General features: G+C 39.8%; 1 long non-coding RNA gene across 7 annotated transcripts; it reads left to right on the top strand.

The window, feature by feature from the left end:
* Positions 1-14498: 14498 nt before the first annotated feature.
* Positions 14499-52343, top strand: LOC134757229 (uncharacterized). 7 transcript variants are annotated; one of them, XR_010130927.1, is made up of 7 exons: positions 14501-14981; positions 15546-15648; positions 17067-17184; positions 18242-18479; positions 20270-20401; positions 34361-34575; positions 47846-52343. It is a non-coding gene; the product is annotated as an uncharacterized lncRNA (long non-coding RNA). The 7 variants fall into 7 exon arrangements; XR_010130928.1 differs by lacking the exons at positions 17067-17184; positions 47846-52343 and having other exon boundaries at positions 34361-45024; XR_010130929.1 differs by lacking the exons at positions 17067-17184; positions 47846-52343 and having other exon boundaries at positions 18236-18479; positions 34361-45024.
* Positions 52344-72089: the final 19746 nt, after the last annotated feature.

The following is a 72089-nucleotide window of genomic DNA, read 5'->3' as shown; positions in this document are numbered from 1 at the left end:
AGACCATCCTGGCTAACATGGTGAAACCCCGTCTCTACTAAAAATACAAAAAAATTAGCCAGATGTGGTGGCGGGTGCCTGTAGTCCCAGCTAATCCGGAGGCTGAGGCAGGAGAATGGCGTGAACCCGGGAGGCGGAGCTTGCAGTGAGAAGAGATCGCGGCACTGCACTCCAGGCTGGGTGACAGAGCGAGACTCCGTCTCAGAAAAAAAAAAGAAAAAGAAAAAAAGCCCATCAGTGGTAGACTGGATGAAGAAAATGTGGTATATATACACCATGGCATATTATGCGACCTTAAAAGATGAGATCATGCCCTTTGTAGGACATGGATGGAGCTGGAAGCCATTATCCTTAGCAAACTAATGCAGGAACAGAAAACCAAATACTGCACGTTCCCACTTATAAGTGAGAGTCAAAGGGGAGAATACATGAACACGTAGAGGGGAACAACATTGAAAGATATAAGCAAAGAAGTGATATTATCTGAATTGCATTTCTGAGATTTCTCTGGCACTTGTGTAAAAAAAAGCTGAAAGGAATCAATGGCAGAAGCTGGGAGACCAGTTAAGGAGCTTTTGGGATACTCATAAGAGGAAATAAGTGTGGCTTACACTAGGAATCATCAAGCTGGAAGTGCTCATATTCAAATGTGGTCAGAATCCGGACATTTTGAGTGAGCCTACAGAAAGTTTTAATACTATCTCAAACTAAAGGATATAGAAGGTTTTTCCTTTCTGTTGCCCTGAAACCTTCTGTATCCTTTATTTTGAGATAGTATTAGAATTCTTACTATCTTACTGACAATTCTTACTATCTTGTTTTATAACTTGGAACATGATTATAATTATAGTATTGTAAAATATTTTATTTTTATTTTATAATTATGCTTTAAAAATATTATTTTGGTAAATAATCATAAAATATGAAAAATAAATCTTTCCATTAACTGAATCAATTGTCCCCTTGCAGGATTTTGGCTTCACAACTTCCTAATCCTTGAAATATTAATTTTGATTATTTTTCTAATATGTACCCATATGTCTTTGAGTAAATTTTTATTGGAAGGACAAATCAGTGCTGGATATACAGATGCCATTGCTTTGTATTTAGGTAAAGACAACCTCATATTTATGATCTTCTTGATCATATTTTTATTCTCTTAAAATCTTTATGTCTTCTAATAATGTTAACAGAGAAGAAGAAAAGTCTTATCTAAGCCTGACTTTTTATTTTTAAGGAAGTTTTTTCTTTATTTGTAAAATTCAGCAGTTTGGCTAGTTGTTATTTAAATATGGAGAGCTCTTCCTTGTTTCTTCCCCCTCCCCGCCTAGAAGCTGGTTGGTGCTTTTATTATTCATACTTCAGTGATAGCTTTGATTATTGTTTCAGATCTCCTTGCCCTTGTGTCTTTCCCCAGTACACAAACTATTCTCGAGGTGGAACCTGTGGTCTCTGGCATACCCATCCGCCTTCTTCTCTGTCATTAGTTCATCTCTTTCTTTGCCCTCCGGAGCTCTGATTCAATTGCTGCCTGAACTTTTCAGTGTTTCAGTTTCCTTCTCCATGTATTTCCCTGTGGATGGAAAATCTTCCCTTGCACTTTAGTTTTCATAGAAGCCTCATCTCAGCTATCTCCCATTTTGTGATATGAGCCTCTTTTGTTATTGTAGCCTTCATCTCCTATTTCCTAAATTCCATGTGTTTCTCATACTGTTCATAGACAAATAGTTTAAAGCAATGTTCTATAGTTTCTTGTGGTTTGAAAGTCATATATTTTTAAATGCGTTTTCTCCCCCTGAGAATTCAGCATACAGTTTCATTTTTCTTGTATGCAGGATGATTTTTAGGATTTTTTTCCTGTTATATTTTTTCCATTCTGGTTACCTAGAAGGTAGTGATTATTACCCCAAACCAGGGTTTGATATTGTGTTACTCCACTTTCATACTGCTATGAAGAAATACCTGAGACTGGGTAATTTATAAAGAAAAAAAGATTTAATGGACTCACAGTTCCACGTGGCTGGGGAAGCCTCACAATCACGGCAGAAGGCAAAGGAGGAGCAGAGACCTGTCTTACATGGTGGCAGGCAAGAGAGAGAGCATGTGCAGGGGAACTCCCCTTTATAAAACCATCAGATCTTGTGAGACTAATTCGGTTTCACAAGAACGGCACAGGGAAAAACCCATCCCCATGATTCAATTACCTCCCACTGGGTCCCTTCCATGACATATGGGCATTATGGGAGCTACAATTCAAGATGAGATTTGGGTAGGGACATAGCCAAACCATATCATTCTTCCCCTGGTGCCTCCTGAATCTCATGTTCTCACATTTCAAAATCAATCATGCCTTCCCAACAGTCCCCCAAAGTTTTAACTCGTTTCAGCATTAACTGAAAAGTCCACAGTCCAAAGTCTCATCTGAGAAAAGTCACTTCCACCTATGAGCCTGTAAAACTAAAATCAAGTTAGTTACTTCCTACATACAATGGGGGTACAGGCATTGGGTACTCCCAATGTATTTACACCTGTTCCAAATGGGAGACATTGGTCAAAACAAAGGGGCTACAGGCTCCATGCAAGTCTGAAATCCAATAGGGCAGTCATTAAACGTTAAAGTTCCAAAATGATCTCCTTTGACTCCATGTCTCACATGCAGGTCACACTGACACAAATGGTGATCTCCCACGGCCTTAGGCAGCTCTGCCTCTGTGGCTTTGCAGGGTACAGGCTCCCTCCTGGCTGCTTTCACTAGCTGGCATTGTCTTTGGCTTTTCCAGGTACACAGTGTAAACTGTTGGTGGATCTACCATTCTGGGGTCTGGAGGATGGTGGTGGCCCTCTTCTCACAGCTCTACTAGGCAGTGCGGATACAGAGCCCACATTTCACTCCTCTACTACCCTAAAAGAGGTTCTTCATGAGCCCCTGCTCCCGCCCCTGCCCCCCGCCCTGCCAAAGCAAACTTCTGCCTGGATATCCAGGTGTTTCCATACATTCTCTGAAATCTAGGTGGAGGGTCCCAAACCTCAATTCTTGACTTCTGTGCACCTGCAGGCTCAACATCTTGTGGAAGCTGCCAAGGCTTGGGGCTGCAACCTCCGAAGACATGGCCTGAGCTGTAGCCTGGTGTCTCCCATCCAAGCCATGGCTGGAGTGGCTGGAATGCAGGGCACCAGGTCTCTAGGCTGCACACAGCAGGGGGACCTGGACCTGCTCCAGGAAATCCTTTTTCCATACTAGGCTTTTGAGCCTGTGATGGAAAGAGCTGCCCTGAAGGTGTGAAGGTCTTTCATGTCCTGGAGACATTTTCCCCATTGTCCTGGTGATTAACATTTGGCTCCTTGTTACTTATGCAAATTTCTGCAGGAGGCTTTAATGAAAGTCGGTTTTCCTTTTCTTTTCCTTTTTTTTTTTTTTGGATACAGAGTCTCACTCTGTTGCCCAGGCTGGAGTGCAGTGGTTCAATCTCGGCTCACTGCAACTTCCACCTCCTGGGTTCAAGCAATTCTCTTGCTTCAGCCTCTTAAGTAGCTGGGACTACAGGTGCACGCCACCACGCCTGGGTAATTGTTTGTATTTTAGTAGAGACGAGGTTTCACCATGTTGCTCTGGCTGGTCTCGAACTCCTGAGCTCAGGCAATCCGCCAGCCTCAGCCTCCCAAAGTGCTAGGATTACAGGCTTGAGCCACTGCGCCCGGCCAAGGGTTTTTCTTTTCTATTGCATTATCAGGTGCAAATTTTCCAAACTTTTATGCTCTACTTCCTCTTGAACACTTTCCCACTTAGAAATTTCTTTCACCAGATACCCTAAATCATCTCTCTCAAGTTCAAAGTTCCATAGATCTCTGGGGCAGGAGCAAAATGCCACTAGTCTTTTTGCTAAAGCATAACAAGAGTCACTGTTGCCTAGTTCCCAACAAGCTCCTCATCTCCGTCTCCAGCCCGGACATTAGTGTTTATATCACTATCAGCATTTTGGTCAAAGCCATTGAACATGTCTAGGAAGTTCAAAAGTTTCCCACATTTTCCTGTCTTCTAAGCCCTCCAAGTCTCTAGGAAGTTCCAAACTTTCCCACATTTTTCTGTCTTCTGAGCCCTCCAAACTGTTCCAACCTCTGCTTGTTACCCAGTTCCAATGTCGCTTCCACGTTTTTGGATACCTTAATAGCAGTACCCTACTCTACCAGTACCAATTACTGTCTTAGTGTATTTTTATACTGCTATGAAGAAATATCTGAGACTAGGTAATTTACAAAGAAAAAGAGGTTTTATGGACGCACAGTTGCAGGTAGCTGGGGAGGCCTCACAATCATGGCCGAAGGCTAAGGAGGAGCAAAGGCATGTCTCATATGGTGGCAGGCAAGAGTGTGTGCAGGGGATCTGCCCTTTCTGCCCTTTATAAAACCATCAGATCATGTGAGACTTACTCACTATCACAAGAACAGCACATAGAAAAACCCACTCTGATGATTCAATTACCTCCTACTGGGGCCCTCCCAGGACACATGGAGATCATGGGAGCTACAATTCAAGATGAAGTTTAGGTATGGACACAGCCAAACCATATCATTAATATCTAACAGGAAATGATCATTTTTTAAATGATTCTACCTTTGAGAAATTGGCTAAGGCCCTTTCTCTGATGTGTGGGGGAGATAAGGTTGATAGGCACAGCTCCTCTCAGTAGTGAGCGAGTATTTATTGGAATAGCTCAGCTAAGCTGAAGTGGAGACCTCTAGTATCTTGTCTGGCGTGTTGTACAAGACATACACAATACGTAGCATGCACGGATAATGCAGGGTGCTGGTGGTGGCAAGAATGAGTGCTGGTTTATAGATTATTGATGTTACTGCTTTCTGGGTAAAGATTATAAAGGAAGACTGTATTTTACTTGAAAAATAATCTGCAATGGCCAGTTGGTATGATGCAAGTTGCTTGTCAGTAGTTTCCTGTTTTGCTTTATAATCCCTCTCTACTGGATCCCCAAACTTATTAAAATCCCATTGTACGAAATAACAATGTAACATAGGGAGGGAAGGAAAGAAAAGAGGCTGAGTTCATGCTTGGAGGGAAGCAAGAAGGGAGAGAAGAATGCCAGCGAGGTCATGTGACTGAGACCTGGGCCACTGGAGTTACAAATTGCTAGACTGGCAATTCTGCTGCCTCCCCTCCCAGGACTTTTCTTGAGTGAACTGTGTGCCCAGGCCTGACAGGCACCTGTACGTCATTGGTTTGTTCTTATTGTATCCTCTATCTTCTAAGGAGCTTAGTATGTAAGATATGTGAGAATGGCTAGTACCTGGCCCCTCAAAAAGTAAGAATGGAGCCATAAAGGAGTAAGTCCCCATTTTCTGGGACACTCCAAGAGCCTGACTCAGGCACAGGCTGGGGAGAGGCAACTACCATCTTACGTGAGTTTTTTTTTTTTTTTTTTTTTTTTTTTTTGAGACGGAGTCTCGCCCTTTCGCCCAGGCTGGAGTGCAGTGGCCCAATCTCGGCTCACTGCAAGCTCCGCCTCCCGGGTTCACGCCATTCTCCTGCCTCAGCCTCCCAAGTAGCTGGGACTACAGGCACCCGCGACCACCCCCGCCTAATTTTGTTTTGTATTTTTAGTAGAGATGGGGTTTCACCATGTTAGCCACAATGGTCTCGATCTCCTGACCTCGTGATCCGCCCGCCTCGGCTTCCCTAAGTGCTGGGATTACAGGCATGAGCCACCGCGCCCGGCCTTACATGAGTTTTATATTGAGGAAATTCTTCCATTTCATAAAATAAAATATGGATGGGCCAGTTTAACTTAATTGTTCTTACAGTTAGTAAAAATTCCTTCCTTCTAGATTAGTCAGCATATTGGGTGTCAGTTTTAGTAATTAGTTGTTGTTGTTGTTGTTGTTGTTGTTGTTGTTTTGGGTTTTTTGGTTTTTTTGAGATGGAGTCTCACTCTGTCAGGCTGCAAATTTACTAAACTTTTATGCTCTACTTCCTCTTGAACACTTTGCCACTTAGAAATTTCTTTCACCAGATACCCTCAATCATCTCTCTCAAGTTCAAAGTTCCATAGATCTCTGGAGCAGGAGCAGTGGTGCGATCTCCGCTCACTGCAAGCTCCACCTCCTGGGTTCACGCCATTCTCCTGCCTCAGCCTCCCCAGTAGCTGGGACTACAGGCGCCCACCACCACGCCTGGCTAATTTTTCGTATTTTTTAGTAGAGATGGGGTTTCACCATGTTAGCCAGGATGGTCTCGATCTCCAGACCTCGTGATCCCCCCACCCCCCGCCTCGGCCTCCCAAAGTGCTGGGATGACAGGCGTGAGCCACTGCGCCCGGCCAATTAGTGTTGTTTTAAGTTTACATTGTTTGCTTTGTTTTACTGATTTTTTTTCTTTCTTTTTTAATGGGAACTTGGGTGGGACTCCATTACAAAGTATCATCCAGATGCTGTTTAAAGTTGGGCCAAATCAGCATTAAAATGAAATTACGCATTCATGGGATTTGTTAGTAGAGTCGGTACTGTTTTGGAATGATTCATATAGCATTTGTAAGGGCCAACTCTGAGAGATAAATCATTGCTATAAATTATTTTTTAGGTTACTTTAGTATCAGTCATATATTCACTCACATAACAAATATGCATTGAGCTCATATGGTCCAAGGAATTTGCCAAGCCCTGGAACTAGAGGATGATTAAAACAGACATACTACTTGACCTCAACAAATGTACAGTCAAGAAGGAAGTTACAAGCATTAAGCAAATGACTGCACAATTAATACTTAATTACAACAATAAGTGCATCCTGGAAAATAAATGTTATCAATCAACAGGTGCAAGGTGCAACCTAAATAATGAACAGAGAGAGACTCTCTGTTGGGGATAGGGTATTTCGGTAGGAATACATGTGCCATAGTCAACTATGCATGCATTCGGGGAGGTAAAGGAAAACAAAAGTATCTAAAGAAAAAATGTAGAGGATTACACAATTGTTTTGACATAGTTATCCTTGATTACAAGGATCAATAACAAGGGTGGTGCCAGTCCAAGGTTGGACAGGCATTTGCTGGACATATGTCCTTGCAGAAGTGTTTTTTTGCATAAGGTTGCAATGGCAAGATTGTGGTTTTTGCAGTCTTTCGTGATAGTTCTTGTTATCAGGCATATGTGCATGAGAATTCTCCCTTCATTGCCTTCCCCAGCTGCATTTGGCATGCTCTATTTTTATTTCTAAAATAAATGACTCTCTTTTAATTCTGAAAAGTTTTACATTTTTCTCTTTTGACCAAGATCTTTCCCTAAAAGTGTCACCACTCAGTCATCCTGCAGTTAGGTTTCAGTTGTCTCTCAGTGCTGGGATGGGTCTGTCCTGGGTTGTTGGTCTGATCTCACACTGGAGGCAGTAAATGGTTACTAGGGGTCAGTGTTAAAACTCTTTTAGCTGTATTTGCGCAACAAGGGAAGTTTGTAGTGAGTGACACTCAGGCTTTCTGGAGTCCATTATTAAATTCAATTTTGTTTGTTTTGTAGTCCTTGGTTATTATCTACAATTGCTGGGCCAGCATTATTCTGTTAGGAGTAGTCCTGCAGAAATTTAACAAGTAACAGATACAAAGTTTTAAAAGGTAAAATACAAAGCAAAATTAATAGTAATATTACGATCTCAGTTTGCATAGTAGTTTTGAGTCATTAATCTAGTTTTAAAGTAAACTAATTGAATAAATCACATGATTATTATCCTGTCGTGTGAAAAAGAAGGCATTAAGAGGAGTAGAAGTCTCATTGTGATTTGGAGTTTTGTATCAGCATCTTGGGAAAAGCCATTACAGTGTAAACATCAATTTCTCATCCTAGTTTGCAGTTTGAATATCTCTGGTTATGGCATCAAGCAGTTTGGTGAAATCTTGTGTGGCCCATATACCAGGTATGAAATTTGCTTTTTAAAATTAATCTAATTTCAACTTACAGGGTATCAAGAACAGAGCTGTTCCCATTTTTAGTAATTCTGTGGAAGAAAGTTAGATTGGAGGAATCTAAAAGAATTCAGTATCTAGTCTATAGGTAGATAACAAGAACTTGAATATAGTCACAGAGCTACAATCTAACAACACATGTGTTAAAGATTTTTTTATAAACAGCTTTTTCTCTCTACATTGATCACATAAGAATCTCAGATTTAAAAACCCCTTCAGCCTAGGAAGCTTCGCCAAGGCAGATTTTATGTGCAGGCTTGAGGTTCCTAGGCTTGCCAGGAAGTGATAATTTTTACTCACTGTAAGGCTAGGAAGCTTTGAAGGCAGACATTCTGTGCATGTTCTCATATATTATATTCTGTTTAAAGCCTTGGTAATGGAACCAATGTTTTCAATTGTATCCTTCTATAAGGAGATGGCAAATTTTTTTTTTTTTTTTTGAGATGGAGTCTTGCTATTTTGCCCAGGCTGGAGTGCAGTGGTGTGATCTTGGCTCACTGCAAGCTCTGCCTCCCGGGTTCACACCATTCTCCTGCCTCAGCCTCCCGAGTAGCTGGGACTACAGGCGCCCGCGAACATGCCCAGCTAATTTTTTGTATTTTTAGTAGAGACGGGGTTTCACCGTGTTAGCCAGGATGGTCTCCATCTCCTGACCTTGTGATCCGCCCACCTCAGCCTCCCAAAGTGCTGGGATTACAGGTGTGAGCCACCGCGCCCGGCCAGAGATAGCAAATTTTTATTGAACTTATGCAAATAACCATATGGCCATAAAAAATAAGAATACTCATAAATAGTTTCTGCATTTGGAGGGATCAAGTAGGGAGAAAAAACAAATACTCCCACCTTTGTTCATAAAAAGTATGTTGTGCCAAATTGCTCTACACTACCAAAAGCTTAAGAGAGAAAATTTCCATAAATCTGGAAAACTAAATAAGAATCAATAATGTTTCAAAAAAGTCATAAAAGCATTATTTTCATCAGTTACTTTATCTCATGTGATTAAATTTTGTTCAGTTTGACCTTGATTAGCAGTTTCATGAATTCATCAGTTTTTTCATTACAGTTTAAAATTTTGTATTTAGTTCATTTATCTTAAAGTTATTAGAAACCTCCATTTAAGAGTGCTTTTAGAGTATTTTCCATGAATCTGATTGCAGATGCCTCTAGAGAATTCAAAAGAAAAACTCTGGGTGACAAAAACTTAGAACAACTGTGGATAAAAATATATAAAAGTTTATAAGTGACAAGGAAATTCAGTTATTTAAAATAACAACCCAAATCATGACTGATAACATCACATCAGGACTATCAGACTTTTGTAAATTTCACATAATCTTTAGAATACTCACATTGATAATGTAGCCACAAATACAGCTATAAACAAGAGTTAAGACAAGAAAAGATATGACTGGAGACATATTACATTCTTATTAATTTATATAATTTTTGAAACATTAATAACATACCCAGTCATTTTACTTCAGGACAAACATTTACCACATAATATTCTTTCTCATAAAAATTTATCCTCTTTTCTTTTCAACTATTCCTACCAAAAATACATTTTCATACTCGTAACTTTCTTCACATTTCTCTCTCCTACTTACTTGTTCCTTTTTACCATGTTTTTATACTTTTCTAAATTTTTATTTAGAAACAACCTTTAAATAAGCTCCAAATTAGACAAAATTATTCTTTCTCAATGAAGCAGACTGTTATGCTTTACTTACAATTTTTTATTAAAACCATATTTCATTTTTTATATACTTTATGTACAGAATTATGTATATTAATTGTAATTTTACTTTTTAGTAACAACATTTAGTGAAAACCTACTAAGCAAGCAATTTTAAACTCTGTTACAAATCAGTATTTTGTAGACAAAAATTAATATATAATTTTAGAAACATGATTCCAAAGAACATAACTTGTTATGTTGTCATAGACCTGAATATATTTAGACTTTCTATAAAATATAGGAATGCAGTAACAAAATTATATTTTTGTTTAGCAATTTACATTTCAGTTTTGTATCTTATTCGAAAATGAACCAGACATTTAGTGAGTATATATCACTTAATTTAACACAACAAAATTTTAAGATTTTAAATTAAACAAAAAGCTTATTCATATACTTTATCTTTTTTATATTTATCTGATTTATTTATCTTTGACAGTTATACCTAGATACTTATGAAAACTAAGGTATTAGATAAAGCGAGTCATCATTTGAAGTTTTTTCTCTGTTAACCATTTTTATAGCCTGTGAATGTCAAGTGTTTTCCTAAATATGAAACTTAAAGTTATCTGCATGGACATTTTGCTGATAACTCAAAAGATGTAGCTGTTTTTATTAAGCAAGCAGTATTAAATTACTCTCACATATCAAAGATTTACACAAACAAAGATCATTCCGTTTCTAGGCAGACTTTACAGGTTTATAAACTTTGTGTCAAATCGTGACACCTTGAAACATCTAGCAGAGACAAATATAATCTTGTCTGGCCTGTAAACCCTAGAAAAAAATGGATGCCAATGACTTTGTATTTTTGTATTTTTATTTGTATTTTTATTTCATCACCAAATGTAAAACCAACTTGTTTATTACAGATTTGCTTAAGCCATGTGAACTAAAAGGGATTTAGGCTTATCACTACATATTTTATATGAGCAGGCATCTGTCTAAACCAATCTGAATAGAATTTTGTAAGGGATTTCTGGCCCTCTACCCCAGATTTACCATGTAGGCACAATATATACCATAAAACGTGTAGATATGTATAAACATACCTAAGCCATATACACATACAACAAAAGATCTTATAGCTTTCATTCTAGAATTTTGGTCATGAGATATTAATACACATACTAACTTATAATAGACAATTGGTTCCAAATTATATATCTCATAAAATAGGACCTGTTTACATGACTAAATTCCATTGCCCCTATAGATAGTCTTACAAAGTCTGTGGACCAACATTTTAGATACAACTTACTTTTGAATCTCATTTACCCTTTCTCCCTATGTCATTTTTTTCATTGCAAGTGAGTTTAGGGTTAAATATTCATTGTTTACATTTTAGCTAGGAATAGCGTTATCGTGTAAGAAAAACAAAATCTCTATGTGGCCTTGAAATCTTAGTAAAAAAATCTATCATTCTTTGCTGGTCAATTTTACTTAACTAGTGAATGGGGGCAGGGAAACATTTTAGCAAGTTATTTTTTCCATGTATTTTCTGGCCCCTGCATGGCGTGCAAAGCAATTTTTATGTTGGATATAAATATATTATTGCTCTGAGATCAAGATTTTGACCTTTTTGATTTAAGTGCCTAACTTTTATAAACACTTATTTAGATATTTTTCTTTTAGAAATCAATTCTTCATTTATCTGTTCCATCACCCTAAGCAAGTGTTAGGCAAATGTAAATTTACATTTTCAGAGGGTGTCCAAGTTGTTGGTTGTCATGGAGCTATGATAATTTGTAAAACCGTCAATTTGATAGCCCTTCAGGACTTTTTTTTTTTTTTAAATCTTGGCTGGCGTGCCATAAGCAGTGAATTTTATTTCAACACCTGTAGTAAAGTCAGTAGATTCAAAGTAGGTAGGAAAAAATTACAGAATGTTGAAGGCTCTACATGTGAAGTGTATGATTGCAGTCTCTTAATTTGGTATTAGGCAAAAACAAGCTTGGAGATTTCAAATGATCCCCATGATGACCATTGATCCAACAATATGCATGAGGAAAAGCCATGGATCTGGCTGGAGTTCCAGAAAGCTTGGCATGCCTTACTATTAAAGAATCCCATTCCATTTTTTTATTAATCTCTTGAGAGCAAAGAAAATCCTATACATCTTGTCAAGGAAGGTCACGAGTTTGGATTGGTGTTTTAGATGGTTGTAACTTCCTTAGTGATTTTCTGTTAGTCATTCTGCACCTACCATCAGAATGTTTAGTTTTGTTCTCAGAAGATTTACAGAAACAAGCAGGGGAAAGAAGCAATCACTTGCAGACATGCGTCACTAATAAAAGGAAACCCACATCAGAGTGTGCACAAACATTTTAACTCAGGTGAGCAGATCAAACAAAATATTAAATTAGGCGTGCCAAAAAAAAAAGGATTAAATTCACCAGGAAAGACATGTCTCAGAGACAGAATGTAAATTTTGCAGAAACCAGAGTACTGAGGCCAGAAGGACAGTTGTCTTTAAATCAGAAAGGAATTGCCAGAAAAGATAAAAAGTCTTTTATCATCCAGATGTTAAGGTGTTTTGCTGAAGGTGACCTTCTAACCAAACCAAATCCCCAATAAAGAAAAAAAAAAAAAAGACCTCTACAAAAAAGAAAGAAGGTCTGCCTGAGAGAAGATTCAGCAGGGCAGGAAAGGCGAGCACAGCTCTCAAGGGCTCAGGTGAGTCCCACACGCTGGTTCCTAGAATTGCCAGTTCCTTCTGGAAATGATCTGGCTTCAAGTCCCATGTCTGGACACCATTTATGACAAGCTTCAGAGGGAGGGTCTCTAAAATAAAATAATGCTTATTTGGGGATAGGGCATTGCCTTGGGAACTGTGCCACAGTGAACTGTGTATGTATACAGGAAGTAAAGGAAGACAATGGTTTCTAAAGAAAAAATGAGGATGGCTATGTCATTGTTTGAGATAATTACCATTGACTACAAGGTGCTGAGGTTGGACAAGCAGTGTCTGGGCAGATATTCTCACAGAAGTGTTTTTTTGTGTAAGGTTGCAATGGCCTTTGTTCAAGCTTGTGGTTTTTGTAATTATTTATGATGGTTCTTATTACCAGGCATACTTGCATGAGAACCATCCCTTGTGGCCTTCCCGGCTCTGTTGTCAGGTTTTATCTTTTTCTTTCTTTCTTTTTTTTCTTTAACACAATGAAAGCTACTCAATTTCAATTCTGACAAATTGCACAAAGAGAGCAAGTAACCTAGAAGGGATGCTCTAGTTTGGGGGTGGTACTAGTTTTCTGGGTCTGCTAGGACCAATTATCATGAACGGAGTGATTTCAATATACAGAAATGTGTTCTCTTATAGTTGTGGAGCTCAGAAGTCTGAAATCAGCATCATAGGGCGGAAATTAAATTGTCCGGAAAACCAAGCTCCCTCTAATGGCTCCAGGAGAGAATCTATTTCTCACCTTTCAGCTCTGGCATTCCTGGGCTTGTGGCTGCAGCACTCCAATCTCTGCCTCCGTGGTCCCATTGTCTTCTCCATTTCTGTCTTTTAAAAAATGGCCTCTGCCTCAGTCTTATAGGAATACATGTGATTGTATTCAGGGCCTGCCCAGATAATCTTGGATAATCCCCCCCTTTTATTATTTTTTTACTTTTTTTTATTTTTGAGACGGAGTCTAGCTTGTTCCCCAGGCTGGAGTGCAGTGGCATGATCTCAGCTTACTGCAAGCTCTGCCTTCTGGGTTCAAGTGATTCTTCTGCCTCAGCCTCCTGAGTAGCTGGGATTATAGGTGCATGTCACCACGCCTGGCTAATTTTTTGTATTTTTAGTAGAAACGGGGTTTCACCCTGTTAGCCAGGATGGTCTCGATCTCCTGACCTCGTGATCCACCCGCCTCGGCCTCCCAAAGTGCTGGGATTACAGGCGTGAGCCACCGTGCCGGGGCCAACCCATAGTCTTTCGGTCTTCTCTCAGCCAAGGCATCCAGTGAAAATATAATTTATTTTTCAGATTCCTCTGGAGAACTAAAAAGTCTCTTTTGTAGCTGGACAGGGCGGCTCACACCTGTAATCTCAGCACTTTGGGAGGCTGAGGCGGGCAGATCACAAGGTCAGGAGACTGAGACCATCCTGGCCATAGCCAACATGGTGAAACCATGTCTCTACTAAAAATACAAAAATTAGCTGGGTGTGGTGGCACACGCCTGTAGTCCCAGCTATGTGGGAGGCTGAGGCAGGAGAATTGCTTGAACCCAGGAGGCAGAGGTTGCAGTGAGCCAAGATCGAGCCACTGCACTTGCTCCAGTGACAGAGCAAGACTCCGTCTCAAAAAAACAAAACAAAACAGAAAAAAAAACCCAAAAAAGTTTCTTGCATCAAATTGCCATACTCTTTGCTCTTGGTCCTCTTTTCCATGTACTGATTCTTCAAGGATTTATTTTCTCATTGCCTGATCAAGATCATTGCAATGACCCAAAATTTTTCGGATGCTGTGATTTTTGTGATATTGCTTTAACAAGTTAATCCGATGTTGCATTCTTCAGTGTGCAAGTGTGGAGATAAGTCCGGATGCCTCTTTAAGAGAAGATGATTGGTCACAGCAGTGCCACACCACTCAAGGCCACACCAGGAGAGCTGAAGGGGCTGTGTGGCGGAAATCCCGCCTTCCGGCGCCTGCGGTTGACCCTGGCCGCAGCCAGTGAGCTCCAGGTAGGAAGATAAACCGGATTGCAGGAAGCGAGAGAGTCGGGAGGAGCCGGGAAGGGCTCCTCTTCCCCATTGGCTGCGTCCGCAGAACCGCCTTGCGATTGGCCGTAAGCGCGGGTGGAGGGGGCGGCAGTCCCGCGCGGGCTCGCCCCTCGGGTCGCGAGAGGCGTTGGGATCGCGGGCGCCGCCTGAGCCAGCGGCTGCTGGGAGGCAGTGTCCGCACGCCTACAAGGGGAGGCGGCCGGGCCCTGCGCCTCAAGTCCTGGCCTGGGGCACCAGGGCGGCAGGTGTGGGAGGCTGTGCGGGCGCCGGGTTGGCGGTTTGTCCAATTGGGGCCTGCGCGGACCGCCCGCGGCGCAGCCTCCTGCCTCTCTCCATGTCTAAGTGGTAGTGGCTGTAGGTTTTTCTGCAGGTGATCCTTTTGAGTAATTTGTTTCAGGCAGGCGCCCTGCTGTTGGGTAAAGCGGCAGATTCATGCTGCTGTCACTTGCCGTTCAAACGATGGGCTTCGTGGCCGGGCGCGGTGGCTCAAGCCTGTAATCCCAGCACTTTGGGAGGCCGAGACGGGCGGATCACGAGATCAGGAGATCGAGATCATCCTGGCTAACAAGGTGAAACCCCGTCTCTACTAAAAGTACAAAAAAAAAAAAAAAAAAAAGTCGGGCTGGTGGCGGGCGCTGTACTCCAGGCTACTGGGGAGGCTGAGGCAGGAGAATGGCGTGAACCCGGGAGGCGGAGCTTGCAGTGAGCTGAGATCCCGCCACTGCACGCCAGCCTGGGCGACAGAGGCAGACTCCATCTCAAACAAAACAAAACAAAAAACGATGGGCTTCCTGTCGTGTGTGTGTACCTTTTGGATTTGAGGGCAGGGGGATGACATTGTGATTTGGCCTCCTGTGACTGTCCATTCTCAAGGTCTCGCCAGCGTGGTGCAGAAACCCAGCACACCCTGCCTGCCTTGGAAGGAGGCTTTCCCTTCCCCGAACCTCCCTCTCCCTCCATCTCTTCCCTGTTTCCCTCTCTCCCCCTCACTCCCTTCCCCCAGCTCTTCTCTCCCCTTTTTCTGTTCTCTCTCTCTCTCTCTTTTTTTTTTTTTTCCTGCATTAAACTTTTCGGGAGTGTCTTTGTAAATTATTAAAAAGCGTTAGGTCTTCAACATGTATGTTTACTTTCAGGCCTGAGAACTGGGAGGAAGCTGGAGAAAAGATGCCCTCTGAATCTTTCTGTTTGGCTGCCCAGGCTGGACTTGACTCCAAATGGTTGAAAACAGATATACAGGTGGGGTTTGACATGTCTTTTTCTTGATGTGTTTCTGCTTCCATTAAATTTCTCGTGTAAGCTTTTTTTTTAGGGTATGTAAGGGGAAGTCAATTGTATCTTGCTAGATTAGAGAAGCAGGTTTATTTCCTGTAACTTAAAATGTAACAGTCTTTATGGCTGTTTTTGTAGATCGTGCACGGTTGCCTTTTAATTAGTTTTTTGGAAGTGCACGAAACTTGAGATCTATGAATAGGCAAAATTTTTTTCCTATTTATTATTACTGGTTAAGAAATCTGCTACACTCCTAACCATATCATGGTGACTGTTGTTACTGATAGTTTTTGAGCTGTTTAGTTAACTGTGGAGGGGAAAATTGGAGAAGTAAGTTCAGTAATTATGGCCTGTAGAAACTGACTCATTTTATGAGGTCTTGTGTTTGTGTTTCTGGAGAGACAAGAGTTAGTTCAGTTGAGCTGTTTGGTTTGTATTTGTAACCAATACAAGGACTAAGGACAATTGTGTTGAAACTGAGGTCATGATGTTAGGATCTTGAGGGCTGAAGGCTCCAAATAAATGGTATATATAGAATTCTCTCTGACTTGAAATTTTCCCTTTCTGGACCTCCACATGCTGAGGCTAACAGTGTCCATATTAACAGTGTCCATATTACTGTGCCTTCCATGACAAGAATCAGCGACTTTTTTTTTTTTTTTGGCACGTATCAGTGATTCACTCTATATTTTAAAAAGTTTTAACCTCTTCCTCCTAGCCCTCCGGTATTTGTTAATAAATTAAAACGTTTCCCAAAGTGTTTTCGGTGAAACAGTTCCAAAAGATGCTCTTAGAAAAGCTAAGTACATGGAAAAATACAAAGTATGTGTTTTATTCATTACATTTGACAAATTTTTTTGTTGTTGTTTTTTCCTCTGGAGAGGGAGTCTTGCTCTGTCGCTCAGGCTGGAGTGCAGTGGCATGATCCTGGCTCACTGCATCCTCCGCCTCTTGGGTTCAAGCAGTTCTGTGCTTCAGCTTCCTGAGTAGCTGGGATTACTGGCGCCCTCCACCTCGCCCAGCTAATTTTTATGCTTTTAGTAGGGACGGACTTTCACCATACTGGCCAGGCTGGTCTTGAACTCCTGACCTCATGATCCGCCTGCCTCAGCCTCCCAAAGTGTTGGGATTACAGGCTTGAGCCACGGCACCTGGCCCACATTTGATGAATTTTTTTGTCCTTTGTTCTTTTAAAAGTCATGGTTAGAAAGCAGAGCATAATTGTTCTTTATGTAGATCCCAAGTGATTGGGATCTTTAGGGAGATTTTTTGGCATTCAGTAAATGTCTTTATTTTTAGTGTGGCATGATGTGTGTTTTTTATTATTAGAAAATATTTATAGATAGATTTAAATATAATAAATTCCATTTTTTTTTTTGAGACAGAGTCTCACTATGTTGCCCAGGCTGGAATGCAGTGGCACCGTGTCAGCTCACCGCAGCCTCCACCTTCTGGATTCAAATGATTCTCCTGCCTCAGCCTCCCGAGCCGCTGGGATTACAGGTGGCTGCCATCACGCCATGCCAATTTTTGTATTTTTAGTAGAGATGGGGTTTCACCATGTTGCCAGGCTGGTCTCAAACTCCTGACCTCAAGTGATCCGCCTGCCTCGGCCTCCCAAAGTGCTGGGATTACAGGTGTGAGCCACCCACCTGGCTCATTTTCACTCTCCATTAGCTGCTTTTTTCCCCCATTCGTTTCCTACCTTTCTGTGTATGATTTCTGAATTCAGTGTATTTCATGTCTTAACCTTCTGAATTGTTTGTTCTCTCGTTTTCCATGTTGTTAAGGAAAATTAGAGGCTAAGTAAGACTTATAAATTTGCATGTAGTTTCTCAGATCAGGATAAATGCTCACCTGTTGCAGAACGGGACTCTGCTCTTGCTTTACCCAGTATGTGTTTCCTAGTTCCTTCCTAGAGTGGGGCCACACCCTGCTCCAGCCCTCCAGACCCAGCTCTCTGCTCTGACATGATTCCACCAGACTGTATTCCAGCTGTCCTCCCTAACCTGGACCTAGATATTTTCTTTCTTTTCTTTTTTTTTTTTTTGAGATGAAGTCTCACTCGGTGGTCCAGGCTGGAGTCCAGTGGCACAATCTCGGCTCACTGCAACCTCCACCTCCCAGGTTCAAGTGATTCTTCTGCTTCAGCCTCCTGAGTAGCCGGGATTATAGGTGCCGGCCATCACGCCCGGCTAATTTTTGTATTTTTGTAGAGACGGGATTTCACCATGTTGGCCAGGCTGATCTTGAACTCCTGACCTCAAGTGATCCGCCCGCCTCAGCCTCCCAAAGTGCTGAGATTACAGGCGTGAGCCACCGTATCCAGCCCCTGGACCTAGATATTGTCTCATGACCCTTTCCAAAGCCTGATTTGCATCGATTAGTTATATGTGTGTGATAGGTTTTTCTAAAGTTTTTTAGAAGTTACCTTTTTACTTTAGTATAAAAGTGCTTTGAATACGCTGAATGTTAAATACATGTTTGTTGAATTTCATTGAAACTTTAATATTAACGAGAACCATTAACTTTTTTTTTTTTTTTTTTTTTTGAGATGCAGTCTCGCCCTGTCGCCAAGGCTGGAGTGCAGTGGCATGATCTCGGCTCACTGCAACCTCCGCCTCAGCTTCTCCTGCCTCAGCTTCCCGAGTAGCCGGTATTACAGGCGCCTGCCACCACACCTGGCTAATTTTTGTGTTTTTAGTAGAGACGGGGTTTCACCATGTTGGTCAGGCTGGTCTTGAACTCCTGACCTTGTGATCCGCCCGCCTCGGCCTTCCAAAGCGCTGGGATTACAGGTATGAGCCACTGCACCCAGCCGACGTTTTTTTTTTTTATTAAAAAACATATAAAATTTATTTTATTGTGGTATCTAGTTGAGTAAATTTTGACCTCTATAGATTCATGTAACCCCTGCCATCATCAGGATGGAGAAGTGTCATCACACCAAAAGCTCCCTTAAGGTGCTCCTTTTTATCACATGTTCCCTGGCCTCGTGCCCTGGCAACCACTGATCTGTTCTCCATCAGTATAGGGTATTCTTTTTGAGAATGTCATGTAAGTAGAACCATATTTTAAGTAACATTTTGAAACCATCTTCATTTACTCCCAGCTATATGTTTGAGATTTATCAGTTGTTCTGTGTATTAATAGTTCTTTGTATTGCTGAATAGTAGTATTTCATCATTTGGATATATCACATGGTGTTTTTCCGTTCTGTTATTGTAGGACCTTATGGTTGTTTCCATTTTTCTTTCACAGTTGTAATCCTGCTGTGAGCATTTCTGTACAGATTTTGTGTGAATGTAGTTTCCATTTCCCTAGCATAAAGACCTAGTAGTGTGAAAGTTGGGTCATGTGCTGAACTGTTTTCCGAAGCAAGTTAAGGCATAGTTTTAGATGATCTTAATGACTTAAAAATACTGTGATCTAAAAAGTTTACCAAGGTGTCATCTGTGTTAAGAACTTGAAATGCACCACTATTTCTTCATTACACTTCTGTTTATTCTTTGGAAAATACGACTTAAATAGCACACAGTTTATTTGTTACCATAAAAAGTCTGACTAAATTTAAAGTTATATATGTGTATATAGCTACATATAACTATATACAGTTATGAGTATTAATATTGTATCTTTGAAATTTCATGATTGTGCCCTATTTATGCAAATGAAAAAAGTTGGTAAATATTTTGCTAATTATTACTTGAACTGATTTTCTGTGTCAGTTTTTGTTCATGTTTATTTCAGGTAACAGAGGGGTCTCTATATTTCAATATGCAAAATTTTACCACCAAAATATTTCTGTACCTTTTAGGTGTCATTTTGTTTTCATCACCAATGTTATCAAATTATTTAACAATCTTATTGCTTCTAAATAATTTCTATTTGTAAGCCTACCCGTACACTATAATTAAATGTTAACTAATGTTTCTTATAGAAAGAAGCCATCTATACTACTTAATTTTCACTCTTAAGAAACTGATTTCAGTAGAATGGCTTAAAAAATCCCATTAGGAAGTTGATGGAATATCATTTTGGAAGACATGCTTTAAATAATTTAATAATTTGATATATTGGTTTCTTTTCTTTTCTTTTCTTTTTTTTTTTTTTTGAGATTGCATCTCACTCTGTCACCCAGGCTGGAGTGCAGTGGCGCCATCTCAGCTCACTGCAAGCTCTGTCTCCCAGATTCACGCCATTCTCCTGCCTCAGCCTCCCGAGTAGCTAGGACTACAGGCGCCTGCCGTCATGCCCGGCCAATTTTTTGTATTTTTAGTAGAGATGGGGTTTCACCATGTTAGACAGGATGGTCTCTATCTCTTGACCTCATGATCCACCCGCCTCGGCCTCCCAAAATGCTGGGACTACAGGTGTGAGCCACCGCACCCGGCCGATGTTTTGGTTTCTTTATGAAAATTTTACTGGATCTGTTACAGATATGATTGATGTATTTTATTTTTAAGTTGTCAGACATTCAGTTCATGATGTGTGTTGTAACTTTTCGGGGAGGGACGTTTGCAGAGACTGACTAATGGTATGGCATTCTGAAAAGCGGTTACAGATTAAAAATTTTTTAATTCTGCAGATGATAGTGTCGAGCAAAGTGGAACAAAGAAAGAAGATCTGGATGACAGAGAGAAAAAAGATGAAGAAACTCCTGCACCTGTATATAGTGCCAAGTCAATTCTGGACAGCTGGGTATGGGGCAAGCAACCAGGTAATCTTCTGAGTTTTGGCACTTTGGAAAGCTTGATCTGACACACCTTTTCTAAATAACTTGGATGGATTATTAGTATTTTTTTGGTAACATTTTTTTTTTGTTTGAGATGAAGTCTCGCTGTGTTGCCCAGGCTGGAGTGCAGTGGCGGGATCTCGGCTCACTGCAAGCTCTGCCTCCCGGGTTCACACCATTCTCCTGCCTCAGGCTCAGCCTCCTGAGTAGCTGAGACTACAGGCACCTGCCACCATGCCCGGGTAATTTTTTGTAGTTTTAGTAGATATGGGGTTTCACCGTGTTAGCCAGGATGGTCTTGATCTCCTGACCTTGTGATCTGCCTGCCTCGGCCTCCCAAAGTGCTGGGATTACAGGTGCAAGCCACTGCACCTGGCCTGCTAACAATTTCTAAAAATGTAATTTAAAAAATTTAAATATTGTGGTAAAATATACATATCATAAAACTTAACCATTTTAACCATTTTTATGTGTACAGTTCATTGGCATTAAGTATATTCACATTGTTGCCCAGCCATCACCACCATCCATCTCTAGAACTTTTGCATTTTCTCTGACTGAAACTCTGTATCCATGAAACACTAACTCCTTGCTGCCCCCAAGCAACCACCATTCTACTTTTGTCTCAGAATTGGACTACTCAAGGTGTCTCCTATAAGGGGAATCATACAGTATTTGTCCTTTTGTGACTGGGTTATTGAACTTCTTGGGTCTTTGGGGTTCAGCCGCATGTGTCAAAATTTTGTTCCTTTTAAAGGCTCAATACTAGTCTATTATATATGTAAGCCACATGTTATCCCTTCATCAGTGGGCAATCAGGTTGCTTTCATCTCTTGACTTGTGTGAATAATGCTGCTATGAACATTGGTTTACAAGTGTCTTGAGTCTCTGCTTTTAATTCTTTGTGTCTATACCTAGGAGTGGAATTGATCAATAGATTTTTTTGTTTTTGTTTCTGTTTGTTTGTTTTGTTTGCTTTTTTGAGACCGAGTCTCATTCTGTCTCCCAGGCTGGAGTGTAGTGGCACGATCTCGGCTCACTGGAAGCTCTGCCTCCCGGGTACATGCCATTCTCCAGCCTCAGCCTCCTGAGTAGCTGGGACTACAGGCACCCGCCACCATGTCCGGCTAGTTTTTTTGTATTTTTAGTAGAGACGGGGTTTCACCGTGTTAGCCAGGATGGTCTCGATCTCCTGACGTGATCCACCAGCCTCGGCCTCCCAAAGTGCTGGGATTACAGGCGTGAGCCACCGTGCCTGGCCAATAATGTGGTAGTTTTATGTTTAACTTATTATTTATTGTTATTTTTGAGATTGGGTCTCACTGTGTCACCCAGGCTGGAATGCAGTGATGTAATCATAGCTCACTGCAACCTTGGACTCCTGAGCTGAAGTGATCTTTTTGCCTCAGCCTCCCACGTAGCTAGGACTACAGGTGAACGACACCACGCTTGACTAATTAGAGACAGAATCTCACTGTGTTGCCCAGGCTAGTCTTACACTCCTGGCTTCAAGCGATCTTCCTGCCTCAGACTCCTGAGTTACTGAGATTACAGGTGTGAACCGCTGCACCTGGCAGTAGATGTAACTTTTTGAGGAACCAGTAAACTGTTTTCCACAGTGGCTACACTGTTTTACATTCTTGCAGTGGTATACCAAGGTTCCAATTTCTCCACACCCTCACCAACATTTTTTCTTTTTCTTTTCTTTGCTGATGATAGCCATCCTCTTTTGTGTGAGTAGGTACAGCATCTTGTTGTTGTGATTTGCATTTGCCTGATGATTACTCATGCCGAGCATCTTTTTACATGCTTATTGACCATTTGTATACATTTACTGGAGAAATGTCTATTCAAATCCTTTGCACATTTTTTTTTTTTTTTTTTTTTTTTTTGGAGACGGAGTTTGGCTTGTTGCCCAGGCTGGAGTGCAGTGGCGCAATCTTGGCTCATTGCAACCTCCATCTCCTGGGTTCAAGTGATTCTCCTGCCTCAGCCTCCTGAGTAGCTGGGATTACAGGTACCTGCCACCATGCCTGGCTAATTTTTTGTATTTTTAGTAGAGACGAGGTTTCACTATGTTGGCCAGGCTGATCTTGAACTCCTGACCTCGGGTGATCCACCCACCATGGCCTCCCAAAGTGCTGGTATTACAGGCATGAGCCACTGCGCCTGACCCTTTTGCCCATTTTTTAATTGAGTTTTTTGTTTTGGGTTATAGGAGTTCTTTATCATGGATGGAGTTTCATAATCTCTTCCCTTTCTCCAACCCGGTGAAACCCATATATTTATTCTTTGCTTACTTTATTTTGTGTAATTAAATTTTTTAAGTGTGTGATGCATTTTTGTTCCAATTAAAAATATACATGGAATAAATGTTTTCTTATAAAAATGTATAGATTATAAAGATTTCACCTGACTGCCCACCCCAATTTCAGTTTTCCTGTAAGAGTTAGCCACTATTATCCTTTCAGTGTGGATATTCAGACTTTCTTTTCCTTGAATGGACATACATGTGTAAATGTACATATATAAAAATAATTTGTGACGCCAGGCATGGTAGCTCACACCTGTAATCCCAGCACTTTGGGATGCTGAGGTGAGAGAATTGCTTGAGGCCAGCAGTTTGAAGCTGCAGTGAACTATGATTGTGCCACTACACCCAGCCTGTGTGACAGAGTGAGACCCTGTCTCTTAAAAAAAAAAAGTCCGTATTGTGGGGTTAATAATAGTACCTACCTTGTAGGCTATTATGGGATCAGTACAGTAGGCCAGGCAAAGTGCCTATGCAATTATCTCGTATGTAGTAAGTACCAGCATATACTACCTGTTACCCAGAAGTTTGCTGAAATGTGCCTTGTATTTTCTCTCTTTCCATTTTGATCAGTTTTACTAGAAGTTATCAGTTTAATTGAGTTTTTTCAAAGAGCCAGTTGTTGGTTTTATTGATTTTGTTTGTTTTGTTTTTCATTGATTTCTGTTTACTCTTTATTATTTCCTTTTTTCTGCTTCCTTTGGGTTCCATTTGCTCTTCTGTCTCTTCTAGTTTTTTTTTTTTTTTTTTTTTTTTTGAGACAGAGTCTCGCTCTGTCTCCCGGGCTGGAGTGCAGTGGCGAGATCTCAGCTCACTGCAAGCTCCGCCTCCCGGATTCATGCCATTCTCCTTCCTCAGTCTCCCGAGTTGCTGGGACTACAGGCGCCCGTCACCACGCCCGGCTAATTTTTTTTATTTTTAGTAGAGGTGGGGTTTCACCATGTTAGCCAGGATGGTCTGGATCTCGCGACCTCCTGATCCACCCGCCTTGGCCTCCCAAAGTGCTGGGATTACAGGCGTGAGCCACCACACCTGATGCTCTTCTAGTTTTTTAAGGTAAAGGCTTAGATCATTGACTTTAGATTTTTTGTCTTTTCTAACAAGTGTTCAAAACTATAACATAAATTTATCTCTAAGCATTGTTTAGCCACATTTCACAAATTTGGAAATGTTTATTTATTTTCATCTTCATTCAGTTGAAAATATTTTCTAATTTCCCTTTTAATTTCTTCTTTTACCCACTTATTGTTTGGAAATGTGTTATTTCATTTCTAAATGTTTGGGGATTTTCAAATATCTCCTGTTAACAATTTCTAAATTAGTTGTAGTCAGAGAAAATATTCTGTGATTTCAGTGTTGAGGCTTGCCTTAAGCCCCAGAATATGATCTATTCTGTGGAATGTTTCATGCACACGTAATAAGAATGTGGCCGGGTACGGTGACTCATGACTGTAATCCCAGCACTTTGGGAGGCCGAGGTGGGTGGATTACTTGAGGTCAGGAGTTCGAGACCAGCCTGGCCAACATGGTGAAACCCTGTCTCTACGAAAAATAGAAAAATTAACTGGGTCTGGTGGTGGGCGCCTGTAATCTCGATTGTGCCACTGCATTTTAGTCTGGGTGACAAAGCGAGACTATGTCTCAAAAAAAAAAAATGTGTATTTTGCTGCCCTGTAAAGCTTAATGAGATCCAGTTGATAGTGTTCAGGTATCCTTGACTTGAAATAATTTTCTGCCTACTTGTTCTATTCACTGTTAGGAGAGGAGTTGAACTAACACACAAGGTTGGATTACCACATTAGTTTGACATGAATCTCAGAGATCTTACCCGTACCTGATTACTTAGTAACTTTAAAGAAAGATACAAGTAATATCCTCACTTGTGTGCTCAGGCAAAGTGGGGAGAGATGTGGGACAATCTGTGCAACTCCCCCAAGTCCGTCCTCTTTGAGCCCCACCTGAGAGATGAGACCTCTCACTGAGGCGTGCCGCTCCCTCACTGAGGCGTGTCATCCTCTCAGGTGTGTCATCCCCTCACTGAGGCATGTCGCCCCCTCACTGAGGCGTGTCGTCCTCTCACTGAGGTGTGTCGTCATCTCACTGAACAAGGAGCATTAAGGATGTGCAGTGTTCCCATTTTGTAGTCAGTTGGTTTATACACCTTAGGGAACCTTTTCCAGGGAGCCATGTCCCATAAGTCCGTGGATTTTAGGTACGTTTACCAAACACAATCCTCAACTAACCACATCTTGCTAAAAACATTTCATAGGTAAGGACTCTTTTCCTAGCAAATACTAGTCATTTATTTACAGAGAAGCTGTCTCAGCGTCTCGGCGTTCTGGGGAGATGAGCCCCAGCGACTGGCCTTTATTTCCCAGGAGTATCTCCATTGTGCTGGGGAGGCATGAAGAGCAGTTTCACTGCTTAGTTCCTCTTTCTTCTGTGGAGAATTGAAATCTCTCATGCTAATTATGGATTATTTTCTTTCAGCTCTGCAGTTTTTGCTTCATGTATTTGAAAACTATGTTATAAGGTGCATGCAGTTTTTTGTTTTTTGGTTTTCTTTTTTTGGAGACGGAGTGTTGCTCTGTCCCCCAGGCTGGAGTGCAGTGGCGTGATCTTGGCTGACTGCAACCTCAGCCTCATGGGTTCACGGCATTCTCCTGCCTCAGCCTCCCGAGTAGCTGGCACTACAGGCGCCCACCACCACGCCTGGCTAATCTTTTTGTATTTTTAGTAGAGACAGGGTTTCACCATGTTAGCCAGGATGGTCTCAATCTCCTGACCTCATGATCTGCACTCCTCGGCCTCCCAAAGTGCTGGGATTAGAGGCGTGAGCCACTGTGCCCAGCCAGGTGCATGCACTTTTAGGATTTTTATGTCATTTTCGTAAATTTGACCCCCTTTATCTCCGGTGATATTCTTTGTTGTGAAGTAACCTTGGTCTCACTACCCTCTTTTCTTCTGATTTGGTGTTTGCGTGGTCTGTTTGCCTGGTTTAGCTTTTTTCACTTTCAACCTTTGTGTATATGTAAAGTGGATTTCTTTTAGGTATCATATAATTAGGTCTTGCTTCTTTATTCACCCTGACAACCTCTGTTTTTTATTTGGAATCTTTAGACCACTTGGGTTTAAATCTGTCATCTCTGGCGTTTTCAGTGACATCTTTCACGTGTCACTCTCCACTTGCAAATGGTATTACGCTGCCTGAGCCGCGGGGCAGTGCTCTGACCACAGCTTCCTGCTTCTGACCTGTTCTTGGTTGGTTGTGTTGCTGTGTCGTATGTCCAAGTGAACACCACGGCCTGGCTAATTTTGTATTTTTGAGTAGAGACAGGGTTTCGTCATGTTGGTCGGACTGGTTTCAAACTCCTGACCTCAGGTGGTCCACCTGCCTCAGCCTCCCAAAAGCCACCACGACCGGCCAAAAAAAAAGTATGTTAACCTCCATGTTTTTCATTTTGGGCCCTTAAGGTTTTGTTCATATCCCAGTTACCCTCTGGTATCATTTTCCTTCAGTTTGAAGATCTCCATTTATCATTTCTAGATCTGCTGGCAGAGAAGTTTTTCAGTCTGTCTGGGTATCAATTTTGGCTTTATCTCTGACTCTACACAAATCACTTTGTCTCACCTTGGGCCTCTCATGTATAAAATAGGAATAAGTGGCCGGGTGCAGTGGCTGACGCCTGTAATCCCAGCACTTTGGGAGGCCGAGGCAGGTGGATCACGAGGTCAGGAGATCGAGACCATCCTGGCTAACATGGTGAAACCCTGTCTCTACTAAAAATACAAAAAAATTAGCTGGGCGTGGTGGTGGGTGCCTGTAGTCCCAGCTACTCGGGAGGCTGAGGCAGGAGAATGGCGTGAACCTGGGAGGCAGAGCTTGTAGTGAGCTGAGATCGCACCACTGCACTCCAGCCTGGGTGACAGAGTGAGACTCTTTGTCTCAAAAAAAAAAAAAAAAAAAAAAGGAATAAGTATAATATAATGTAAATAATTAAAATTATATAATATATATAAAATAAGTGAATACTTATTAGAGAGTTGCGGTGCAAATGACATGAAATAATGCACTTGAAGCTCCTAAGTCAGTGCCTGGCACATACTGTTCAATAAACATTTGTCGTGATTTTAAAAATCTGTTGTTTTGCCTTTCTCCTTCTTTCCCCTCACCTAGGTATCAAAGTACCTACAGTTATGGGTGGGTAACTAGACCCGAAATATACCTCTCTTGCTCAGATTAAAGCCCAGCTTGTTGACTCAGGGTGGCTTTAATGAAGAGGGTTTACTTGGAAGCTCTGCTTGTTCACAGGTACAGAGCTTTCGCAGAACCGACTCTCTACCTGGCAGCCTTGAAGGGGCTTGGATTCAAAGCATGTTCTTCAGCCACATCATCTTTAGTCAAACTGCAGGTGGAATTTGTAGCTTTTAGAATAGTTCCTATTCCTTTCATTCCTGTTTTTCTTTTTTGCTCTTGCACCTCAACCTAAAAAGAAAAACACATTAATTTGAGCCATAGGAATTTAGAACTTGTTTTTTCTTTTGCTTAGATGCGTTTGACTAAAGCTTCCTTTTTCACAGGTTTATTTTTTCCAACATTTTATTATGAAAAAGATTATACTGAAAAGTTGAAAGAATTTTACAGTGCGCATCCACATATTCATTCACCACCTGAGACTGTGCCGCTGGCATCATCCCACGTGCTTTATCACCGCTCTCTCCACCTTTTCATCCCTCTATTCATCCATCAGTCCCTCACATTTTTTTTGCAGTGTTTCCAAGGAGACCTCTGGACACTTGCTTCTCAACATTGCAGCATGTAGGCCCTCAGCAGGAGTTCAGAAGTGTACATTTCATAGTGAGCCTTCTGGGAGTGTTAACAAATCACAGCTTTTCTTTTTGTCTAACGAAAAGGGCTTGCTGGCCATTTGGTGTTGTAATCTCTTAGAAGAGTAAACTCTTAGGGACTATCTAAATCATTCTTAATAATTCTCTCTGCTGTGTAAAGTAGGTCTAGGAGGACCCTTTCTGACGTTGTTGTTAGCATAGGTTTTAGCTTAAGTTTTTTAAATGCTGCTTATCAAAGTGATTAAGTTCCCATTTGTTACTGTTTTTTGAGCATTTTTATGCATGAGTATTGAGTTCTGTCATTTGCTTTTTCTTTTATTTTTTTTGAGACGGAGTCTCGCTCTGTCGCCCAGGCTGGAGTGCAGTGGCACAATCTTGGCTCACTGCAAGCTCCGCCTCCCGGGTTCACTACATTCTCCTGCCTCCGCCTCCTGTAGCTGGGATTACAGGTGCCCGCCACCATGCCCAGCTAATTTTTTGTATTTTTAGTAGAGACGGGGTTTCACCATATTAGCCAGGAAGGTCTCGATCTCCTGACCTCGTGATTCGCCCGCCTCGGCCTCGCAGAGTGCTGGGATTACAGGCGTGAGCCACTGTGCCCGGCCTGTCATTTGCTTTTTCTCAATCAATTGATTTGTAATCATGCAATTTTTGTTCTTTAGCCTATTAATAGGGTGGGTTACATTGATTTTTGACTGTTGAACCAGCTTTGCATTCCTGCAATGAAACTACTTGGCGATGATGTATAATTCTTTTTATATGTTGTTTAATTCTACTTACTAATAATTCACTGAATATTTTTGTGTCTATGTATATGAAGTATGTTGTCCTGTAGTTTGTACTGTCTTTAGGTTCAATATCATGCTAATATTAGCTTCTTAAAATGAATTGGGAGGTTTTTCCTCTTCTAGTTTCCAGAAGAGATTGTTTTCAGTCTGTTAATTCTTTTTTAATGTTTGATGGAATTATCCAGTGAATTCATTTGTGTCTGGTAATTTCTTTTTTTTTTGGGATTCTTAGAATTATGAATTCAGTTTTCTTGATAGTGGTAGGGCTATTCAAATGATCTATTTTATATTTGGTGAGTTGTAGTAATTTGTATTATTTGAGGAATAAGTCCATTTTGCCCAAGTTGTCAAATTTATGTGTGTAGAGTTGTTCCTAGTAATTCCTCATTATCTTTTTTGATATATTTAGAGTCTGTGACATCACTAATGTTGGTAATTTATGTCTATTCTTTTTATTTATTTATTTTTTTGGTCAGTATTGCTGAGAGAGGTGTGTCAGTTTTATTGATCTTTTCAAAGAAGCAGCTTTTTGCTTTACTGTTTATTGGTTTTCTGTTTTCACTTTGTTTCTACTCTTACCTTAATTATTTCTTCCTTTCTGCTTACTTTTGGGTTGATTTTGCTATTTTTTGTTTCTTTTAGGTTGTCGAGGCGGGCACTTACATTATTGATTTGTTTCCAAGTTTCTAATGTACCATTCATTTAGTGCTGTAAATTTCTCATCACCCACTGTAGCTCTTTCCCATGCATTTTGATGTATTGTACTTGCATTTTCTCTCAGTTCAGAATATATTTTAAAATCTCCCTTGAGACTTCCTCTTTGATCCATGGGTTATTTAGAAGTTTATTATTAAGTTTCTGAGAGTTAGGCAATTTTCCTGTAATTGTTCTCTTGTTGACTTCTAATTTGTTTCCATTGTTTGAGGGAACATATGTTGTGTGATTTTAATTTCAAAAAATTTGATAGGTTTGTTTTATGCCTCAGAATATGTTCTAACTTAGTATTTGTTTTGTGCATACTTGAACAGATTATGTATTCTGCTGTTATTGGCTGGAGTGTTCTATAAATTTTGATTGGATCTAGTTGATTGATGGTGATGTTGAGTTCTATGTCCTGGCAGCCTTTCTGTCTCCTAATTTTATTAGCTGTAGAGAGAGATTTTGAGGTCTCCAACTATAAAAATATAGATGTCTTTTTCTCCTTTCAGTTCTGTTCATTGTTTTTGGTTTCAAATTGCTGCATCTTAATGGTGTATTGACCAAGTTCTCATTTTGTAATATTGCCGTCTATTCCTGGTAATTATCTTTTTTTTTTTTTTTTTTTTCCTTGAGATGGAGTTTCGCTCCTTTTGCCCAGGCAGGACTGAAGTGGTGTGATCTCAGCTCATCAACCTCCAAACCCACCAGGTTCAAGTGATTCTCCTGCCTCAGCCTCCTGAGTAGCTGGGATTATAGGGGCCCACCATCACGCCCAGCTAATTTTTGTATTTTTAGTAGAGATGGGGTTTCGCCATGTTGGCCAGGCTCGTCTCAAACTCTTGAGCTCAGGGGATCCACCCACCTTGGCCTCCCAAAGTGCTAGGATTACAGGTGTGAGCCACTGTGCCCAGCCCTCTTGGTAATTATCTTTGCTCTGAAGTTTACTTTATTTGATATTAATGTAGCCAACTTCTGCTGTCCTTTCAGTAATGTTTGCATGATCTTTCTTTTTCTATGCTTCTATTTTCAGTTTGCCTATTTGAAGTCACTTTCTTACAGACAACATGCAGTTGGATCATGTTCTCTAGCCTACTCTCCCAGTGTCTTTTAATGTATTTAGACTTTACATTTAATGTCATTATTGTTAAATTGAGGCTTAACACTGCCATTTTATTTTGTATTTTCTATTTCTTCTGTTTTTCATTTTTTCGGTTTGGTTCTTCCTGGCTGTCTGTGGTTTACTTGACCATTTTTAGCATTTTATTTTGATTTATCTGTAGTGTTTTAGAGTGTATCTTTTTGTATAGCTTTTTTAGTGGCTTTTCTAGGTAGTATATTATGTACAAATTGAGCATCTCTAAACCCAAAATCCAAAATCGGAAATGCCCCAAAATTCGAAACGTTTTGGGCCCCCAAGTAGAAAATTCCATTCATAAGTACTTAGCATGAATTTTGTTTCATGCACAAAATTATTAAGAGTACTATATAAAATTACTTTCAGGCTGTGTGTATAAGTTATATATAAAACATAAATGAATGTATTTCGACTTGGGTCCTGTCCCCAAAATATCTCATTATTTATATGCAAATATTCCTAAATCTGATAAAAATCTGAAATGTGGAGCACTTGTGCTCCTGAGCATTTTGTAAGGGACACTCAGCCTGTTTATGTATGAACACTTATTAGATTGTACCTGGTGTTGTCATTTACTAATTTCAGGGATATAGAAACTACCTCCCCTGATGTTCCTTTATGTTCTCCTGTTCATAATATACTTGCCTTAAAGATTTCATTTGCTTACATTTATAACCACATATGACAATGTTATAATTTTTGGTTGAACCTTCAGACATAATTTAGCAAAGTCAAGAGGTGAGGGAAAAGTCTATTGTATTTATGCGTTGGTGTGCTTGTCATCTCCTCCTTCCGGAAGTTCCAGGGTTTTCTTTGATGGTTGCCATTCTGCTTAGAGAACTTCCATTAGCCTTTCTTTTGGTGTGGGTCTTCTGGTGACAAATCCTGTTTCACTTCCTCTGAGAATGTTTTGCTTTCCTTTTCATTCCCGAAGGACATTTTTGCTGGATATAAGAATTCTGGGTTAATGGTTCTTTTCATCATTTGAAAAATATTTTGTACTTTCACCTGGCCTCCATGGTTTCTGATGAGAAATTCGCTGTCATTTGACTTGTTAATCCATGATAGTTAAGGTACTGTTTTTCTTTAGTGGCCTTTGAAATGTTTTCTTTGTCTTTTGTTTTTTGGAGTTTGGTTATGATATGTCTTAGTTTGGATTTCTTTGGGTTCATCCTGTTTAGGGTTTGCTTACCTTTGATTCATAGGTTTATGTCTCTTCCCAAATTTGGGAACTTTTAAGCCATCACTTCTTAGAGTACAGTTTGAACCCAAACTTCTTTTTTTTTTTTTTTTTTTTGAGACAGTGTCTTGCTGTGTCTCCCAGGCTGGAGTGCAGTGGTGCAATCTCGGCTCACTGCAAGCTCCGCCTCCCGGTCAACCCCACCTTCTTTCTCCTGTCCCTTTGTGAGTTCAGTGACTGGAGTTGTTATAGTCCCATAGGTCCCTGAGACTGTTTTGTTTTGTTTTTTTCCCCCGTGGGGGCATGTGCTTCTTTCTTTTCTTTTCTTTTCTTTTTTTTTTTTTTGAGACCTGTTTTCCAGGTTGGAGTGCAATGGCACCATCTCGGCTCACTGTAACCGCTGCCTCCCGAGTTCAAACGATTCTCCTGTCTCAGCCTCTCGACTAGTTGGGATTACAGGTGCCCGCCACCATGGCCAGCTAATTTTTGTATTTTTATTAGAGATGGGGTTTCACCGTGTTGACCAGGCTGGTCTCAAACTCCTGACCTTGTGATCCGCCTGCCTCGGCCTCCCTAAGTGCTGGGATTACAGCTATGAGCCACCATGCCCCGCCTTAGGGGCATGTATTTCTTCTGTGTTATTCACATTGGGTAACTTCTGTCTTTTACATCACTGATTCTTTGCCCTTTTTCCTCCATTCTACTGCTGTGTCCATTCACTGAGCTTTTTATTTTGGTTATTGTATTTTTCAGTTCTAAACTTTCTATTTGGTTTCTTTTTTTTGTCTTCCTTTTCTTGTCTTAGGCTATTTTTTTCACTTATTTCACTTGTGTTTGTAATTGCTTGTTGAAGCCTTTTTATCATGACTGTTTTTAATTATTGGCCACATTATTCCCACATCTTTCATCATGGTATTTCTATAATTGTTTTTTAAAATTTGGTTTTAGATCTTCCTGGTTCTTGGTATCATGAGTGACTTTCTCAACAGAACATGTTGTTAGGCGACTCTAGGTGTTACTTAAATCTTCTGTGTAAGTGGTTAAATCTTTCTGTGACCCTGCTCTGGCAGGGATAGGGCGTGCTTCTCCTCATCGCTGTCAGCTGGAGATGAAGTCCAGGCTTCCCACTTTGCCTAGAGGCTCCTGGTTACTGTGAGGCAGGGGTAGGAGTTCTGACTCCCCAGTGGTGTCCATGGTTTGTGTATTTTCTCACCCACTGTTTCAAAGTGTACATGAATGATGTCATGTCAGGGCAGTCAGGATTGCGACAGAATAAGCAGGAGGGTGTCAGGGAGAAGGGCACACGGGTGCTCAAGGGCAGAGCTGCCCGCTTGGAGCTTTGGGGTTGTTTCTGGGCTCCGCAGCCAAGCAGAAGGGAGATGTATTATTTAAAAGCGGCAAATGCAGTGACTCTTCAGGAAGGGCTTAGCCCTTGAAGTGCTGGGCCACCTCCTTGCCTGAAGGGTGGCTCGGTTGGGATGCCCTGAGAAGGGCAGGGGCACTACTTTACCTGTCAGTCTTTTGCTTCTCCATCTTGAGCCCAGCATGCAATTCAGTATTCTTCATGTCGTTTTAAATAACTATTAGCTCTTAGCTGCAAAGCTCCAGGTCTCACATCCTACTGCTGGTGCTGGGCACAGTGTGCGTCACCCTGTGCCTTTCCAGGGAGTGGTGAGATGTGTCCCTCTCCTGCCTCCTAAGGTCCCTCCCATCCCATGGAGAGTATATCCAGGTAATGGGTAGCCAGAAAACTGATGTCTTCTGCCCAAGGGAAGGCAGTCGGTAGGGGTGTTGCTATTACCTGTCAGGATCCAGGGCTGCGAGGCTGGTGACTGCTGGCCTCCAGGCTAGTAAGCAGCAGAGAGGCAGGCCCAGAAGAGCCCAGCTCTTGCCCTACCACTGGGAACTGTGCTGTTATAGGGGATTGGTAGGAGGTAACTTATAATTCCCCTATAATGATCTGTACTCTGAGGTAGACGCATGCTTAATGGAAAGACCAGAATCCTTTGAATTATTTTCACTCATGTGATTGCCTTCTAGCTACTTACAAAACACTTCTTAGTATGGAAGTTTTCAAAGATACATAGAAATAGAGAGAGTAATGAAATATCACTTACTAGTTGCAATGTGTATTCTAACTGGTTACTTTATCTTCCTCTAAAATATGTCCATAAATGTGTTTCATGAGTCATGCATGCTGGGTAATTTTATTACCCAGCAAGACATCGTTTTTATTTTGAATTTGGTTTTGCAACATGAAAATAATGGCTAGTGTTTTTCTCTGTTTAGGAGATGTGCTGCTGATAAATATTGACTGCTATTGACTTCAGAGTTCTGTGTTAGTAACTTTTTTTTTTTTTGGTGGGGAGACAGAGTCTCATTCCATCACCCAGGCTAGAGTGCAGCAACACAATCTCAGCTCGCTGCAACCTTCCACCTCCTGGGTTCAAGCAATTCTCGTGCCTCAGCGTCCCGAGTAGCTGGAATTCTAGGCGCGCCCCACCACACCCACCTAATTTTTGTATTTTTTTTTTAGTAGAGAAGGGGTTTCGCCATGTTGGCCAGGCTGGTCTCGGAACTCCTGACGTGAAGTGATCCACCCACCTTGGCCTCCCAAAGTGTTGCGATTACAGGCGTGAGCCACCATGCCAGGCCAACTTTTGTATGATGTTTTCAGAGAGGCAGTATGCCATGGTGGCTCAAGAGTCTCTATCATGTGCCGTGCTCCTCTGTGTGGCCTCGGAGAAGTTGCTTAACCACTTGGTGCCTCAGTTTCTTCATCCATAAAATAGATGGACAGCACTGCTTGACAGTGCTGGGTGTGAGGGTTGCCTAAATTCATATGTGTAAAGTGGTTAAAACCATTGTTGCCACATATCATGCATTTGAGTACTACCTGTTGTCATCATCCATTTTCTCAACATTACAACAAACTGTGGCCACATTGTCCACAGGTGAGATGTTTTCTTGTCTTGTTTTCTAGATGTGAATGAACTGAAGGAGTGTCTTTCTGTGCTGGTTAAAGAGCAGCAGGCCCTGGCCATCCAGTCAGCCACCACCGCTCTCTCAACCCTGTGACTCAAGCAGAGGCTGGTAATCTTGGAGCACTGTTTCATTGCCTTGAACCGTTTTTCAGGAGAATGTCAAAGTTAAGTGGAAAAGCAGCATCATTTCCCTGCCTCCTGTGGACAAAAAAAGGTAATATAAAGCGAAGAAAGAATCCTAATGGGCCGGGCGCAGTGGCTCACGCCTGTAATCCCAGCACTTTGGGAGGCCAAGGCTGGTGGATCACGAGGTCAGGAGATCGAGACTATCCTGGCTAACACGGTGAAACCCTGTCTCTACTAAAAATACAAAAAAAATTAGCCAGGCATGGTGGTGGGTGCCTGTAGTCCCAGCTACTTGGGAGGCTGAGGCAGGAGAATGGCGTGAACCCAGGAGGCAGAGCTTGCAGTGAGCTGAGATCCGTGTTACTGCACTCCAGCCTGGGCGGCAGAGTGAGACTCCGTCTCAAAAAAAAAAAAGAATCGTAATGCCAGTTAAATATAAAATTCAGACTGTTTTGTTTCAGAAAGTTTAATTAAGATTTTCAGTATAGTGTCTGTCTTCACCTTCTGAAATTTATTCTTGCTTTCCCTTTTTGTATGTTTTATGTAATCTGGAGAATGGATTTGCCAATTTGCTCATGTAGTAACAGACCGTACTATGTAATCTCTGTCATTATTTATTTTATTCAATTAAATTTTTTTGTTTCTTTTTTTTTCTCGAGAGGCAACGTCTTGCACTGTCACCCAGGCTGGGGTGCAATGGTGTAATCATAGCTCATTCTAACCTTGAAATCCGGGTCTCTAGTGATCCTCCTGCCTCAGCCACCTGAGTAGCCGGGACTACAGGCACATGCAACCATGCCTGGCTAAATAAAAATAATTTGGGTGTGTGTGTGTGTGCATGGGGATGTGGTCTTGCTCCTGGCCTCAAGCAATCTTCCTGCTTCAACCGCTCAGAGTACTGGGATTATAGACGTGAGACACTGCGCCTGGCTCTGTGTCATTATTTTAAAGACGTTTTTCTGTCAGTAACTGTGGAAGCCAGCCAAAGCTTTAGATCAGCTCAAGTATAAATTGGAAAATGAGTTCTGAACATTGTGTACATTTTATTTTGTTTTGCTGCTGGGTAAGGAGATAGATTGTAATGTTTAGTGCCCATCTAGTTTAGATGCTTCATGTTTTTCCTTCCTAATGTGATTTTCTTATTCTTTTATTACAAGAGATGCTTTTGGGCCGGGCACGGTGGCTCACGCCTGTAATCCCAGCACTCTGGGAGGCCGAGGCGGGTGGATCACCTGAGGTCAGGAGTTCGAGATCTGACCAACATGGAGAAACCCCGTCTCTACTAAAAATAAAAAAATTAGCCAGGGTGTGGTGGCTCATGCCTGTAATCCCAGCTACTCGGGAGGCTGAGGTAGGAGAATTGCTTGAACTGGGGAGGTGGAGGTTGCGGTGAGTGGAGATCGTGCCGTTGGACTCCAGCCTGGGCAACAAGAATGAAGCCCTGTCTCAAAAAGAAAAAAAAAAAAAGTGGGGATGCTTTTGGGCATATGAGTTTTAATTTGTTGACGCCTGATAATATATTACAGATTTCCTCTATTTGCTAACAGGCACTAGAATGTTTAAAGCTTATGTAAAATTGTACTTTTCCAAAATGAAGCTGTCTATCAGACTTTTGTCCTCAGAAGGTTAAACTACAAGATTGCCAGATGAAACTATATTTTGTGTAGTTAGGAGTGTTGGCTTTATTTGACTGTGATAGTGACTTTGACTCCCTGGAGAGCACATAGAAGGTACAGGAGGCAGGAAGAAACAAGAGCAAAACCCTGATCGTCTTGCTTCCCAGAGACAGGAGCAATACTTGTAGCCTGTTTCCTTGTTTTCTTACGTTTTAATTTTTGTGTTTGTTTTCCTTTTTTGTTTCCTTATGTTTAAATATAGTTGAAATCACATTACAGTTGGCTCTCTGTCTGTATCTGTGGGTTTCACATCCACAGATTCAACTAATTGTGGATCGAAAATATTGGAAGAAAAGCCATAAAAAACAACACAACAATTAAAAAATACAAACAACAATACAATATAACAACTAATTACAGAGCATTTACCTTGTAGTAGGTGTTAATCTAGAGATGATTTTGTTTGTTTGTTTGTTTGGACATGGGGGTCTCACTGTTACCCAGGCCAGTGGGGCTATCATGGCTCCCTGCAGCCTTGACCTCCTGGGCTCAAGTGATTCTCCCACCTCAGCCTCCCAAGTAGCTGGGACTGCAGGCGTGTGCCACAATGGCTGGCTAATTTTTGTATTTTTTGTAGAGCCGGGGTCTCACTGTGTTGCCCAGGCTGGCCTCTAACTCCTGGCCTCAAGTGGTCTGCCTGCCTTGGCCTCCCAAAGTGCTGGGATTACGAGCATGAGCCACCACACCTGGCCAATTTTTTTTTTCTTTAATTTGTATAGATGGGGTATTGCCATGTTGCCCGGGCTGGTCTTGAACCCCTGGGCTCAAGTGACCCTCCTGCCTCGACATCCCAAAGTGTTGGGATTATAGGTGTGAGCCACTGTGCCTGGCTGAGATCATTTAAATTATACAGGAGGATGTGCACAGGTTATATGCAAATACTACACCATTTTATATCAGGGTCTTGAGCATCCTAGGGTTTTGGTATGGAGCCAGGGGTGGGGCAGGCCTGGTACCAATCCCCTGCAGATACCAAGGGATGACTGTACGTTTTGTATTTTTGAAAATAGTTTTAGAGTAAATTAAACCAAGAGACAGATGAGAGTCCTACCCATTTGGTAATAGGAGTGCCATCAGGAAGGTTCTTTCCTTCCTTCCTGACCGGCTGTGATGGTCATGAATCAGAGTGTTATGTACAGGTGGGCGGTAGGTGCTAAGATTGTCCAAGCACTGTTGTGTGTTTGTCGAATCAAACTGAATTCCCTCAGCTGCAGAAATGGCTGAGAGCCCAGCTGATTTTTCTCTGTGCTATTTCCTTTGTGATGACATAGGGTTGATGGATTAATTGGAATATAGCTTTCATTAATTGGAAGAATTCCTAAAATTAAAAAAAAAGCCTCTTTTTGAGATAATTGTGGATTCACATACAGTTGTAAGAAATAGTATAGAGATTCTTTTACTGTTCGCCCCATTGCCCTCAATGGTAGCTAGTTGCAAACTATGACACAGTCATCAGAACTAGGGTGTTTACTTTGATAGTCTGCCTATCTTATTCAGATTTTCCCAGTTTTACATGCTCTCAATTGTATGTGTATTTCTTTGCAGTTTTTTCATGTGTGGATTTTCTGAGACCTCCACTGCAATCAGGGTACATAGACAAGGGCCCTTTATACCCACATTCACATCTTCTCTCCCCACCCTACCTGCTGGCAACCACTCATCTGTTCTCTGTGTCTATTATGTGATTTTTTGACATTGGCTTTTTAATTTTTTATTATCGTTATTACTGTAATTTTTGGAGACAGAGTCTCACCCTGATGCCCAAGCTGGAGTGCAGTGATACAATCATAGCTCACTGCAGCCTCAGACTCCTGGGCTCAAGCAGTCCTCTCATTTCAGCTTCCTGAGTAGCTGGTACCACAGATGCATGACACCACACCCAGCTCATTTTGTATTTGTAGAGACTGGGGTCTTGTTATGTTTCCCAGGCTTGTCTTGAACTCCTGGCCTCAAGCAAGATTGACTTTTTTCACTTAGCATAATCCCCTTGACATTTTCCCAAGGAGGTCGTTGCATGTATCATTATTGCTGAGTAGTGATTTTTTTTTTTTGGAGACAGTCTTGCTTTGTTGCCCAGGCCAGGCTGGAGTGCAGTGGTGCGATCTTGGCTCACTGCAGCCTCCACCTCCCAGGTTCAAGCAATTCTGCCACAGCCTCCCAAGTAGCTGGGACTACAGGCATGCACCACCATGCCTGGCTAATTTTTGTATTTTTAGTAGAGACGGGGTTTTGCCATGCTGGCCAAGCTGGTCTCAAACTCCTGACCTAAAGTGACTCACCAACCTCCTCTGACCACACTTGGCCCATGTGCTTTCTCTTGTAAGGACTGTGTGTCCTGTTACATGTCTGTGTCTTCTCATGTTCATATTTCTCATTTAGGATTCAGGAGCAAAGATTTCCGTCTTCCAGGTACCCAGTGCCCTTCTCAGAGGTTCTCGTGTTTCCTCTCTGAGCTCCCGGTGCATTATTCAGGCACTTGTGGATAAGCGTGTACCGTTGCCCTGGCCAGCCGTGTTCTTCTTTGCCATTTTTATTACACATCGTATCTTGGGGAGATCCTTCCATAACATCCCTGTTTGTTGTTTTTTTGTTTTTTGAGATGGAGTCTCGCTCTGCCTCCCAGGCTGGAGTGCAGTGGTGCAATCTTGGCTCACTGCAGCCTCCGCCTCCCAGGTTCAAGTGATTCGCCTGCCTCAGCCTCTGAGTAGCTGGGATTACAGGCATGCCACCACCACACCTGGCTACTTTTTATATTTTTAGTGGAGACAGGGTTTCGTCCTTTTGGCCAGGCTGGTCTTGAACTCCGTATCACCTGTTTTTATAGCGTATCCCCTGATCATGAAAGCAAATTTTAGTAAATTTGGAGAATATAGTCTATAGTAGCAATACTGTAATATACATATATTACAAATATGATATAGTATAAAGTATAAAACAAAATTACTTTCTATGCATGATTGAGTTGAGATTATGCCTTTTTGTATTCTAGGCTTTTCTCTCTTGTACAGGATGATTTTTATGGTGTACCATTGCATAACCTTTTACTACATGCGGAATGAAACTGTGACTTGTGAAATTAACATACACAAGTAGTGAAGAGCTTAAAAACACACAGGAGGGTGATGAGCACCACCCTCAGAACAGGGCAACTCCCCACGGGGTGGGTCAAGCACACAGGGCTTCACCCATGGCCAGGAGCAGACCCCGAGTGGAGGACGTCGGAGCTGGGGCGAGCCAGGCTACCCCGTGCGGCTCTGCTGCTCTTCTTCCAGCTCCTCTCTGGCCTGGTCTCCCATGTGGGGTTTATTCTCCCTCTGTTTATGTATTTATCTGTTTATCGTCTGCTTCCTCCCACTAGAATCTCACTTTGGGAGGTCATTTCATGAGCATTTTCCCAAGACATTTAAAATTCCTTATACATTTCTTTGATTCTTAAAGAGAAAACTTTTCCTTTACAAAAGACATTTGATGAAAGTTGTTAAACAACAAAACGAAAAATCCACTTGTGATCCTGTCACTTGAAGAAAACCATTGGTCGGATTTTGGTACACACGCTTTCGTAGTATTGATTTTATGTAGTATCTGCACCCTCTGCTGCTAACTGGTTGTATGTTCCGTGTGTGTCATCTGCAGTTCCCGGCCTCTGAGGAAAGGTGTGGAGGGTTTCTTCCCTTGAAATACTGTTCACATGACAATGAGAAGGATGGAATAAAACACAAAAAAGATAAGCAATTTTTTTTTTTTTGAGGCGGAGTCTTGCTGTGTCGCCCAGGCTGGAGTGCAGTGGTGCGATCTCTGCTCACTGCAAGCTCCGCGTCCTGGGTTCCCGTCATTCTCCTGCCTCAGCCTGCGAAGTAGCTGGGACTACAGGCGTCCGCCACCACGCCCAGCTAATTTTTTGTATTTTTAGTGGAGACGGGGTTTCACCGTGTTAGCCAGGATGGTCTCGATCTCCTGACCTTGTGATCTGCCCGCCTTGGTCTCCCAAAGTGCTGGGATTACAGGCTTGAGCCACTGCGCCCGGCCAACAGGCAAATTTTTCGCTGGGGAAGTAGTAGACCAACCATCTGTGCTTATTTCTTCTAAACAGAGCTGGGAATGAGTAACAGCTGTTGAACAGGAACACTTGCTCCCCAAGCACTACTTGCTTTTCATGAAGAAGGAAAAAAGGCAAAAGCCCTGCTACATTTACATTGCAAAATTGTTTTCAAATGAGGATTAACAGGATGTTAGTTCCCTCTCTGTTGAACACATAAAATATTAAAAGGCAGTCCTAATACATCTATATACAGCACATCAGGAGGAAGGAGGAAGTCATTTCTCCTGACTTTACCAACTTGTCTTATTTGAAACTGATACTGTGCCCTATTGGCTGATAGGAGTTTCACTTTATTTAGAATACAATAGAATTTGGCTCAGATTCACACCAAAAGTATAGTATTTTGATGTGCACTTACACGATTTCAGGGGAAAACAATATCTGGAATGTGACCCTGGAATTCATTACAAGTCAGTTAAAGGGATCTCTCTTAGAATTTTTTGATAATTGGACTGGGACAGGATGTAAGAATAAATCATTAACAGTAGATGAGGAAAACACTTGACGAGAGCTTTCTCGTCTTACCATTACTGCTCTTTCTATCAGAGGTTAAAGACAGAATGGGGACCATGTTGTGGTTGTTATTCTTGTTGTTTGATTGGTTTGTTTATTATGCTCTTGCATGACTTGGTTATGTGGCTGGATATGAAAATTCTTTCCATTTCCAGAGTCATAAATCTCCTAATTTCTAGGAGATTAAATACTGGTTTTATCTTTGGCTCCAGTAAAAATGTTGCTATCTTGGATTAAAAGAAGGTTGGGAAATACGTTGTGTCTATTCACCAGTGAATGGGAACCCCTTCTACAACAAATTTTCCATTCAAACCATTTCTAGGCCTCCCTTCCTGGTTCTGATAGCAAATGTGAAAGCAAGTACTAGAGATTTGGGTTTTGTAAGTTTCCTCAAATACTTGGGAAATACTGGATTCCGTTGCCAAGTGTTGCCTTTTGTACATTCAGCTTCTACACAGCACGTTTTCTCTATATTGAAAGTCCTAATCCTTGAAATCTCAGAATGGAAAAGAGTTATATGACTAATTTTATGTGCCAGGATTATGGGAATAAACTTTCATGGAAGGTAGGAAGCTTACAGGGCATTTAGAGAAAGGAGACATCTGTAGAATCAATTCAAAATGATTAAGCCCCTTGTGATCTCACTATCTCACTTCAATTGTTAAGCCACAAAACTCTTTTTAAGTTAATCTCTAACATTTATTTGGCTTTATAATTACATATAAATAATGTCTCAATTTGACACCTATGTTTCCAAACTTAATAATGAAGTCAAAATAAACAGAATTAAGGAGAGCTTATTACGATCTTTATTGTTATTTATATATAACAAATTTCCTATTAAGAATATAATATTTTATGATATCTTATGGATGTCATTAACATTGCTTTAATAAAGGTATTATCATGCTTTGTACAGCAACCAACACGAAAATGTTACTATACCACTGCAATAAATAGAATAAAAACATGTTCAGAAAGACTTAGAAACTCATTAAAGAATGGATGTTAATCACTTTTCACCCTAACTCCTCATTTGGCAAGGCATGAATCTATGCATTCCAGTTTAGACAGGTGGCAAGTAAGTAGTCCCATTGCATTTCATAAAATAAGCAGCTGTGTGAATTTGAAAGATACTATTTCCACATGAAAAGCTAATGACTGCACATGTAAAATCAGTAGTGTTTAGGAAGCTGTCATTTAAAAAACAACAAACTACCTAATTAAAAAGTAGCACAAATGAACTTTTGCCTGTGTACAAAATAGAACATTGCTTAGCCTTTTCTTAAACCCCTCCCCAATTCTTACCAAGAAAGGATAAATACCTTTATTATAGTCAAAGCTCTGTTTTTATGGTTTTAAATTTTTTAATCTAAAATTCAAAGCAAATAATCAATCTTTAATTTATATTTATCCCAATTTGATTCAAAGTGACGGTCCAAAAGTAAAATGATCAATTATAACTATAATCAACCACAAATAATGCTATATGAGTTTGAAATGTTAATCTAAGTTGCCTTTTCCAGGTATGCATTTTAAAATTAAACTCTTCTCAGTAAGATCAAGGCTATCCTTCATGGATTTATGATGTTTGATAATCACCACGTTGTACTGATTTGCTGTCTCACTTCACTGTTTGATATCAACATATGAAAGTAAAAATGCTATTTAGGGGATAACTATTATCTGAGCACTAATAAATTAAATGCTATTTTAAGCCAACAACAAAATTGTTTAGGGTACAATTTTTATTTAACCAACTGTCCATTATAAACATTGTAAAATTCTGAAAGATCCTAGAATCTTATATAGCTTTTTTGTATTTTTTCAAATGTAATTGACACCAGCATGAATTAAATTTCATATTTAAAAAGCTTCTGACTACATTACAACATACTTTAAAATTACTTGCAAGATATGATAATTCTAAGATTACCCACATATCATGCAAACGAAACACCCAGGTACTTCCTACCAACACATGATACAATAAAATCCAGAAGAACTTCTGAATTAGAGTGTAGTAGTTGCCTAGGACCATCATACCTAACTATCACACACTTGGTGGGTTAAGAGGACAGAAATATATTCTCTCATAGTTCTGAAGCCTGGACCTCTGAAATCAAGATGTTGGCGGGGCCACACTCCCCCTGAAGACCCTAGGGAAGAATTCTCCCTCGCTTCTTCCTGGCTTCCAGTGGCTCCTGGCAATCCTTGGCCTTCTTTGATTTATGACTGCATAACTCCAATTTCTGTCTCCATCTTCACATGAACTTGTGTGTGTCTTTTCCTGTATGTTATAAGGACATTTACACTGGATTTAGGGCCCACCTTCATCCAGGATGACCTCATCTCAATCACTGGGTTAATTATATCTGCAAAGACCCTACTTCCAAATAAAATCACATTCTAAAGTTCCTAATGGACATAAATTTTGGAGGTACGGTATTTAAATCACTACATAGAACATGTAAAGACAAAAATCTGGAAGCTACCTGAATGAAAATGGATATTCCCTTGAACTTCAACAAAATCATATTCTATTTTTCCATGAGAAACATTTTAGTACTCTAAAACAATATTCATATTTCACAAGTACACCTCTTAAATTATAGCTTGGACTTAAGAAAAATAATTAGCTTTGGAAATTATCAGTACATGATATCTAGTATTTCCTATATTTTTAAGAACTTCTACCTCCTAGCAAAAATAAACAATGCAATGGATAATTTCTGTGTTCTAAGTTTACACACACAAACAGGAAAGGGACTTTAAAAATGATTTATTCTTTTTTAAAGCAGAAGCCCAACCACCTGCTCTGAATCTAAAAGTTTCCTGAAAGCAATGAAGGGCTAGTTTATTATGAAGGTGTTGATAGCTGATTCTGTGGAGACTCACACAGAAACAAAGAATAAATTTTAATCACACTTAATGCTAATGTGGTAGTAAGGTTGTGACAATATTCAAATATGACTAATTTCATTGAATTAACTACACTCGGGCTTAGCTTAGTTGTCCAAATTACAAATAGCTCAAACTAAATAATTCAACTCTTCTGCTTTCTATTTATTTTTTGTTGATGCTTAAGAGTAAAAAGATATTTCAACTGAATTTTTTTTTTTTTTTTTTTTTTTTAGCAATCAGTTCTCTTGCTTTATCACCATAAGACTGTAAACAGCCATAACAGGTCACTGAATCTAGCACTGCCTTCAACAAGAAGTGCACCTAGAGCAGGAATATAGTACTTGGCACTCATCTCTAGGCCTATAACCTAACAGATTTTTTTTTTTGTCTGTCTTTGGTGAAAGTAACGTAAATTTAGAGCTGGAAAGGACCTTAGAGGTCATCTAGTCCCACCTAAGCATCTTTGAAAACAAAATAAAGAAGTATGTTGGCCTGATGCGGTGGCTCACGCCTGTAATCCCAGCACTTTGGGAAGCCAAGGCGGGCAGATCACAAGGTCAGGAGATCGAGACCATCCTGGCTAACATGGTGAAACCCCGTCTCTACTAAAAATACAAAAAATTAGCCGGACATCGTGGCAGGTACCTGTAGTCCCAGCTACTCGGGAGGCTGAGGCCGGAGAATGGAGTGAACCCAGGAGGCAGAGCTTGCAGTGAGCCGAGATCGTGCCACTGCACTCCAGTCTGGGCAACAGAGCGAGACACCGTCTTAAAAAAAAAAAAAAGCATGTTTATTTCATCATTTTGTACTTATACACTGTGTATTTCCAGAAAAGCCCCTGAGACAGCTTAGAATGAAAGGCACAGACACTATAAAACAAGGGCAAAATGACAGAATAATGAAGAGAAAGAGGTGACAATTACACGGGACAACCTAGGGAAGGAAACACTACCCTTCAGCCTAAAATTTAGTCCTAAGCCCCTTGTTCTTAAAGGCCAGAAGGAAAACCAGATTTCAAATAGGTATCGTTAGTTAATAAAATAGTATCTGGATATATCAGCAGCTATTTTTTGGTAACTCTAAACTCAAGCAAAATATATGTCTTTAAGCAACAGACAATGGACAATATAATAAAAATAATCTTCCATAGCAATTTCCAAACTTTTAAAGATGTAAGAACAAATGATCTTTTCTTACAGGATGCTTAGTTGAAAGCTGCCCGCATGATGGTATTTTAAATTACATAATGTTAAATTCCCTGCATGATGGTATTTTATTGGGACCTGGTTATATGATTTGGTGAAGAATGTAACCTTTGAGAACTTAGAAGAGTGAATGGTTAATATTTCTCTGAATTTTTTTGTTTTTAATTGATATTTTATTTTATCCCTCATAGACAATATATGTCTGGGAAATACACTGAAGTATAGTAAAAAAGAATCTCAGGGTTAAAGTGTTGAGGTAAATGAGAAAGCAGAGGTTGTGTCTGAAGAACCGTGTGGTGGCATTGCACCACACAGCAAACAGAAATATGGGTGGCAACAGGCCGGGCGCGGTGGCTCATGCCTGTAATCCCAGCACTTTGGGAGGCCGAGGAGGGCGGATCATGAGGTCAGGAGATCGAGACCATCCTGGCTAACACGGTGAAACCCAGTTTCTACTAAAAATACAAAAAATTAGCCGGGCCTGGTGGTGGGCGCCTATAGTCCCAGCTACTTGGGAGGCTGAGGCAGGAGAATGGCGTGAACCCGGGAGGCGGAGCTTGCAGTGAGCCGAGATCGGGCCACACCACTCCAGCCTGGGGGACAGTGAGACTCCGTCTCAAAAAAAAAAAAAAAGAAGTTCACCCTGTGCAGGCACTATAACTACGAGTCCCTCCCATCTGAGCCTTGCCTTCCAGACAACCCTACCAATACATAAGACAGAAAAAAAGCACCTTGCACTTTCCAGACTGACTTGTTTGCCAGCCGCATAGCACTGAGTCACCCTAGTTAATGATATGAGAGAGGAAGAATCACTCAGATGAATCCTGCTGGAATTTCTCACCTATAGGATCCATGAGATATAATGAAGTGGTCGTTGTTTTACCTTATTAAATTTGGGGTAGTTTCTTTTTTCTTTTTTCTTTTTTTTTTTTTTTTTGAGTCGGAGTCTCGCTCTGTGGCCCAAGCTGGAGTGCAGTGGCGCAATCTCGGCTCACTGCAAGCTCCGCCTCCCGGGTTCACGCCATTCTCCTGCCTCAGCCTCCCGAGTAGCTGGGACTACAGTCACCCACCACCACGCCAGGCTAACTTTTGTATTTTTAGTAGAGACGGGGTTTCACCGTGTTAGGCAGGATGGTCTCGATCTCCTAAACTCGTGATCCTCCCGTCTCAGCCTCCCAAAGTGCTGGGATTACAGGCGTGAGCCATGGCGCCCGGGCCATTTGGGGTAGTTTCTTAAGCAGCAATAGTAACTGTAACACTGACTCACTTCTACTGCCACCAAACACTATCCTCCTTTCCTGATTTACTTCCTCGTATGTACCATCTTTTAAAAAAAAATAATTAGGCCGGGCGCAGTGGCTCACGCCTGTAATCCCAGCACTTTCGGAGGCTGAGGTGGGCGGATCACGAGGTCAGGAGATCGAGACCATCCTAGCTAATACGGTGAAACCCCATCTCCGCTAAAAATACAAAAAATTAGCCAGGCGTGGTGACCGGCGCCTGCAGTCCCAGCTACTCGGGAGGCTGAGACAGGAGAATGGCATGAACCCGGGAGGCAGAGCTTGCAGTGAGCTGAGATCGCGCCACTGCACTCCAGCCTGGGCGACAGAGGGAGAGTACATCTCAAAATAATAATAATAATAATAATTAGTGAAAACCTCAATAACTTTTGCACCGGCCTAATAGTTGTAAAGAAACTATAAGCAAGTTCACAAAAGTTAAAACAAAAAATCAGCTATGAGAAACAAATATGAATTATACCACTAACGGCCAAAAAGAAAGACTCTAAGACTGAAATTACCAAAAAAAAAAAAAAATCCTCAGCTGAAAACAAAACAAATAATCAAATTCTATTACTCTACTCTATTTCCATGAAGTGTACAAACTGTTCCTGTAAGTTTAACAATATTAAAATGTACAAAGATTAATAAAGTAAAAATCAAAGACTATAACATCATCGATTTCACATAAAGTAGAATTTTAAAGGAAAATGTATCACATGGAAAACAATAAAATATTTAATATTACAAAGCAAAACACTACATGAACGTCACATTTAATTGTGAAATCATTAGCATGTTTCTCCGTTATGACTTATTAAAGGATAAAATTTGAGCATTATACTGTATAAGATTTTTTGGCCGGGCACGGTGGCTCACGCCGGTAATCCCAGCACTTTGAGAGGCTGAGGCAGGCGGATCACGAGGTCAGGAAATCCAGACCATCCTGGCTAACACGGTGAAACCCTGTCTGTACTTAAAAAATACAAAAAAAATTAGCTAGGCGTGGTGGCGGGCACCTGTAGTCCCAGCTATTTGGGAGGCTGAGGAGTGGCGTTAACCTGGGAGGCAGAGCTTGCAGTGAGCCCAGATCGCGGCACTGCACTCCAGCCTGGGCAAGAGAGTGAGACTCCCAATCCAAAAAAAAAAGAAAAGAAAAACCAACTTTCATTAAAGCCTTCTGCAGAAATTTGCATAAGTAACAAGGAGCCAAATGTAATCACCAAGACAATGGGGAAAATGTCTTCAGAACATTAAAGACCTTAACACCTTCACGGCAGCTCTTTCCATCACAGGCTCAAAAGCCTAGTATGGAAAAATGATTTCCTGGAGCAGGTCCAGGTCCCCCTGCTGTGTGCAGCCTAGAGACTTGGTGCCCTGCATTCCAGCCACTCCAGCCGTGGCTGGAGTGGGAGACACCAGGGTACAGCTCAGGCCATGTCTTTGGAGGTTGCAAGCCCCAAGCCTTGGCAGCTTCCACAAGATGTTGAGCCTGCAGGTGCACAGAAGTCAAGAATTGAGGTTTGGGACCTTCCACCTAGATTTCAGAGAATGTATGGAAACACCTGGATGTTCAGGCAGAAGTTTGCTCTGGTGGGGTGCGGGGGCAGGAGCAGGGGCTCATGAAGAACCTCTTCTAGGGTAGTAGAGAATTGAAATGTGGGCTCTGTCTCCCATACAGAGTCCCTGCTGGGGCACTGCCTAGTGGAGCTATGAGAAGAGGGCCGCTGCCCTCCAAACCCCCAATTGGTAGATCCACAAACAGTTTACACTGTGTACCTGGAAAAGCCACAGACAATGCCAGCCAGTGAAAGCAGCCAGGAGGGAGGCTGTACCCTGCAAAGCCACAGAGGCAGAGCTGCCCAAGGCCATGGGAGACCACCACTTGCGTCAGTGTGACCTGCATGTGAGACATGGAGTCAAAGGAGATCATTTTGGAACTTTAACGTTTAATGACTGCCCTATTGGATTTCAGACTTGCATGGAGCCTGTAGCCCCTCTGTTTTGACCAATGTCTCCCATTTGGAACAGGTGTAAATACATTGGGGGTACCCATTGCCTGTTCCCCCATTGTATGTAGGAAGTAACTAACTTGCTTTCAGTTTTACAGGCTCATAGGTGGAAGGGACTTGTCTCAGATGAGACCTTGGACTGTGGACTTTTCAGTTAATGTTGAAATGAGTTAAAACTCTGGGGGACTGTTGGGAGGGCATGATTGATTTTGAAATGTGAGAACATGAGATTCAGGAGGTGCCAGGGGAAGAATGATATGGTTTGGCTATGTCCCTACCCAAATCTCATCTTGAATTGTAGCTCCCATAATCCCCATATGTCATGGAAGGGACCCAGTGGGAGGTAATTGAATCATGGGGATGGGTTTTTCCCTGTGCTGTTCTTGTGAAACCGAGTAAGTCTCACAAGATCTGATGGTTTTATAAAGGGGAGTTCCCCTGCACATGCTCTCTCTCTTGCCTGCCACCATGTAAGACATGTCTGTGCTCCTCCTTTGCCTTCTGCCATGATTGTGAGGCTTCCCCAGCCACGTGGAACTGAGTCCATTAAACCTTTTTTTCTTTAGAAATTACCCAGTCTCAGGTATTTCTTCATAGCAGTATGAAAGTGGAGTAACACAATATCAAACCCTGGTTTGGGGTAATAATCACTACCTTCTAAGTAACCAGAATGGAAAAAATATAACACAAAAAAATCCTAAAAATCATCCTGCATACAAGAAAAATGAAACTGTATGCTGAATTCTCAGGGGGAGAAAACGCATTTAAAAATATATGACTTTCAAACCACAAGAAACTATAGAACATTGCTTTAAACTATTTGTCTATGAACAGTATGAGAAACACATGGAATTTAGGAAATAGGAGATGAAGGCTACAATAACAAAAGAGGCTCATATCACAAAATGGGAGATAGCTGAGATGAGGCTTCTATGAAAACTAAAGTGCAAGGGCAGATTTTCCATCCACAGGGAAATCCGTGGAGAAAGAAACTGACACACTGAAAAGTTCAGGCAGCAATTGAATCAGAGCTCCGGAGGGCAAAGAAAGAGATGAACTAATGACAGAGAAGAAGGCGGATGGGTATGCCAGAGACCACAGGTTCCACCTCGAGAATAGTTTGTGTACTGGGGAAAGACACAAGGGCAAGGAGATCTGAAACAATAATCAAAGCTATCACCGAAGTACGAATAATAAAAGCACCAACCAGCTTCTTGTCGGGGAGGGGGAAGAAACAAGGAAGAGCTCTCCATATTTAAATAACAACTAGCCAAACTCCTGAATTTTACAAATAAAGAAAAAACTTCCTTAAAAATAAAAAGTCAGGCTTAGATAAGACTTTTCTTCTTCTGTTAACATTATTAGAAGACATAAAGATTTTAAGAGAATAAAAATATGATCAAGAGGATCATAAATATCAGGTTGTCTTTACCTGAGTACAAAGCAATGGCATCTGTATATCCAGCACTGATTTGTCCTTCCAATAAAAATTTACTCAAAGACATATGGGTACATATTAGAAAAATAATCAAAATTAATATTTCAAGGATTAGGAAGTTGTGATTCCAAAATCCTGCAAGGGGACAATTGATTCAGGTAATGGAAAGATTTATTTTTCATATTTTATGATTATTTACCAAAATAATATTTTAAAGTATAATTATAAAATAAAAATAAAATATTTAACAATACTATAATTATAATCATGTTCCAAGTTATAAAACAAGATGGTAAGAATTGTCAGTAAGATAGTAAGAATTCTAATACTATCTCAAAATAAAGGATACAGAAGGTTTCAGGGCAAGAGAAGGGAAAAACCTTCTATAACCTTTATTTTGAGGTAGTATTAAAGCTTTCTGTAGGCTCACTCAAAATGTCCGGATTCTGACCATATTTGAATATGAGCACTCCCAACTTGACGATTCCCAGTGTAAGCCACACATATTTCCTCTTATGGTTATTGCAAAAGCTCCTTAACTGGTCTCCCAGCTTCTGCCATTGATTCATTTCAGCTATTTTTTACACAAGTGTCAGAGAAATCTCAGAAATGCAATTCAGATGATATCACTTCTTTGCTTATATCTTTCAATGTTGTTCCCCTCTACGTGTTCATGTATTCTCCCCTCTGACTCTCGCTTCTAAGTGGGAACATTTGGTTTTCTGTTCCTGCATTAGTTTGCTAAGGATAATGGCTTCCAGCTCCATCCATGTTCCTACAAAGGGTATGATCTCATCTTTTATGGTGGCATAATATGCCATGGTGTATATATACCACATTTTCTTTATCCAGTCTACCATTGATGGGCATTTATGTTGATTCCATGCCTTTGCTACTGTGAATAGTGCTGCAATAAACATATGCATGCATGTGTCTTTATGACAGAACAATTTATATTCCTTTGGGTATATACCCAGTAATAGGATTGCTGGGTCGAATGGTAGTTCTTTTAGGTCTTTGAGGAATCACCACACTGTCTTCCACAATGGTTGAACTAATTTACACTCCCACCAACAGTGTAGAAATGTTGCCTTTTCTCCACAATATTGCCAGCATGTTATTTTTTGGCTTTTTGATAATAACCATTCTGAATGGTGTGAGATAGTATCTCATTGTACTTCTGATGTGCATTTCTTTAATGATCAGTGATGCTGAGCTTTTTTTCTATGTTTGTTGGCTGCATGTATGTCTTATTTTGAAAAGGAGGGTGAAAGCTGGGAGGAGGGAGAGGATCAGGAAAAACAACTAGTGGGTATCAGGTTTACCATGTGGGTAACAGAATAATCCGTACAGCAAACCCCCATGACACAAGTTTACCTACATAACAAACCTGCACGTGTACCACTGAACTTAAAAGTTAAATTTAAAAAATAAAAAATAAAAAAATCTTTCAATGGTCCCATGTCAGTTTGAGGAACAGCCAAAGTCCTTAAAATGACTTACAAGGTGCTCGTTCCATCATCCGTCTTCTCATGTTTATTTCTCTGCCACCATCTGCTAATACTCTTCCCCCTCCTCATTCTACTCCAGCTATAATGGCTTCCTCGATGCTGTCCTAAGAATAAGTCCACATGATTCCGACTCAGGGCTTTTGCCCAAGCTGTGGTCTCTCTTTGGAATGCTCTTTTTTCAGCAGAGCACGATTCCTCCTCATTTCTTTCTAGTCTCTCCCCAAATGCCTTCTACCTGGTGTGTAATTGTCATGTGTGTCAGATTTAAACATAGTCCAAAAACAGGTTGATATTGTTCTCATCAAAAAATAGGTCTATGTCTCCTTTCCCTGAATCTGGACATGCTTGTGACTGCTACAATCAATAGAGTATGACAAGTAATTCTACCTGACCTTTAAGGTGAGATAAAAAGAGACCAGGCATTTTCCACCTGGTTCCCTTGGAGTGTTTGATCTGCGGAAAGCCAGCAGCCATATAAGAAGTTTACCCTGTGCAGGCCGGGCGCGGTGGCTCAGGCCTGTAATCCCAGCACTTTGGGAGGCCCAGGCGGGTGGATCACGAGGTCAGGAGATCGAGACCATCCTGGCTAACACGGTGAAACCCCGTCTCTACTAAAAATACAAAAAATTAGCCGGGCCTGGTGGTGGGCGCCTGTAGTCCCAGCTACTCGGGAGGCTGAGGCAGGAGAATGGCGTGAACCCGGGAGGCGGAGTTTGCAGTGAGCCGAGATCGGGCCACACCACTCCAGCCTGGGGGACAGTGAGACTCCGTCCCAAAAAAAAAAAAAAAAAGTTCACCCTGTGCAGGCACTATAACTAAGAGTCCTTCCCATCTGAGCCGTGCCTTCCAGACAACCCCACCAATTTATAAGACAGAAAAAAAGCACCTTGCACCTTCCAGACTGACTTATTTGCCAGCCGAATACCACTGAGTCACCCTAGTTAATGATGTGAGAGAGGAAGAATCACTCAGATGAATCCTGCTGGAATTTCTCACCTGTAGGATCCATGAGATATAATGAAGTGGTTGTTTTACCTTATTAAATTTAGGGTAGTTTCTTTTTTCTTTTTCTTTTTTTTAATTTTCTTTTTTTGAGATGGAGTCTCCCTCTGCCGCCCAGGCTGGAGTGCAGTGGCGCAATCTCGGCTCACAGCAAGCTCCGCCTCCCGGGTTCACGCCATTCTCCTGCCTCAGCCTCCGGAGTAGCTGGGACATAAGGTGCCCACCACCAGGCCAGGCTAACTTTTGTATTACAGAGTTTCACCGTATTAGGCAGGATGGTCTCGATCTCCTGAACTCATCATCCGCCCGTCTCAGCCTCCCAAAGTGCTGGGCTTACAGGCGTGAACCACGGCGCCCGGGCCATTTGGGTTAGTTTCTTAAGCAGCAATAGTAACTGTAACACTGACTCACTTCTACTGCCACCAATCACAATCCACCTTTCCTGATTTACTTCTTCGTATGTACCATCTTTTAAAAAACAAATAATTAGGCCGGGCTAAGTGGCTCACGCCTGTAATCCCAGCACTTTGGGAGGCCCAGGCGGGCGGATCACGAGGTCAGGAAATCGAGACCATCCTGGCTAACACGGTGAAACTCCGTCTCTACTAAAAATACAAAAAATTAGCTGGGCGTGGTGGTGGGTGCCTGCAGTCCCAGCTACTCGGGAGGCTGAGGCAGGAGAATGGCGTGAACCCGGGAGGCGGAGTTGCAGTGAGCCCAGATGGCGCCAATGCACTCCAGCCTGGGCGACAGAGCGAGACTCCGTCTCAAAAAAAAATAAAAATAAAAAATAAATAAAAAAAGATGTTTTATATATATATATACAAGAATATGTGAAACAGTATCTTTTCAAGTTTCCATTGAAAATTTTAAAAATAGATTATATAAAACCTCTATATATTTTTTAAAATAAAAACCACACAGGTCACATTACCTACTCAAAATTTAATTACATTAGAAATTAAGACAAAGTTAAAACAGGACAACCAGCACCCCTAGTATCACCCTCCTCAGAGTATTTAAAAATAGATTCCTTTAAATTATCTCTTTTTTTACAAGAATAAAATCTAATCAATTATTAGAAAGATAATCTCAAACTGAACTCAAAAGAAGAAGCAAAGCATCTTCAAAGTCAATAAGGGTGCTATAAATGCTTCTTGGACTCTGAAACTCTCTGACTTCCCATTCTACTCTCAGTTGTAGAAAACTTCCTGATTGTTAAGTTTTGGTGTGATTAGGTTAGGTTTACCCAGATACTCTCCCTGTCTTAAGGCTGACGGATTATTAGCCTTAGTGACATGTGCAAGACTCCTTTGCCGTGTGAGGTATCAACAGGGTAACATGAGGAAATGAAGGTCATAGGGGCTATCTTAGACTTCTTCCTGCTACAACCTCTATTCACTTATTTTGAATCCTCAGAGTTTAATGAGCTCCTACTATGTTCTAGGTCCTTGCAATAGGAGTACAGCAGTGAACAAGACAAACATGGTTCTGGTCCTTGGAGTAGAAAGTAAATGCTGAAAATTTAATAAATGGGTGGGTAGATAGATGTATAAAGGTCTAAATGCGCATTCAGAAAATAGGAGAAGACTCACACTCAGTATTACTGAATATGCTTTAAAGGCCCATGTATCGTCTTGAATGAAAATGTTGCTCAATTTCTGATGAGGAGACTAATTCATCAATATCTGTTATCACTGACTGATGACCTCACATAATAAAAGATCTTGACTTGAGCGTATGTTAATAATCAACATAATGGGTAATGTATCAAAAGAGTATATGGAAGGTAATAAAAAGATATAACTTAAAATCTTAAACAGTTTTGTGCTAAAATATGTTTAGAATTGCTTGAACCCAGGAGGCGGAGGTTGCAGTGAGCTGAGATGATGCCACTACAGTCCAGCCTGGGCAACAAGATCCAACCTCCATCTCAAACAAACAAACAAACAAACAAAAACAACCCAAACAAACACAAAAAGTTACTATATTTGTATCTCTTTTGACTATAGCCTGGAAGAAATCACTTTCTCCCCAACTTAAGGAAGGGGAGACTTATCTCTAGCCAAGCTTTGAGTATAAACATATAAAAAGTAATTTTCATTTTCTTGAAACTGACTGGATGAAAAGGCATATGGTGTTCCCAAAAAATGTCTGATGAGTGAGAATATTAAAATGACTAAACTGATGGGAGATATTTAATTTAATATTTAAACTTGATAAAAAATAGTTAAGCATTTAACTCAAGAATTTCAAAATGGTACAGCAAAGCAAACAAGCAAAATTAAAAGGAATGCTAATTACATATTAAGTTAGAAGGCAATAAATTATAAACAAAAACAGTAACAATTTATAAACATACACAAGTTCATTCTTTAACAAATAACCCATGATACAGAAAAATATAGCAAATGTGATAAAACAAAAACTGAGAAAACATAAAATTTAAAGTGAAAAAAAACCGAAACATGCAGAAATTGTTTTAAAGACAAAAAATACTATCTTAGAAAATTAAATACGTGTTTCACTAAAATAAACATGTACTGCTTAAATGAATCTTAATTTTAAAAATAGTAAATAGGTTGCAGGCACCAATTTTTGCAAGAAATGTGAAACATTATTTTAAAAATTTTTATTAAAGTCTCTATAACCAGTGTTTTTAATAAGCATCTGTTTAAAACATCTTGTAAAATGGACCCCAAACTAGGAAATATGGATAAAGTTATAAAAAGTGGCTTTCTTTCAGTTCATTTTACAAGGCAAATATAACTATTACAAACTCTTGATGTAGTGAATATACAAAGAATAAAATTACTAAACAGTGTCTCTTATAAACATAGTTAAAATATTCTTAACTAAAAGAAAAAGGAACTGAATTCTACACTTACTAAGAAATCACCCACCCCAGTGATTTGGCATACAAAGATTTAATACTAGAAAATATATATTACTATAATGCAACACAACAATAAAGCTATTTACTTTATATTGTACATTTACTGCTACAGACTAAATGTTTACATCCCTCTCAAATTCATATGTTGAAATGCTAACCGCCAATGTGAGCGTTTTTGAAGGTGGACTTTTGGGAAGTAATTAAGTCATGAGAGAGGAGCCCTCATTAATGGGTTTAGCACCCTTCTAAAGCAGCCCTCTGAACTCCCTTGCTCCTTCCCCAACTGAGGTTATAGAGAAAGGGCAGCCTTCTTTGAACCAGAACAAAAGTTTTTCCCAGACACCAGATTGGATGGTACCTTGGTCTTAGATTTCCCAGACCCCAGAACTATGAGAAATTCCTTTCTGTTGTTTATAAGCCACCAAGTCTATGGTATTTGGGTACAGCAGCCCATTTTTGATATTTATTTAATGATATTTAACATGCATGACTGATGAAATTTAACAAAGTAGTTATAGATATGTCCTTACCATGATTAAAAATAACTCTCTTAAACTGATGCATGCTTTTGTTATCTAGTTCTAGCCAAAGCCGTAAGATGAAAACACAAATAAGAAACCACCTATATGGCACATGTATACCTATATAACAAACCTGCACATTCCGTGCATGTAACTCAGAACTGAAAATCATATTTAAAAAAAATTATTTATATAGAAAAAAGAGCAAATGATAATATTTTTCAAAAACTGATAATTTAATTATGGTAAGTTCTGTGTGATATGTGCCTGATATGTGTGATATGTGTCTGATGTGATATGTGTGAGATGAAAAACACTAAGGGGGTATGTGCTTTTGAGCATTCATGTGCCCATAAATCCTTGTTAGAATTAAAATATCACATTACACCTCTCTCTTTCTTTTACTGTCCATGGTTTCTTTTATATGTTTTAGTAAGTGACACAGAGGAAAATACTGAGCGGACACCGTTTCTAAATTGGTAAACTGCCCTGAACTGCCACTTTACTCTTTTCTACAGCAAGTGTGGAAGATTAGAGTTCAGGCAAACATGTCATGTAAGTGGTGAAGTTTCCCTTTTTCCACTGGGACAGCAGTAGCACTGAAGGGAAATCAGACAACAGCTACCTCAGCAGGAGAGCCTCAAAAATGACACTTTTGCCTCAACAGTGGAAGCTGGCAGTTTCCAAAAATAGAGGTAGAAAGTGAATCCATTTTTAAAGCACATTGAAAGTCACATGTAAAGTTCATTATTACAGAAAAGCTATAAACCAATCACAGTAAATGAGTGAATTTAGAAATTAAATTTTAATATGAAAGGTTCATGTTGTCAAAACTGACTATGTTAGTCCATCTCAATGCTATAAAGGAATACCTGAGACTGGGTAATTTATAAAGAAAAGAGGAGTATTTGGCTGATGGTTTGCAGGCTGTACAAACACGGCACCAGTATCTGCTCAGCTTCTGCTGAGGCCCGGGAAGCTGACAATCATGGCTTAAGGCAAAGGGGGAGCTGGCATATTACATGGGGAGAGAAGGAGCAAGGGAGATGCCAGGCTCTTTTAAACAACCAGATCTCTCGTGAATTCATAGAGCAAGAACTCACTCATTACCAGGAGGACAGCACAAAACCATTCATGGGGATCCACCCTTGGGAAACAAACACCTATCACTAGGCCCACCTCCAACACTGGAGGTCACATTTCAACATGAGATTTGGAGGGGACAAAACATCCAAACCATATCACTAACAGAAAGTTACTGTTTAAATTTCTGTATGCAGTCCCTTGGCCTTTTTGAGAAATGCCATTCATTTCAGCATCAGGCAAATTATTATTTGAGACATTTATACCTCTTCATCCTGTAAAAGTTCCAGAAGCATGAATTTAGAAAGTATTCCTTGTAAATTTGAGGCTAGTCAAATTGATGTGGCATCTAAGTAGCACGGGGATGGATGAGGAGACAAAGTCACGAGGGGAGGTAGGAAGAAACAGAGAGAAAGAGAAATAGGAAGAGAGAAAAAGAAATGAGAGAGTTTAAGAAAAATAAAGAAGAAAGAGGAAAAGAAAAACGGTTTAAATGAGAGGCAAATGTCATCTGATGTTTTGCCATGGGGCCATAGGGTATTTGAAGTTTCAGAAAATTCATAAGTTATCAAAAAATGTGACTCTAGGGTAGTGAGCTTATAACTTGTAAGAAAACAAGAAGTGATTCCTTTCAAGAGAACCTTCTTGGCCGGGCGCTGTGGCTCACGCCTGTAATCCCAGCACTTTTGGGAGGCCGAGGCAGGTGGATCACGAGGTCAGGAGGTCGAGACCATCCTGACTAACACAGTGAAACCCCGTCTCTACTAAAGATACAAAAAATTAGCTGGGCGCGGTGGCGGGCACTTGTAGTCCTGGCTACACGGGAGGCTGAGGCAGGAGAATGGCGTGAACCCAGGAGGCGGAGTTTGCAGTGAGCAGAAATCGCGCCACTGCACTCCAGCCTGGGGAACAAAGCAAGACTCCGTCTCAAAAAAAAAAAAAAAAAACAAGAGGAACTTCTTAAAGATGCGGTTGTCTTTCTTATGCTTCCTTTAGCTCTTTTTTACCTCTCCACTGATACAGATTTTTATACCAAATAGCTGGCATTAGCTAAACCAATGTCTAGGAGAACTGATCCTCACGAAGGAAAATCATAATTTATTTTTTTAATTCATGGCATTTATTTGTACAATAAATATATTTCTATTTAAGAGAAAGTAGAAAACAAAGGAGAACAGAAACAACTTTTTTTTTTTTTTTTTTTGAGACAGAATCTCGCTCTGTCGCCCAGGCTGGAGTGCAGTGGCACGATCTCAGCTCACTGCAAGCTCTGCCTCCTGGGTTCATGCCATTCTCCTGCTTCAGCCTCCCAAGTAGCTGGGACTACAGGTGCCCGCCACCATGCCTGGCTAATTTTTTGTATTTTTAGTAGAGACGGGGTTTCACAGTGTTAGCCAGGATGGTCTCGATCTCCTGACCTCGTGATCCGCTCGTCTCTGCCTCCCAAAGTGCTGGGATTACAGGCGTGAGCCACCACGCCCGGCCTACATTTTACAAAATTTAACTCAATCTTTTATTTTAAAAAATGTGCATATACTGCCTGTTCAAGTACTTAATCTTTTTATTTATTATTTGAAATTGGAGGTCCATCTTTTTAGATTGTTAGGAGGTCTTCACATATTTGAATGAGTTATTAAGTTGATACAACCATTTTGGAAAAATAATTATCATTATCTACTACATTTAAACACATAATTTATGACCAGCAGTTTCAACAGAAACACCTGGATGTTCATCAGGATAGAATGGATTGGAAAGCTCCATATTCATTCAACAGGGTGCTACACAAAACAAAAAGGAATGAATCACTGGTCCATAACATAAACAGATTTCACAAATGTAATTTTGAGTGAAATAAGCCAGAAAAAAATAAATACCGTATGCTTCCATTTATATGAAGACAAAGATAGGCAATATTAATCTATGGTAACATGTGAGACTGACTTCTTTTTCTCAGCATCAGCTGAGAGCCTGAAAAATATTTTTCTGGGGTGCTAAAAAAGTGCCAGACCTTAAAAATATTTGTACAAAAGATAATAATATTTGTTTTTTATATAAATAGGTACAAAACACAAATATGTACAAAAATGTATTTATAAATATGTTAAACAAGATTACTATTTATACTTCAGTATAATTTTTTTCACTTTTGTTGACATTAGTAAACCATCACACTTAATAAACAGCCATTTGGAATGGTTCTTGATTTAGGTATTTCCTTGATTAAATACCAAGTAGGAACATACCTTGATTCCAAAATATAAAGAATATTATTCCATGAAAGTTTCCATGAAAACTGTCTTGCATTCTAAAATATTTTTAAAAGTACTTATTTTCAAAGTTCAGTTTCCTATTTTAAACAAAAGTTGAGCTACATTACATATAAGCTAGTCCCCAAAATATTCAGTAAATATCAAATGAAGGTGTGAAAGTTAAAGATTTCAATTTTTTACTAGTTAATTTGCAGTGCTCTATTATTTTGCTTAATAAACAATTTTATGCTAGTAATAAGCAGATTTCCCTATTCACATTATCTTTACCAAGAGCACTTAAATAAATACCATTGATTACTTGCAAAATAGATTGTAGATTCAGAGCTCAAAACTAAAGCTCTGAGGATGTAATTCAATTAAAATAACCCCTAGTTGTGAATTCACCTCACCAGTGTCCCTAAGACAAGAAGCTCTTTCTCACATCAAAGTGAATTATTTTAATTCACTTTGGATGTTAGGAATATCCTAACTCCTTTGTAATTAAAAACAAAAACAAAACTTCTGATGCTTCTTTATACCTTAACAATCATGAGGTCTATAAAAATATGAACACAGAAGTTTGGGTCAGTTCAATGACTGAACTAAAACATTATTTCCCAACATGTCCTTGTTTTACAAGATGATGGGGTTGTTATCTGTGATGCCATTGCAAAGATCATGATGGGTTCCAAAACACTAAGCATCACATAAGCCATGTTATAACTGTCGCCCCAATTTTACCAAACCATTTGGATTAAAACTCTCAGTAAGGACCTCTGAGGCACAAAGATCTATGAGTAACTCCTTAAGCCCTTTGCTCTTACTCTTCAGGTACAATTTCAAATTTTCACCTTTCCCTTTCTGCACTGACCTTGGGAAAGTCACTTTATCTCTGTGATCTAATTTTCCACATCAATAATGTATCTATACTTGGCATAGAGAGTTATGAGAATAAAATAATAACATATATGGGCAATTTCTGTGAATGCCGATTGTACAGGTGGATTTTTAAATAATAGATTTAGGGCCGGGCGCAGTGACTCACACCTGTAATACCATCACTTTGGGAGGCCGAAGCGGGTGGATCACCTGAGGTCAGGAGTTTAAGACCAGCCTGACCAACAAGGTGAAATACCGTCTCTACTAAAATTACAAAAATTAGCCAGGTGTGGTGGCGGACACCTGTAGTCCCAGCTACTCAGGAGGGTGAGACAGAATTGCTTGAACCCACAAGGCGGAGGTTGCAGTAGGCCGAGATCGCGCCACTGCACTCCAGCCTGGGCAATGAAGCGAGACACCGTGTAAAAAACAAACAAACAAATAAATAAATGAAATATATTTAGGAAAACTATTATAAGAAAAAAATTGAAAGTATTAAGAACTCTATTATGGACTGAACAAAAAAAGAATTGGTACCATACCTTGGTAGGTTTATTTTAATAAGCCCAATTTCTATTAGTTCTTCAGTGTTTCCTCTTGCTCCGTGAATGTATGTTCCTTGCCTCTATCTTATCCCATTTTTTCTATTGTTAATGCACAGAGAGTTGTCGCAAGTTCTATTCTCAATGCCTATTGCATCGGGCAATAGATGACTCTGGTTCCCAACTCAGAAAAACCTCATTTTTAAGAAACGTTTGAGCTTTGACTTTGATCTCATTCAGAATATTTTGGTTCAAAAGTTTTTTGTTTTTTTGTTTTTTTTGAGACGGAGTCTCGCTTTATCGCCCAGGCTGGAGTGCAATGGCGCGATCTCGGCTCACTGCAAGCTCCACCTCCCAGGTTCACGCCATTCTTCTACATCAGCCTCCCTAGTAGCTGGGACTGCAGGCGTCCGCCACCACGCCTGGCTAATTTTTTTTTTTCTATTTTTAGTAGAGACGGGGTTCCACCATGTTAGCCAGGATGGTCTCAAATCTCCTGATCTTGTGATCCGCCCGTCTCGGCCTCCCACAGTGCTGGGGTTACAGGCGTGAGCCACCACGCCTGGCCCAAGAGTCTTAAGTTTGTGTAAATAAGCACCTTTGAAAACTACATCTACATATGGGAATATGGAATAAAAAGGACAAGCCAAAGATTATGGAACAAAATAAAACATGAAGAAAGAGACATAGAAACACAATATTACTATATACAATATAGTAATATATTTTAAAATATGAAAAACGCTAGCAAAAAAAGCAATATGTAAACAAAAGAATTGGAGTAAAATAATAGAATTTGAAACAGCACAATCTGCTGAAAATATACAAAAGACAAATTAGGGTATTCCTGAGCTCACTGTTTATAACATTAGAACATGTATATAAAAAGGAAAAGTGACTTTAAAATGTCTGGGGGCCAAGGAATATATAGTTTGTTACATTTTATTTACAAACAGTTTCTTTGACTAGGGAATCAATTTAAATTTTCTGTTTTGGAAATAATATAAATATATCTTTATTTTAGACTTTTTGCTGTAAAGTTTCTTAAATATTTACAACTTTAGGATAATCAGTGTACATTTCAATATATAATGTCCTAAAAATCAAACAGCTACCAAACATTGAAGTTCTGACTTATATAAATTATTTGCATAAAAACTGATCATTAAAAACAGTATCTAATGAACATTTTGGCCCCAATATTAATTAAAACTCAAATGATAGGATTACAAGCTAAAGATTAATTTCAATGACATGTCATTCAAACATTTTGACATAATTGACTCATAATAATCTAAAATTGACTATTTTTATGACATATTTGACCTAAATGAAGAGAAAAAAGCTTTGACTCATTCTTAATTACTCTTTCTAACCAATTGATGGCCAATAACTGAAATTAATTTCAAACCATTTTTTGTTATTTTAATCTTTTAAACATGTTTTACTTTCAGTGATTCATTTTCTAACATTCATAGCCAAAGCCCAGGCTCTACCCATCTTTGCCTACCTTAATGACTTTGTCAATTGTTGGCATACACTGGGTCTTAAAAACTTGTGTTTCTTCTGAATTAATTAATGAAGTAGAATTGCTCTTATAGGGTTTCATATACCATTACCTCCAAAAGAGTACATTAGAAGTATTAGAAAATACTGATATTTATAAACAGATATTTATCTTATGATACAAAGAGCTAGAGCTGTTTTATTTTCTGTAAAACTAAGAATAACTTCTTGATAACATAGCTTCACAAAAAGAAAACCCAACACATTTCCATAAATAATTCTCTGAAATAACTGTGTTTGTGTCTTTTTATATACATGTAGATATACATATACTTACACATCTATACATATATATGAACATAAAGGGTATGAACATTAGGACTGTTTAATGTCTATTTGTCTTGGAAAGAAAAATATACTTAAAAATATGTCTCAATTGGGATTTGTAATCGTACCAACTTAATTGATAAACTTGGCAACTGCTTTTATGTTCCGTCTCCTTCCATAAATTTTTCAAAATACTAATTCAACAAAGAAAAAGCTCTAATTTTCATTGGAAATAATTTATATACTTGTTTAGAGCAGAGAAAAATTAAGAAAAACTTTGAAATGGTCTCAAAAAATTACTAAATATTTTCAATGGAAAACTAAATGTTAGTTTAGCTGATTGTATGGGGTTTCTGAACCTTTCACTTTTTGTTTGTTTTACCTATTTCACAACTGTGTAAATTGCAAATAATTCCTGTCCATGAAAATGCAAATTATCCAGTGTAGATGTATTTGACCATCACCCTATGGATATTGGCTAGTTTTGCCTTTATTAAGCAAATTCATTTCAGCATGAATGTCTGCCTATATATTCTCTGCTCTTTGTATTCTCCTTTGAACCAGTTAAAACATCCTGTGGCACTCTTATTTATTAATCAGTTAAATAAAATCATGAACATATATTCATTTTACATTTGTATGAGAACCATTATTTTTCTTTTCTTTAAAAAAATTAATTATCCTTTGGCATTGGGTTGACATTTTCTTAAGACATGCCATAAAGAGAGGATATCAAGTTTCTCAGTGTCAGTTCTAGAGGAAAAAAATTCTTTATAAAAATTTAACCTCATGTGTAACAGTTTCCATTCCCATAGCAATGACATTTGATATACATTGTATATATTAATCTGGGAAAGATGTAAGATTCCAAGTATAATTTTATCAGTGAACTCAACTACTTGATTACTTTCACTTATTTAAATATCTAGTTCAATGTTGTCCAGTGGCATTGTGGATTTAGATAATTTTACCAGGCAGCCATTCAATTTCTACACTTTCTATTTGCCCATGCAGAACATAACACATTTTATAAGTCAAGGTATAGGCATCTGGTGGCATAATTTTAATTTGTTATCAAATAAAAGCCTCATCAAATTTGTCTAGAAAATAACTCATTATTTACTTTATTTTAGGACTGTATCACTATGTAATGAGATACAAATATATGTAAATGTAAGTGCCTAAGAGGCATGCAGAGAGCCTAAGATGTATGCAGTATGCCTAACAGGAATGCAGAGAGCTTCATTTTCATTGTCAGCTGCTCAGTTGTTTCTCAGGAAAGAAATGTGGCCAACGGACACCATTTAAGAGATATATAGCAACAAGTTCAGAAAATTCTCATAAATGGGAGTGGCTAATGCATAGACAATAGCATTGACCTTTGATCCATATATATATATAAAATATACCTCAAATACATTTGGATCAATTTAATTGTGAGTGCTATAAACTACAAATGAAAGTAAAAAAGCAAATCTGTTGGTATTTTAGAAGAATGAAAGATTATTAACTCATGGCCTGTATGTATTTGGAATGAGAAGGACGTACATAGCTTTCTTTGGATGGGGTGGAATTGAAATTGTGATTTACAGTGACTAAAACCTGACTGCTTTCACATTTTTTTTTTCACTGTTGGGGGTGAAATTCTTGATTGATTTGTGCATTGGGAACTTTTTTTTTTTTTTTTTTTGGAGACAGAGTCTCGCTTTGTAGACAAGGCTGGAGTGCAGTGGCGGGATCTCGGCTCACTGCAAACTCCACCTTCTGGGTTCACACCATCCTCCTGCCTCAGCCTCCCAAGTAGCTGGGACTACAGGCGGGCGCCACCACGCCTGGCAAATTTTTTGTATTTTTAGTAGAGACGGGGTTTCACCATGTTAGCCAGGATGGCCAGGATGGTCTCAACCTCCTGACCCTGTGATCCACCTGCCTTGGCCTTCCAAAGTGCTGGAATTACAGGTGTGCGCCTGCCTGAACCACTGCACCTGGACGGGAACTTTTGAATTAACTAAGGAAATTGACAAAATAGAGAATGACTCCTTATGTGACATGCAGAAAATATTTTGTGTCATTCGTGGTACATTTATCATATTTTCTATAGGTTTGTACTATGTTACTCCACTTCTTAGAATTCCAAGTAGTTCAAAGCCAGCAGTGACTGGTATATTATAGCATATTTAACCTAAGCAACTCTAAAAGCTAACGAAACCAAGTATCTACGAACTTTAGCCATAGCTACTATCAACATGAAGAATGTAATAGGCAAAATGTTTTATATGCACTACTGAATTCTGTATATATTTTTTGCAGTTTCAATTTAAAAGTATACTAGTTAGATATTTCATCTATACCCTGGTATAGTAATAAAAATTCAGATACTGCTCAACAAGGAAGCACATTTTCAAAGCAACAGATCTGAAAACTAGTATTTTATTTGATATTTTAAATGCTTATTTCATTTTCTGGTTAAAGATGTTTGTGAAGGTAAAATTTAAAATAGATACTTTATGTTATTCTATTATATAACATTGAAATTAAATTTTTTATTAGTAAATGTAGAAAAGGAAAGTCTGAAGCATTGACTGAGAAAGATTTAGTAAATGGAGAATTTTGACTATTAAACATCCCATTTTAACAAAAATATGCATAAAATATTCTTAGGATGATTTAATTAACCTTTTAATAAATACGAAAGACATTATGAAAAAATTAAAGAATACATCACATTGCAGAATCAAAAGTAATAAAAATCACTCAAATTCTACTGCTCAGAAATGAAAATAATTGCTAAACATTAGGTGGCAGTATTTCAGACATTCCCATATAAATATACTTGAATGAGGCCCAGAGCAGTGGCTCACACCTGTAATCCCAGCACTTTTGGAGGCCGAGGCGGGTGGATCAGGAGGTCAGGAGATCGAGATCATCCTGGCTAACACAGTGAAACCCCGTCTCTACTAAAAATACAAAAAAATTAGCCGGGCTTGGTGGCAGGCGCCTGTAGTCCCAGCTACTCGGGAGGCTGAGGCAGGATAATGGCATGAACCCCGGAGGCGGAGCGTGCAGTGAGTGGAGATCCCGCCACTGCACTCCATCCTGGGCGAAAGAGCAAGACTCCGTCTCAAAATAAAAATATAAATAAATAAATACACACATGCATTCTTCATTTATAAAATACATTTAATATTTTTAAATAAATAAAAGTCAAAACATTGATAAAATGACTGTAGTTATTTGTATGAATATATGCATGTGTGTTTGTACAGATGCATTAAGAAATCTTAATCCTCAAAATGATGAACATTTTAGAAGAAATATTAAGAATAATGAGTTTGGGATCTGTATCATCCTTTCTTTTTCTATTTTTTTGAGACGGAGTCTCGCTCTGTCGCCCAGGCTGGAGTGCAGTGGCACGATGTCAGCTCACTGCAAGCTCCGCCTGCCGGGTTCATGCCATTCTCCTGCCTCAGCCTCCCGGGTAGCTGGGAGGGACTACAGGCGCCCGCCACCACGCCCGGCTAATTTTTCGTATTTTTGGTAGAGACGGGGTTTCACCGTGTTAGCCAGGATGGTCTCAATGTCCTGACCTCGTGATCCACCCGCCTTGGCCTCCCAGATTGCTGGGATTACAGGCATGAGTCACCGCACCCGGCCCCTCCCCATTAATTAAGGTGAGAAATGCATAAATGATGATGGTAGTCATTGACACACCAGTTACGAAAGAGTGAGGCCGGGTAACTGGATGACACCTGCACAGGGCTCTGAGGTCTCAAGGAAAATGACAGGTGTTTGTGTATTCCAAAAATGTGGACATGATGGCATGAGGCCCAATGAAGAAGGGGTAGATTATGAATGGTGTTAGCCTGAACATAAGGAGACTGAGATAGTGTAGTTTTAAAAATGGCAGCATGAAAAAAGGTGAATGCTAACCCCACCCCACCTTATGGTAAGTGTCTGAAGAATAATCTTTCTAGGGACTACTAGTGGGTATTCTTAAAGGACAGAGGCAGCTTTCTGTTTGAGTAGGAAGGTATTGGAAGCAGTATATGAAGGAATAAAAATATAAAAGAGAGAAATATTGGAGCAAGAGTGAGAAGTATGGTTAAAGATAAAGAAATGGCAGAGCACTTTAGGGAAATATAGTGTGAGACAGAAAAGACGCATTTCTGAGTGATGAAAATACTAATCATGGCTGACACTTACATAGCATTTATCTTATGTCAAGCATTTACGTGTATTAACTGTTATGATGCTCACATTAACCCCAGGAGGTCAGGCCTATCACTTTACAGGAAGTTTAAGCAACTTCTGAAATATTAACAATTCTTCTGAATCGCTTCTCTGGTGACAGGAATAAGAGTCTTAGTAGCATCAACTTGCTAAAAAGTTTAAAATGGTGCTCAGAATAAAGGTATTTTACTGCTTTTTGAGACTCTTGTAAAATGGCTTGAAATGTCTTTGCCCTGAATCTCTGCCAGTGGGAAATTGGATGAGTTGCTAAAGAATATGGAATTAATTATCCAAAAACACTTTAGATATTTCTCTTTGTATAGGGTATTGTAAATGGTCTTTAGCTAATTATAATTTAATATCTCATTTGTCTCTCTCATACATAGGTATATATGATATATACACATGTGTATGTGTACAATTCAATACATCTATGTGTCTATGTAGCTACCTGTGTATGCATGTATGTATGTATGTATCTGCCTATCTATTAATCTATATGTATCTACCTACCTATCTATATCTGTGTCTATCAACTTCAGGAATGCTTGGCATTCTTCTAACATCTGCGGGGTATTTAGGGATTAGGCTATGATGATAGATTTCCAGCTTCATTTCTTTTTAAAATCTTTTATTCTTCTTGCTCATTTTCCTTTTCCTGTCCCTAAAGGACAGTTTCTCCTCAATTTAGGACTTCTTCCTTTTGCTCTCTTATCATTTGCAGACTTTCTGTTCTCAGCCAGAACATCCCTTTTGTGCACTGTACAACCTGTTGACACTGTCACAGTTGCCACTTGATCATTGCAGATAACGGAGGAAGTAGCAATTCTGCAATGGGTGGCTTATCTCTTGGCTTTATAACTGGATATCTTCATCTGCCATTCAGTCACTCTTTTTTATTATGGAGACATGTTTTCTGGGAAAATGCTACCATGAAGCAGGACCAATCTCCAGTTCAAGGCACCTCTTGATTTGTTCATTCCAAAGCATCCCCTCTTAGGAATTAGGGCTCAGATCACGGGGTCATCTATTCTGTAAGTAAAAGGCTGACAAAAAGTCTGTTACTTCACTGCTCTTTACATTAGGGTAATATTAACAATGGAAATCCAGTTTGTTCAATAAAACAAGTGTCGATGAAGAGTCAAACTCGGTAAAATATTTTAAGAGACTTATTCTGAGCCAAATATGAGTGACCATGGCACATGACACAGCCCTAAGGAGATCCTGAGAACACGTGCCCAAGGTGGTCAGGGTGCAGGTTAGTTTTATACATTTTAGGGAGACATGAGACATCAATCAAATACATTAAAGAAACACATTGGTTTGGTTCAGAAAGGCGGGACAATTCAAAGCAGGGGTTGGTGGGGGGCTTTCAGGCTATAGGTAAATTTAAACATTTTCCAATTGACAATTGGTTGAGTTTGTCTAAAAACCTGGGATCAAAGGAAAGGATATGTTCAGGTTAAGCTAAAAGACTGTGGATACCAAGGTTCTTCTGAAGTCTTATAGTGGCTGCCGTTAGAGATAATAGATGACAAATATTTCCTATTCACACCTTTAAAAGGTGCTTGACTTCTACTAATTTCTTCAGGATTGGGAGGGCTTGGAAGAAAAAGATCTAGTTATGTCAATAGAGATTCTTTACAGATGCATATGTCCCCCAACAAAGGGCAGCTTTGCAGGACCATTTCAAAATATGGCAAAGAAACCTGCTTTTGGGGTAAAATTTTTTTTACTTTCTTCTTTGTCACATAATGTTATGCCAGAGTCAGACTGCAAAGTAAACCATGACATACAGGGTTAAATAAAATCCATCTGATGAGAATTTATGGTTAGTAGGGGGATGACTCCCCAGACCCCTTAGATTGGAATTTGGGCAAAATAAAATATCAGAGCTTAGTCTTCACAAGTTATTGAAAAACAATGAGTTACCAATTTTATTTATTTGTATTCTTTCAGTGGTCTTCAACAGGTGGCTCATGAATTCACATATTTGACAATTTTAATGTGAAATAAATTTAAGATATTACAACAACAATCATATAGGAAAAGATAGATAAATAAGAAACTATAAAAATTATACTTTCAAACCTTTCCCTATCTAAGACACAGGGTTTATCTGATCTCACACAGATATTGAACATACGATTTAATTTTTAAAATTAATTTTTCTCACTTTAGAAAATTGGCATCTTGAGGCCGGGCGCAGTGGCTCACGCCTGTAATCCCAGCACTATGGGAGGCCAAGGCAGGCGGATCACGAGATCAGGAGATCAAGACCATCCTGGCTAATGCGGTGAAACCCTGTCTCTACTAAAAATACAAAAAATTAGCCAGGCGTGGTGGTGGGCGCCTGTAGTCCCAGCTACTAGGGAGGCTGAGGCAGGAGAATGGCGTGAACCCAGGAGGCGGAGCTTGCAGTGAGCGGAGATCGTGCTACTGCACTCCAGCCTGGGCAACAGAGCGAGATTCTGTCTCAAAAAAAAAAAAGAAGAAGGAAAGAAAATTGGCATCTTGAAACAAAAGAAAGTGTCTGCTTTCTCCTTAAAGAATCATAAAGAAATATAATCAATTAGACTCAGATAGCCTAGAATTTAAAGCTTAATCAATTTTATTGATTGGCTTCGAGAATTTTATTGAAATGTCATATATTTATAAATTAAGACTAAGATGATACATATACTATCTACTGATTTTAAAATACAACAAATCATTTAACTAAATAAAATTAAAGATTGTAGTCTTTTAAACTTACCAACCAGAAATAATAATAAGCCAGTGAAATAAAAGATGTTCCAATAGAGAAATCCTTTGTCATTATATGACATACATTTTAATATGTTACACAGATAATCTGTGTATTTAAAATTTAATGATAAAAATTATTTGCAACATTTAACTGAAAAATTTTTATTCAGAATTTATCTTGAGACTTGACATGTATTAATGTAATTAATGTACCTTATAAGTAAATATTGATTATATTAAATGTTTAGAATTGGGTCGAATGTGTATCTCCTCTCCTCTGATAACTTAGTTCATTCTATGAAATGGTGCTAGAGACTAAGAAATACAGAGGTTCTGTTATCAAGTGTCATGAACATCAAGTGCCTTTTTCTCCACTAATGTTAGAATGCCTCTCCAATTATCCTCTTTAGTAAACTGTGAGCTGAAAATAGTGAAGTCTGATATTGCAAACAATGTCTCCAGTATAAAGTTTGCTTGAGATGAGAATCTTTTCTAAGAACATTTTTCTTGTCACATAAAGTATGTCACACGGTGGCATATTCCCACTTAAAGTTAACGTGTACTAGTATAAAGGCCTCAGCGGAATGTATTAAGTGGATTTCTTTTGGCATTGGGTAAAGGAATCTTTCAAGGATTCTGTGGATATACAAACAAGAAACAAATTTCAAAAGAGGCATATGCACAAAATTTTTATAACCTGTTAGAATCATGATCTGGACTAAACACAAATAAGTGAACCGAAGTACAACACAATACAAAGCAAAAATAAAAAATAAACAGGAAATTTAATTCTATACGATGCAGAAACTATGTGCCAATACTCAGTGTAAACATGCACTATTAGGAGGAAGTTGCTGCCACACAAGCAGATGGCAGAGTTTAAGCAAAGCTGAAGAAGTTAGGTAGTGGCGTGCGGAGGGATCACTTTGATTATTGGCGTAGTTCCTACCCTCCTGTTATTCTGGTTACCATACATGAGTGAGGTGTCTCCAATGGGTTTCGAGGGTTACAAATACCTTCCTGCATATTAGTCTACCTTCCTTAGAACTTCTTAAGATGGGCCATTGTCTCATGATACTCAATAATTCAGGCAAATCAATAATTGGGATTAAAATAAACCAATTAATTACATACTTCTTTATCACAGTGTGACATAAACATACATTTTCAGACAAGTTTTCATTACCGGGCAACTATGATATCTACCCAATGTTGTGGCCAAAGTTGGAATATTCACAGTTCCCCCATACTTATGCCCTCCGTGTTTTGGTTTTCCAGATACATGCTGTTGCTTGTACTTCAAATACACTTTCCCTATATCTCTGTCAATTCACGTCTTTCTCAAAAAGAACAGAGAAGTCAAATGGCTCCCCTACTAAACCTCTAAACATATATGATTTCTCCTGTCTTGACATTTTTACCAATTCCTATTCTCATTATAAGCTATGGTATCCGACTTTCACTTCTCTTCCTCTAACACCCCTGGCTTTCTTACCCCATTGTCTACATAGCTCAACTTCTTGCAAGTTGTCCATTCTTGCTCTCTCCTCTGTCTACAGCGGTTTGCCTTCTGCTCCCACTGTTCACAAAACTTCTGTCCTCCATGTATTCATTTACAATGTTTTAGCCTTGGGCTGACCATACACCAGCTGTTCACAAAATTTATGTTGAACTGAATGACACTCGAATCAATAAATAAAGGAAAAAAGGGGAACAGAAGGGGAAGCAAACAACATCCTTCTTCACATGATGGCAGAAGGAGAAATACAGAGCAAAGAGAGAAAAGACCCATATAAAACCATCAGATCTCACAAGAACTCACTATCACGAGAGCAGCAGCATGGGGGTAACAGCTCCCATGATTCAGTTACCTCCCACTGGGTCCCTCCCACGACACATGGGGATTATGGTAACTACAATTCAAGATGCGATTAGGGTGGGGACACAGCCAAACTAGATCAGTGCTACAACTGACTTCACTGTAAATGAGTTTACAATGGGTAACTCCATATTATGTGAACCAAACAGCATAGAGAGACCTCAAGAAGAGTAAAGAAATCTTTGTCTCATGTACATGGTATACCATCGATAATGAAACTGAGGAAGATTCACGGAGGGAAGTCATCACCCTGCAGCAGGCAATTATATCTAAACCAGTGAGATAGGAACAGTGCAAAGAAGAACTAGAACAAAGATACTGTCTGGCATAGAAAGTCCAGTATTAAAGACACAGAAGGCCCTACATTTGTCCAGTAAAGCCATGCTTGATTAATGTCTTGGAAACCCTGGAGACTGGATCAGAAATCTGTATATAAAATGGTTCTTCCTGGATAAAGTTGAGAGAAAAAGAAAGCTTATTGTGTTCAAGTAGAAACTGGGATAAGCTGTGGGCCATCTGGCTTTTCTGTTGCAAAAACCAGGCTTAAATCTACATCTTTCTATAGTCATGAATGAGCAAACTGATTTTGAACAATCATCTAACAACGAAATATCTAGGATTCAAAAAGAATGTACTTATGAAAAGAATGTAACACAAGAAATCTGAAAATTAGAAAATTTCCCCTTTTTACACTAAAAAAGACAGAAGAGCCATGACTTTTTAAAAAACTGGAGCAGTAAGCTTGTAGTGGGAAAAGTGATGGTGAGAAATGCAGGCATAGAAAGGAAGCAGGTTTAAGTAAGATGAGAAAACACAAGGAAATCCAAAATCCCAAATAAAATAATTTTGCCTTAAATTTTATTATGTTTAATAGTAGACTGCTGTTTTCTTTTGTCAATTGCTGTCAGATGAGTTTTGCTCTTTTGATTTATTTTAAAAGAAACATTAACTCTTGGTTGGGCATGGTGGTTCATGCCTGTAATCCCAGCACTTTGGGAGGCCGAGGTGGGCAGATCGCTTGAGGCCAGGAATTCAAGACCAGCCTGGCCAACATAGAGAAACCCTGTCTACTGCAAAATAAAAAAAATTAGTCGGCTGT

This window comes from Gorilla gorilla, chromosome 16 (genome assembly GCF_029281585.2).
Source record: "Gorilla gorilla gorilla isolate KB3781 chromosome 16, NHGRI_mGorGor1-v2.1_pri, whole genome shotgun sequence".
Classification (NCBI taxonomy): domain Eukaryota; kingdom Metazoa; phylum Chordata; class Mammalia; order Primates; family Hominidae; genus Gorilla; species Gorilla gorilla.
The sequence above is the reverse complement of the archived record's forward strand: the minus strand, read 5'-3'. Positions and strand labels throughout refer to the sequence as shown.